We start from the raw sequence: 54,194 nt of genomic DNA on the forward strand, positions 1-54,194 counted from the left end.
TGCCCATTCCCACCCCATCCCCACATGCCCATTCCAACCCCATCCCCCACATCCCCATTCCCACCCCATCCCCTCACCCCCATTCCCACCCCACATCCCCCTCACCCTCATTCCCACCCCACATTCCCCACATCCCCATTCCCACCCCAGAACCCCACATGCCCATTCCCACCCCAGAACCCCACATGCCCATTCCCACCCCACATCCCCATTCCCACCCCTCACCCCCATTCCCACCCCACATCCCCCCCATGCCCATTCCCACCCCACATCCCCCTCAACCCCATTCCCACCCCACATCCCCCACATGCCCATTCCAACCCCATCCCCCTCACCCCCCCTCCCACCCCACATCGCCCTCACCCCCATTCCCACCCCACATTCCCCACATGCCCATTCCCACCTCTCACCCCCATTCCCACCCCACATCCCCCCCATGCCCATTCCCACCCCACATCCCCCTCTCCCCAATCCCCACATCCCCATTCCCACCCCTCACCCCCATTCCCACCCCACATCGCCCTCACCCCATTCCCACCCCACATCCCCCCCATGCCCATTCCCACCCCACATCGCCCTCACCCCCATTCCCACCCCCCATCCCCCACATCCCTATTCCAACCCCTCACCCCCATTCCCACCCCTTACCCCCATTCCCACCCCACATCCCCCCCATGCCCATTCCCACCCCACATTCCCATTCCCACCCCATCCCGTGCCCATCCACAGTGGGTCAGGACAGGCTTTGGGCCGCACCTGGAGGTGTCTCCTGGATCCCATGGGCTCCATGGGCCCTCCCTTGCCCCACAAGTCCCATGGGTGCCCCCTTTACTGGAACGGGCGTTGACAGCTCCGGTTCCACCCTTCCCTTTGGGATCAAAGGTCCTCCCGGTGCCGCTCCGTGCCCCATTCCCATCTCGCCACAGCCGGGGCCGGATCCCGGCGCCTTCCCAGCGCCCCACAGGGATGTGGAGTCGCCAGTTGGGTGCCATTGCCTTGCTCTGTGTCTCCCTCCTGCTCCTCCTCAGAGGTGGGTGCTGCACCCAAGGGTGCTGGAGGTCTGGGTTTGGGGTCCCCCCCCCAGTGTGAATTGGGTGCTATGGGGGTGCTTGGGGGGGTCACGGGCTTTTAAGACCCAACTGGGGGGGTCTTTGGGGGTCATCTTTGGGGGATGTTGGTCAATGCTGATATATTTGGGGGTCTAAGGGGTTTGGGGGGATCTTGGGGGGTCTTTGGGGGCATCTTTGGGGAACGTTGGTCAATGGTTGATGTCTTTGGGGGTCTGTGGGGTTTGGTCTTGGTGGGTCTTTGGGGTCATCTTTGGGGGATGTTGGTCAATGGTTGATGTCTTTGGGGTTCTATGGGGTTTAGTCTTGGTGGGTCTTTGGGGTCATCTTTGGGGGACGTTGGTCAATGATTAATGTCTTTGGGGGTCTATGGGGTTTTGGGGGGTCTTGGTGGGTCTTTGGGGTCACCTTTGGGGGATGTTGGTCAATGGTTGATGTCTTTGGGGGTCTTGGGGGTTTGGGGGGTCTTTGGGGGTTTTTGGAGACCCAATGCAAGTGTATGGGGACACTGGTCAATGGTTGATGTCTTTGGGGATCTTGGGGTCTTTGGGGACCCAAGGACAGGTCTATGGGGGACATTGGTCAATGGTTGATGTCTTTGGGGGTCTATGGGGTATTGGGGGTCTTAGTGGGCCTTTGGGGACATCTCTGGGGGATGTTGGTCAATGGTTGATATCTTTTAGGGGTCCATGATGTTTAGGGGGTCTTGGTGGCATCTTTGGAGACGCAAAGGCAGGTCTGTGGGGGATGTTGGTCAATGGTTGATGTCTTTGGGTATCTTGGGGGTCTTTGGAGACTCAAGGACAGGTCTATGGGGGATGCTGGTCAATGGTTGATGTTTTTGGGGGTCCATGAGGTTTTGGGATCCACCTGGGAGCCTTTGGATGTCTTTGAGAGTCTTTGGAGACCCAAGGGCACATCTATGGGGGACGTTGGTCAATGGTTGATGTCTTTGGGGGTCTATTGGGTCTTTGGAGACCCAAGGGCAGGTCTATGGGGGATGTTGGTCAATGGTTGGTCTTTGGGGGGTCTGTTGGGTCTTTGGAGACCCAAGGGCAGGTCCATGGGGGACGTTGGTCAATGGTCGATGTCTTTGGGGGTCTGTTGGGTCTTTGGAGACCCAAGGGCAGGTCTATGGGGGATGTTGGTCAATGGTTGGTCTTTGGGGGGTCTGTTGGGTCTTTGGAGACCCAAGGGCAGGTCCATGGGGGACGTTGGTCAATGGTCGATGTCTTTGGGGGTCTGTTGGGTCTTTGGAGACCCAAGGGCAGGTCCATGGGGGATGTTGTTCCATGGTCTATGGGCTGGATGAGGATCCCACCAATACTTCTGGTTGGGGTCACCAAGGAAGACCCAAGTGGATGAGGCCCTTGGGAGACGCCCAGGATGTTCCAGGAACGTCGAGAGCAGCTTCCTTGTGGCGGGAGGTGGGAGCATCAGGAGGGCAGAGCCAGAGCAACCTGCTTGGAGCATCCCTATGGGATAAAGCAGGGATGAGGAGACCGAGGAAGCTCAGTGGTCAAGGGCCACCTTCTTCAAGCTTATTCCACAGAGGAGCACCATGGGTGGACAAGAAACTTCTGGAAAAGCCTGGAGAAGAGAAGGCTCCTTAAGGGGAGCAGCTCCAGTGCCTAAAGGGGCTACAGGAAACCGGGAGAAGGGCTTTGAATAAGGGATGGGATAAGGAGGAAGGGCTCCAACTGGAAAAGGTAAGAGTTGACTCGGATCTAAGGGAGACGTTTTCCATTGGGATCGTGGGGCAGGGGTCCCAGATGTGGCTGCCCCATCCCTGGCAGTGTTCAAGGCCAGGTTGGACACAGGGCTTGGAGCATCCTGTTCCAGTGGAAGGTGTCTCTGCCCATCGAACTGGGTGAGATTTGAGGTCCCTTCCATCCCGACCCATTCCAGGATTACATGTTTCGGGATCCATGTGTCTTTGTGACATCTCATCTCCATCACAGGTGACTTCAACCAGTGTGGAGCATGGGACATGGGACAGGCACAAAGGCAGAGGTTGCCTGCAAATGGCGTGGGATGGACCTGGAATGCCAAGGACGTGAGGCTGAAGGACCGGGATGAAGAACCTGAAGTGGTGCCTGGCAGATGGAATGCAAAGGCCCAAGTGGAGGAGGTGGAGAAGAAAAGAATCAGGAGAGGAGCTGGGACAGGAACAAGCAGGGAGAGAGGAGCAAAGGAAACAACCGCTTTGGAAGCTGGAACCACTTTGGAAACTGGAACCACCTTGGAAACTGGAACCACTTTGGAGACTGCAGCCTCTTTCGAGACTGGAAACAGTTCTGAACCTGCAAGCAGTTTGGAAATTGGAGCCACTTTGGAAACTGGAACCACTTTGGACACTGGAACTACTTTGGAAACTGGAACAACTTTGAAATCTACAACAACTCTGGAGACTTTAGCCACTTTGGGGACTGGAACAACTTTGGAAACTTCAAGAACTTTGGAGTCTGCAACCAGTTGGGAAGCTGGAACCACGTTGGAGACTGGAACCACTTTGGAGACTGGAACCACTTTGGAACCTACAACCACTTTGGAAACTGGAACCACTTTGGAGACTGGACCCACTTTGAAGACTGCAGCCTCTTTCGAGACTGGAACCACTTTTGAACCTGCAACCACCTGGGAAACTGGAGCCAGCTTGGAAACTGGAACCACTTTGGAAACTGGAACCACTTTGGAAACTGGAGCCACTTTGGAGACTGGAACCACTTTTGAACCTGGAACCACATTGGAAACTGGAAGAACTTTGGAATCTGTGACCACTATGGAAACTGGAACTACTTTTGAAGCTGCAACCACTTTAGAAACTGGAACAAATTTGGAGACTGGAGCCACTTTGCAGACTGCAGCCTCTTTCGAGGCTGGAACCACTTTTGAACCTGGAACCACTTTGGAATCTGTGACCGCGATGGAAACTGGAACCGCTTTGGTGCCTGAAACCACTTTGGAAACTTCAACAACTTTGGAGTCTGCAATCACTTTGGAAACTGGAGCCACTTTGGAGACTGCAACCACTTTGCAGACTGGAAGAACTTTGGAACCTACAACCACTTTGGAAACTGGAACCACTTTGGAACCTACAACCACTTCGGAAAGTGGAACCACTTTGGAGACTGAACACACTTTTGAGACTGCAGCCTCTTTCGAGACTGGAACCACTTTTGAGCCTGGAACTACTTTTGAACCTGCAACCACTTTGGAATCTGGACCCACTTTTGAGACTGCAGCCTCTTTCGAGACTGGAACCACTTTTGAACCTGGAACTACTTTGGAAACTGGAACCACTTTGGAATCTGGACCCACTTTTGAGACTGCAGCCTCTTTCGAGACTGGAACCACTTCGAAATCTACAACCACTTTTGAACATGGAACCACAATAGAGACTGGAGCCACTTTGGAAACTTCAACAACTTTGGAGTCTACAACCACTTCGGAAACTGGAGCCACTTTAGAGACTGCAACCACTTTGGAGACTGGAACCACTTTTGAACATGGAACCACTTTAGAAACTGGAACCACTTTGGAAACTGGAGCCACTTTGGGGACTGGAGCCACTTTGGAGACTGGAACCACTTTTGAACCTGGAGCCACTTTGGAGACTGGAAGAACATTGGAATCTCCAACCACTTTGGAAACTGGAACCACTTTGGAATCTGTGACCACTATGGAAACTAGAACTACTTTTGAACCTGCAATCACTTTAGAAACTGGAACCAATTTGGAGACTGGAACCACTTTTGAAACTGCAACCACTTTGGAAACTGGAACCAATTTGGAATCTGTAACCACTAAGGAAACTGGAAGTACTTTTGAACCTGGAACCACTTTAGAAACTGGAACCAATTTGGAGACTGGAACCACTTTGGAAGCTTCAACAACTTTGGAATCTGCAACCACTTTGGAACCTGGAGCCACCTTGGAGACTGCAACCACTTTGGAGACTGCAGCCTCTTTTGAGACTGGAACGCCTTTAGAACCTGGAACCACTTTGGAATCTGTGACCACTATGGAAACTGGAAGTATTTTTGAACCTGCAACCACTTTAGAAATTGGAACCACTTTGGAGACTAGAACCACTATGGAAACTTCAACAACTTTGGAATCTGTAACCACTTTGGAAACTGGATCCACTTTGGAGACTGCAACCACTTTGGAGACTGGAACCACTTCTGAACCTGGAACCACTTTGGAAACTGGAAACACTTTGGAATCTACAACCACTTTGGAAAGTGGAACCACTTGGGAAACTGGAGCCACTTTGGAGACTGCAGCCTCTTTCGAGACTGGAACCACTTTTGAACCTGCAACCGCTTTGGAAACTAGAAGCACACTGGAAACTGGAACCACTTTGGAGACTGGAACGACTTTTAAACAGGCAACTATTATAGAGAATGAAACCACTTTGGAATCTGTGACGAGAAAGGAAACTGGAACTACTTTTGAACCTGCAACCACATTAGAAATTGGAACCGCTTTGGAGACCAGAGCCACTTTGGTATCTACAACCACTTTTGAACCTGGAACCACAATAGAGACTGGAGCCACTTTGGATACTGGAACCACTTCTGAACCTGCAACCACTTGGGAGACTGGAGCCACTTTGGAGACTGGAACCACTTTTAAACCTGGAGCCACTTTGGGGACTGGAAGAACTTTGGAATCTACATCCACTTTGGAAACTGGAACCACTTTGGAAACTGGAACTACTTTGGAGACTGCAACCACTTTTGAGACTGGAAGCACTTTTGAAACTGCAACCACTTTGGAAACTGGAACCACACTGGAAACTGGAACAGCTTTGGAGACTAGAAGAACTTTGGAATCTACAACCATTTTGGAGCCTGGAACTACTTTGGAACCTGTGACCTCTGTGGAAACTAGAACTAATTTTGAACCTACAACCACTTTAGAAACTGGAACCAATTTGGAGACTGGAACCACTTTGGAAACTTCAACAACTTTGGAATCTGCAACCACTTTGGAAACTGGAGCCACTTTAGAGACTGCAGCCTCCTTCGAGACTGGAACCACTTCTGAACCTGCATCCACTGTGGAGACTGGAACAGCTTTGGAGACTGGAACAACATTGAAATCTACAACCACTTGGGAGACTGGAACCACTTTGGAGACAGGAATGACTTTGGAAACTTCTACAACTTTGGAGTCTGCAATCACCTTGGAAGTTGGAACCACTTTGGAGACCGGAATCACTTTTGATATTTCAACGGCTTTGGAATCTGCAAACCCTTCAGAAACTGGAACTTCTTTTGAACCTAGAACCACTTTGGAAACTGGAACCACTTTGGAAACTGGAACCACTTTGGAAACTGCAACTACTTTGGAGAATGCAACCACTTTGGAAACTGCAGCCACTTTCGAGACTGGAACCACTTCTGAACCTGCAACGACTTTGGAAACTGGAAACACTTTGGAAACTGGAACCACTTTTGAGACTGGAGCCACTTTTGAACCTGGAACCACTTTGGAGCCTGGAACCACTTTGGAATCTGTGACGACTATGGAAACCAGAACTACTTTTGAACCTGCAACCACTTTAGAGATTGGAAACACTTTGGAGATCGGAACCACTTTGGAAACTTCAACAACTTTGGAATCTGCAACCCCTTTGGAACCTGGAGCCACCTTGGAGACTGCAGCCTCTTTCGAGACTGGAACCACTTTTGAACCCGGAACCACTTTGGAATCTGTGACCACAGTGGAAACTGGAAGTACTTTTGAAACTGCAACCACTTTAGAAATTGGAACCACTTTGGAGACTAGAACCACTTTGGAAACTTCAACAGCTTTGGAATCTGCAACCACTTTGGAAAATGGATCCACTTTGGAGATTGGATCCACTCGGGAGACTGCAACCACTTTTGAACCTGCGACCAATTTGGAAACCGGAACCACTTTGGAATCTACAACCACTTTGGAAAGTGGAACCACTTTGGAACCTGGAGCTACCTTGGAGACTGGAGCCTCTTTCGAGACTGGAACCACTTTTGAACCTGCAACCACTTTGGAAATTGCAGCCACTTCAGAAACTGGAAGCAATTTGGAGACTGGAACGACTTTTAAACAGGCAACTACTATGGAGAATGAAACCACTTTGGAATCTGTGACGACTATGAAAACTGAAACTACTTTTGAACCTGCAACCACTTTGGAAACGGGAACCACACTGGAAACTGGAACCACTTTGGAAACTTCAACAACTTTGGAATCTGCAATCACTTTGGAAACTGGAACCACTTTGGAGACTGCTGTCTCTTTCGAGACCGGATCTACTTTTGAATCTGTGACCCCTATCGAAACTGGAACTACTTTTGAACCTGCAACCACTTTAGAAATCGGAACCACTTTGGGGACTGGAACAACTTTGGAAACTTCAACAACTTTGGAATCTGCAATCACTTTGGAAACTGGAACCACTTTGGAGACTGGCACCACTTTGGAGACTGCAGCCTCTTTTGAGAGTGGAACCACTTTGGAAACTTCAACAAATTTTGAACCTGCAACCACTTTAGAAATTGGAACCTCTTTGGAGACTGGAACCACTTTGGAAATTTCAACAACTTTGGAACCTGCAACCACTTTTGAGACTGGAACCACTTTGGAATCTGTGACCACTATGGAAACTATCACTACTTTTGAACCTGCAACCACTTTAGAAATCGGAACCGCTTTGGAGACCGGAACCACTTTGGATACTACAACGGCTTTGGAATCTGCAACCACTTTTGAGACTGGAACTTCTTTTGAACCTGGAACCACTTTGGAAACTGGAACCGCTTTGGAAACTGGAACTATTTTGGAGACTGCAACCACTTTTGAGACTGGAAGCACTTTTGAACCTGGAACCACTTTGGAAACTGGAACCGCACTGGAAACTGAAACAGCTTTGGAAACTGGAACAACTTTGAAGTCTACAACCACTTTGGAGCCTGGAACCAATTTGGAATCTGTGACCACTATGGAAACTATCACTACTTTTGAACCTGCAACCACTTTAGAAATCGGAACCACTTTGGAGACCGGAACCACTTTGGATACTTCAACGGCTTTGGAATCTGCAACCACTTTGGAAACTGGAACTTCTTTTGAACCTGGAACCTCTTTGGAAACTGGAACCACTTTGGAAACTGGAACTACTTTGGAGACTGCAACCACTTTTGAGACTGGAAGCACTTTTGAACCTGCAACCACTTTGGAAACTGGAACCACACTGGAAACTGGAACAGCTTTGAAATCTACAACCACTTTGAAGACTGGAACCACTTTGGAAACTGGAACCGCTTTGGAGACTGGAGTCACTTTGGAAACTGGATCCACTTTGGAAACTTCAACAAATTTTGGACCTGCAACCACTTTTGAAATTGGAACCTCTTTGGAGACTGGAACCACTTTGGAAATTTCAACAACTCTGGAATTTACAACCACTTTGGAGACTGGAACCACTTTGGAATCTGTGACCACTATGGAAACTATCACTACTTTTGAACCTGCAACCACTTTAGAAATCGGAACCGCTTTGGAGACCAGAACCACTTTGGATATTTCAACGGCTTTTGAACCTGCAACCACATTGGAAAGTGGAACTTCTTTTGAACCTGGATCCACTTTGGAAACTGGAACCACTTTGGAAACTGGAACCACTTTGGAGACTGCAACCACTTTTGAGACTGGAAGCACTTTTGAACCTGCAACGGCTTTGGAAAGTGGAACCACACTGGAAACTGGAACAGCTTTGAAATCTACAAGCACTTTGGAGGCTGGAACCACTTTGGAAACTGGAACCGCTTTGGAGACTGGAGGCACTTTGGAGACTGCAGCCTCTTTTGAGAGTGACACCACTTTTGAACCTGCAACCACTTTGGAAACTGGAACTTCTTTTGAACCTGGATCCACTTTGGAAACTGGAACCACTTTTGAAACTGGAACCACGTTGGAGACTGGAAACACTTTGGAAACTGGAACCACACTGGAAACTGGTGCCACTTTGGAAACTGCAACCAGTTTTGAACCTGGAACCACTTTTGAGACTGGAACCACTTTTGAGACTGGAAGAACTTTGGAATCTACAACCAGTTTGGAATCTGTGACCACATATGAACTTGAAACTAATTTTGGACCTGCAACCACTTTAGAAATTGGAACCACTTTGGAGACTGGAACCACTTTGGAAATTTCAACAACTATGGAATCTACAACCACTTTTGAGACTGGAATCACTATTGAACCTGCAACCACTTTGGAAACTGGAACCACACTGGAAACTTCAACAGCTTTGGAAACTGGGGCAACTTTGAAGTCTACAACCACTTTTGAACCTGGAACCACTTTGGAGCCTGGAACCACTTTGGAATCTGTGACCACTGTGGAAACTGGAAGTACTTTTGAACCTGCAACCACTTTAGAAATTGATACCACTTTGGAAACTTCAACGGCTTTGGAATCTGCAACCACTTTGGAAACTGGAACTTCTTTTGAACCTGCAACCACATTGGAAACTGGAACTACTTTGGAAACTGGAACCAATTTGGAAACCGGAACAACTTTGGAATTTGGAACCACTTTGGAAACTGGAGCTACTTTGGAGTGCAACCACTTTTGAGACTGGAAGCACTTTTGAACCTGCAACCACTTTGGAAACGGGAACCACACTGGAAACTGGAACCACTTTGGAAACTTCAACAACTTTAGAGTCTGCAATCACTTTGGAAACTGGAACCACTTTGGAGACTGCAGTCTCTTTTGAGACCGGATCTACTTTTGAATCTGTGACCCCTATCGAAACTGGAACTGCTATTGAACCTGCAACCGCTTTAGAAATCGGTACCACTTTGAAATCTACAACCACTTTGGAGACTGGAACCACTTTGGAATCTGTGACCACTATGGAAACTGGAACTACTTTTGAACCTGCAACCACTTTAGAAATCGGAACCGCTTTGGAGACCGGAACCACTTTGGATACTACAACGGCTTTGGAATCTGCAACCGCTTTTGAGACTGGAACTTCTTTTGAACCTGGAACCACTTTGGAAACTGGAACCACTTTGGAAACTGGAACTATTTTGGAGACTGCAACCACTTTTGAGACTGGAACTTCTTTTGAACCTGGAACCTCTTTGGAAACTGGAACCGCTTTGGAAACTGGAACTATTTTGGAGACTGCAACCACTTTTGAGACTGGAAGCCCTTTTGAACCTGCAACCACTTTGGAAACTGGAACCACACTGGAAACTGAAACAGCTTTGGAAACTGGAACAACTTTGAAGTCTACAACCACTTTTGAACCTGGAACCACTTTGGAATCTGTGGCCACTGTGGAAACTGGAACTACTTTTGAACCTGCAACCACTTTAGAAACTGGAACCACTTTGGAGACTGGAACCACTTCGGAAACTTCAACAACTTTGGAATCTGCAACCACTTTGGAAACTGGAGCCACTTTAGAGACTGCAGCCTCTTTCCAGTCTGGAACCACTTCTGAACCTGCAACCACTGTGGAGACTGGAACAGCTTTGGAGACTGGAACAACTTTGAAATCTACAACCACTTGGGAGACTGGAACCACCTGGGAGACTGGAATGACTTTGCAAACTTCAACTAGTTTGGTGTCTGCAATCACCTTGGAAGCTGGAACCACTTTGGAAACTGGAACCACTTTGGAGACTGCAGCCTCTTTCGAGACTGGAACCACTTTTGAACCTGGAACCACTTTGGAAATTGGAGTCACTTTAGAATCTGGAACCACTTTGGAGACTGGATCCACTTTGGAAACTGGAACCACTTTGGAGACTGCAGCCTCTTTCGATACTGGAACCACTTCTGAACCTGGAACCACTTTGGAGAAACTTCAACAAATTTTGGGAACCACTTTAGAAACTTAGAAACTTCAACAAATTTTGGACCTGCAACCACTTTGGAGACTGGAAATTGAACCTGCAACCACTTTGGAAACTGGAACCACACTGGAAACTGGAACAGCTTTGGAAACTGGAAGAACTTTGAAGTCTACAACCACTTTTGAACCTGGAACCACTTTGGAATCTGTGGCCACTGTGGAAACTGGAACTACTTTTGAACCTGCAACCACTTTAGAAATTGGAACCACTTTGGAAACTTCAACAGCTTTGGAATCTGCAACCACTTTGGAAACTGGAACTTCTTTTGAACCTGCAACCACATTGGAAACTGGAACTACTTTGGAAACTGGAACCAATTTGGAAACCGGAACAACTTTGGAATTTGGAACCACTTTGGAAACTGGAGCTACTTTGGTTAGTGCAACCACTTTTGAGACTGGAACCACTTTTGAACCTGAAACCACTTTTGAAACTGGAACCACTTTGGAAACTGGAACCACTTTGGAAACTTCAACAATGGAGTCTGCAATCACTTTGGAAACTGGAACCACTTTGGAGAACCACCGGATCTTTGGAATCTGTGACCACTATGAAACTGGAACTACTTTTGAACCTACAACCACTTTAGAAACTGGAACCACTTTGGAGACTGGAACAACTTTGGAAACTTCAACAACTTTGGAATCTGCAATCACTTTGGAAACTGGAACTTTGAGAACCACTTTGGAGACTGGCACCACTTTGGCCTCTCTTTTGAGAGGTGGAACCACTTTGGAAACTTCAACAAATTTTGAACCTGCAACCACTTTAGAAATTGGAACATCTTTCGAGACTGGAACCACTTTGGAAATTTCAACAACTTTGGAACCTGCAACCACTTTTGAGACTGGAACCACTTTGGAATCTGTGACCACTTTGGAAACTATCACTACTTTTGAACCTGCAACCACTTTAGAAATTGGAACATCTTTCGAGACTGGAACCACTTTGGAAATTTCAACAACTTTGGAACCTGCAACCACTTTTGAGACTGGAACCACTTTGGAATCTGTGACCACTTTGGAAACTATCACTACTTTTGAACCTGCAACCACTTTAGAAATCGGAACCGCTTTGGAGACTGGAACCACTTTGGATACTACAACAACTTTGGAATCTGCAACCGCTTTTGAGACTGGAACTGGAACCTGGAACCACTTTGGAAACTGGAACCACTTTTGGAACTATTTTGGAGACTGCAACCACTTTTGGAAACTGGAACCACTTTGGAAACTGGAACCACTTTGGAAACTGGAACTATTTTGGAGACTGCAACCACTTTTGAGACTGGAAGCACTTTTGAACCTGGAACCACTTTGGAAACTGGAACCACACTGGAAACTTTGGAAACTGGAACAACTTTGAAGTCTACAACCACTTTGAAACTGGAACCACTTTGGAATCTACAACCACTTTGGAAACTGGACTTTTGAACCTGGAACCACTTTGAAATCTGGAACCTTTGGAAACTTCAACAGCTTTTGAACCTGCAACCACTTTAGAAACTGGAACCACTTTGGAGACTGGAACCACTTCGGAAACTTCAACAACTTTGGAATCTGCAACCACTTTGGAAACTGGAGCCACTTTAGAGACTGCAGTCTCTTTCGAGTCTGGAACCACTTCTGAACCTGCGACCACTGTGGAAATTGGAGTCACTTTAGAATCTGGAACCACTTTGGAGACTGGATCCACTTTGGAAACTGGAACCACTTTGGAGACTGCAGCCTCTTTCAATACTGGAACCACTTCTGAACCTGGAACCACTTTGGAAACTGGAACCACTTTAGAAACTTCAACAAATTTTCGACCTGCAACCACTTTTGAAATTGGAACCTCTTTGGAGACTGGAACCACTTTGGAAATTTCAACATCTTTGGAATCTACAACCCCTTTTGAGACTGGAATCACTATTGAACCTGCAACCACTTTGGAAACTGGAACCACACTGGAAACTGGAACAGCTTTGGAAACTGGAGCAACTTTGAAGTCTACAACCACTTTGGAGCCTGGAACCACTTTGGAATCTGTGACCACTGTGGAAACTGGAAGTACTTTTGAACCTGCAACCACTTTAGAAATTGGAACCACTTTGGAAACTTCAACAGCTTTGGAATCTGCAACCACTTTGGAAACTGGAACTTCTTTCGAGCCTGCAACCACATTGGAAACTGGAACTACTTTGGAAACCGGAACCAATTTGGAAACCGGAACAACTTTGGAATTTGGAACCACTTTGGAAACTGGAGCTACTTTGGTTAGTGCAACCACTTTTGAGACTGGAAGCACTTTTGAACCTGCAACCACTTTGGAAACTGGAACCACACTGGAAACTGGAACCACTTTGGAAACTTCAACAACTTTGGAGTCTGCAATCACTTTGGAAACTGGAACCACTTTGGAGACTGCAGTCTCTTTCGAGACCGGATCTACTTTTGAATCTGTGACCCCTATCGAAACTGGAACTACTTTTGAACCTGCAACCACTTTAGAAATCGGAACAACTTTGGAGACTGGAACAACTTTGGAAACTTCAACAACTTTGGAATCTGCAATCACTTTGGAAACTGGAACCACTTTGGAGACTGGCACCACTTTGGAGACTGGCACCACTTTGGAGACTGCAACCTCTTTGAGAGTGGAACCACTTTGGAAACTTCAACAAATTTTGAACCTGCAACCACTTTAGAAATTGGAACCTCTTTGGAGACTGGAACCACTTTGGAAATTTCAACAACTTTGGAATCTACAACCCCTTTTGAGACTGGAATCACTGTTGAACCTGCAACCACTTTGGAAACTGGAACCACACTGGAAACTGGAACAGCTTTGGAAACTGGAACAACTTTGAAGTCTACAACCACTTTGGAGCCTGGAACCACTTTGGAATCTGTGACCACTGTGGAAACTGGAAGTACTTTTGAACCTGCAACCACTTTAGAAATTGGAACCACTTTGGAAACTTCAACAGCTTTGGAATCTGCAACCACTTTGGAAACTGGAACTTCTTTTGAACCTGCAACCACATTGGAAACTGGAACTACTTTGGAAACTGGAACCAATTTGGAAACCGGAACCAATTTGGAAACCGGAACCAATTTGGAAACCGGAACAACTTTGGAATTTGGAACCACTTTGGAAACTGGAGCTACTTTGGTTAGTGCAACCACTTTTGAGACTGGAAGCACTTTTGAACCTGCAACCACTTTGGAAACTGGAACCACACTGGAAACTGGAACAGCTTTGAAATCTACAACCACTTTGGAGACTGGAACCACTTTGGAAACTGGAACCGCTTTGGAGACTGGAGGCACTTTGGAGACTGCAGCCTCTTTTGAGAGTGACACCACTTTTGAACCTGCAACCACTTTGGAAACTGGAGCCACTTTGGAAACTGGATCAACTTTGGAAACTGGAACCGCTTTTGAACCTGGAACCACGTTGGAGACTGGAAACACTTTGGAAACTGGAACCACACTGGAAACTGGTGCCACTTTGGAAACTGCAACCAGTTTTGAACCTGGAACCACTTTTGAGACTGGAACCACTTTTGAGACTGGAAGAACTTTGGAATCTACAACCAGTTTGGAAACTGTGACCACATATGAAACTGAAACTACTTTTGAACCTGCAACCACTTTAGAAATTGGAACAACTTTGAAGACCGGAACCACTTTGGATACTTCAACGGCTTTGGAATCTGCAACCACTTTTGAGACTGGAACTTCTTTTGAACCTGGAACCACACTGGAAACTGGAGCTACTTTGGTTAGTGCAACCACTTTTGAGACTGGAAGCACTTTTGAACCTGCAACCACTTTGGAAACTGGAATCACACTGGAAACTGAAACAGCTTTGGAAACTGGAACAACTTTGAAGTCTACAACCACTTTTGAACCTGGAACCACTTTGGAATCTGTGACCACTGTGGAAACTGGAACTACTTTTGAACCTGCAACCACTTTAGAAACTGGAACCAATTTGGAGACTGGAACCACTTCGGAAACTTCAACAACCTTGGAATCTGCAACCACTTTGGAAACTGGAGCCACTTTAGAGACTGCAGCCTCTTTCGAGTCTGGAACCACTTCTGAACCTGCAACCACTGTGGAGACTGGAACAGCTTTGGAGACTGGAACAACTTTGAAATCTACAACCACTTGGGAGACTGGAACCACTTTTGAATCTGTGACCACGATGGAAACTATCACCACTTTTGAACCTGCAACCACTTTAGAAATAGGAACCGCTTTGGAGACCGGAACCACTTTGGATACGTCAATGGCTTTGGAATCTGCAACCACTTTGGAAACTGGAACTTCTTTTGAACCTGGATCCACTTTGGAAACTGGAACCACTTTGGAAACTGGAACCACTTTGGAGACTGCAACCACTTTTGAGACTAGAAGCACTTTTGAACCTGCAACCACTTTGGAAACTGGAACCACACTGGAAACTGGAACAGCTTTGAAATCTACAACCACTTTGGAGACTGGAACCACTTTGGAAACTGGAACCGCTTTGGAGACTGGAGGCACTTTGGAGACTGCAGCCTCTTTTGAGAGTGACACCACTTTTGAACCTGCAACCACTTTGGAAACTGGATCCACTTTGGAAACTGGAACCGCTTTTGAACCTGGAACCACGTTGGAGACTGGAAACACTTTGGAAACTGGAACCACACTGGAAACTGGTGCCACTTTGGAAACTGCAACCAGTTTTGAACCTGGAACTACTTTTGAGACTGGAAGAACTTTGGAATCTACAACCAGTTTGGAATCTGTGACCACATATGAAACTGAAACTACTTTTGAACCTGCAACCACTTTAGAAATTGGAACAACTTTGGAGACTGGAACAAGATTGGAAACTTCAACAACTTTGGAGTCTGCAATCACTTTGGAAACTGGAACCACGTTGCAGACTGGAACCACTTTGGAGACTGCAGCCTCTTTTGAGAGTGGAACCACTTTGGAAACTTCTACAGATTTTGGACCTGCAACCACTTTAGAAATTGGAACCACTTTGGAGACTGGAACCACTTTGGAAATTTCAACAACTTTGGAATCTACAACCCCTTTTGAGACTGGAATCACTATTGAACCTGCAACCACTTTGGAAACTGGAACCACACTGGAAACTGGAACAGCTTTGGAAACTGGAACAACTTTGAAGTCTACAACCACTTTGGAGCCTGGAACCACTTTGGAATCTGTGACCACTGTGGAAACTGGAAGTAATTTTGAAGCTGCAACCACTTTAGAAATTGGAACCACTTTGGAAACTTCAGCAACTTTGGAATCTGCAACCACTTTGGAAACTGGAACTTCTTTTGAACCTGCATCCACATTGGAAACTGGAACTACTTTGAAAACTGGAACCAATTTGGAAACTGGAACAACTTTGGAATTTGGAACCACACTGGAAACTGGTGCCACTTTGGAAACTGCAACCAGTTTTGAACCTGGAACCACTTTTGAGACTGGAACCACTTTTGAGACTGGAAGAACTTTGGAATCTACAACCAGTTTGGAATCTGTGACCACATATGAAACTGAAACTACTTTTGAACCTGCAACCACTTTAGAAATTGGAACAACTTTGGAGACTGGAACAAGATTGGAAACTTCAACAACTTTGGAGTCTGCAATCACTTTGGAAACTGGAACCACGTTGCAGACTGGAACCACTTTGGAGACTGCAGCCTCTTTTGAGAGTGGAACCACTTTGGAAACTTCAACAAATTTTGGACCTGCAACCACTTTAGAAATTGGAACCACTTTGGAGACTGGAACCACTTTGGAAATTTCAACAACTTTGGAATCTACAACCCCTTTTGAGACTGGAATCACTATTGAACCTGCAACCACTTTGGAAACTGGAACCACACTGGAACCTGAAACAGCTTTGGAAACTGGAACAACTTTGAAGTCTACAACCACTTTGGAGCCTGGAACCACTTTGGAATCTGTGACCACTGTGGAAACTGGAAGTACTTTTGAAGCTGCAACCACTTTAGAAACTGGAACCAATTTGGAGACTGGAACCACTTCGGAAACTTCAACAACTTTGGAATCTGCAACCACTTTGGAAACTGGAGCCACTTTAGAGACTGCAGCCTCTTTCGAGTCTGGAACCACTTCTGAACCTGCAACCACTGTGGAGACTGGAGCAGCTTTGGAGACTGGAACAACATTGAAATCTACAACCACTTGGGAGACTGGAACCACCTGGGAGACTGGAATGACTTTGGAAACTTCAACTACTTTGGAGTCTGCAATCCCCTTGGAAGCTGGAACCACTTTGGAGACTGGAACCACTTTGGAATCTGTTACCACTATGGAAACTGGAACTACTTTTGAACCTGCAACCACTTTAGAAATCGGAACCACTTTGGAGACCGGAACCACTTTGGATACTTCAACGGCTTTGGAATCTGCAACCATTTTGGAAACTGGAACTTCTTTTGAACCTGGAACCACTTTGGAAACTGGAACCACTTTGGAAGCTGGAACCACTTTGGAGACTGCAACCTCTTTTGAGACTGGAAGCACTTTTGAACCTGGAACCACTTTGGAAACTGGAACCACTTTGGAAGCTGGAACCACTTTGGAGACTGCAACCTCTTTTGAGACTGGAAGCACCTTTGAACCTGCAACCACTTTGGAAACTGGAACCACTTTGGAATCTACAACCACTTTGGAGCCTGGAACCACTTTGGAAACTGGAACCACTTTGGAAACTGGAACCACTTTGGAAACTTCAGCAACTTTGGAGTCTGCAACCACTTGGGAAACTGGAACCAATTTGGAGTCTGCAACCGCCTTGGAACCTGTAACCACTTTGGAAACTGTAAGCACTTTTGAAGATGGAGCCACTTTGAGATCTGCAACCACTTTGGAAATTGGAACCACTTTGGAGACTCGAATAACCTTGGAATCTTTTACCACTGTGGAAGCTGGAGGCACTTTGGCAACTGGAACCTCTTTGGAAACTACAACTGTGCTTGAACCTGCAACCACTTTGGAAACTGCAATCACTTTGCAATCTGGAACCTCTTTGGAAACTTTAACCACCTTTGAACCAGGAAACCCTTTGGAACCTGCAACAACTTTGGAGACTGGAACCACTTTGGAGACTGGAGCAACCTTGGAATCTATAACCACTTTGGAAACTGGAACCACTTTGGAGACTGGCATGCCTTTGGAAACTGGAACTGCTTTGCAATCTGCAACCAGTTTGGAACCTGGAACTACTTTCGAACCTGGAACCACTTTGGATACTGAAACTACTTTGGATACTGGAACCGCTTTGGAACCTGGAACCTCTTTGGAGACTGGAACAACTTTGGAAACTGGAACCACTTTGGAATCTGGAAGCACTTTGGGAACTGGAATGACTTTGGAAGCTGAAACCCCTTTGGGATCTGCAACCAGTTTGGAACCTGGAACCAGTTTGAAACCTGGTACCACTTTGGAGACTGGAACGACTTTGCATACTAGAACTACTTTGGAATCTGCAACTGCTTTGGAGCCTTCAACAACTCTGGAATCTGCAACCACTTTGGAGACTGGAACAACTTTTGAACCTGCATCCACTTTGGAACCTGGAACCGCTTGGGAGACTGGAACAGCTTTGCAACCTGGAACAACTTTGGAACCTGCAACAGCTTTGCAGACTGGAACCACTTTGGAACCCTCTACCACTTTGGAAGCTGGAACAAGTTTGGAAACTGGATCAGGGTATCCAACCTCCACCCCTTCTACACTCTCCACCTCCATCTCCACCACCACCCCGGCTTCTGGTGTCTCTTCCACTGCTCCATCCAGCTCCACCATTCCCATTCCCAGCACTCCCAGGTCCACCCTCCATACAACCCCTCCCAGCAGCACAAATACAGGTGAGGCCTCCTCCTTCCCTCTGCCCTTCCCTATGGGCTCCGGGTGTCTCCAGCCATGTCCCACCCTCATATCCCTGCAGATCCATGCCTTAATGGTGGCTTTTGGAACGGGTCTGAGTGCGAATGTTCTGATGGATTCTATGGGGAATCCTGCCAATTCCCGATATGCCAGAATGGGGGCACCTGGAGCAATGGATTCTGCTTCTGCCCTGAGAACTTCCAGGGAAGCGAGTGCCAGGAGGCCAAGGACAGCATCGAGGTCAAGGATGGTAGGAACCCAATCCTGGGAGCTGAGCAGGAATGGGGTCACCTGGAGGTGGGATGGAGATGGCAATGGGGGCCCCATGGTGGGACTGAGCTGGGAATGGGAACAACATGGAGGGACTGAGCTGGGAATGGGGCCACCAAAGAGGGAGCACACTGGGAATGGGGCCATCACAGACAGACTGACCTGGAAATGGGCCACCATGTGGAGCTGAGCTGGGAATGGGAACACCATGCAGGGACTGAGCTGAGAATGGAGGCACCAAAGAGGGAGGGCTTGGGAATGGGAACACCATGGAGGGACTGAGCTGGGAATGGGGACACTGTGGAGGGACTGAGCTGAGAATGAGGCTACTAAAGAGTGACTGAGCTTGGAATGGGCATATCACAGAGAGAGAAACCTGGGAATGGGCCTCTAAAGGTGAGCTGAGCTGGGAATGGGAACACCATGGAGGGATCAAATTGGGAATGGGGCCAACATGAGTAACTGAGCTGGGAATGGGCCACAATGGAGGGACTGAGCTAGGAATGAGCCATCATAGAGGGACCAACCTGGGAATAGGGCCACCATAGAGGGACCTGCTTGGGAGTGGGCCAAGAGTAACTGAGCTGGGAATGGGAACACCATGGAGCAACTGAGCTGGGAATGGGGCATCATAGAGGGACCAGCCTGGGAATGGAGCCACCAAATAGAGACCAGCTTGGGAACAGGGCCACCATGAGTAACTGAGCTGGGAGTGGGAACACCATGGAGGGACTAAATTGGGAATGGGGCCACCATGGAGGGACTGAGCTGGGAACTGGGCACCATGGAGGAACCAACATGGGAAGGGGGACACCGAAGAGGAAGCAGCTTGGGAATGGGCCACCATGAGTAACTGCCCTGGGAATGGGAACACCATGGAGGGACTGAGCTGGGAATGGGAACACCATGTAGAGACTGAATTGGGAATGGGGCCACTAAAGAGGGATTGAGCTGGGAATGGGAACACCATGGAGGGACCAGCCTGGGAATAGGGCCTCTAAAGGTGGACTGAGCTGGGAATGAGGTCACCAAAGAAGGACCAGCTTTAGGAGGGGCTACCATGAGTAACTGAGCTGGGAAAGGGGTCACTATGGAGGGACTGAGCTGGGAATAGGGGCACCAAAGAGGGAGCGGCTTGGGAAAGGGGCACCATAAGTAAGTGAGCTGGGAATGGGCCATCAAAGAGGGACAAACCTAGGAATGGGGCCACCATAGGGGGACCAAACTGGGAATGGGCCAGCATGGAGTGACTGAGCTGGGAATGGGGACACCATGGAGGGACTGAGCTGGGAACTGGGCATCATGGAGGGACCAATGCAAGAATGGGGACACCGAAGAGGGACCAGCTTGGGAAAGGGCCACCATGTGTAACTGAGCTGGGAATGGGGCCACCAAAGAGGGACCAACCTGGTAATGGAGCCACCACAGACAGACAGACCTGGGAATGGGCCATCATGAGTAACTGAGATGGGAATGGGACACCACAGAGGGACTGAGCTGGGAATGGGAACGCCAAAGAGGGACCAAATTGGGAACAGGGCCACCACAGAGGGACCAGCTTGGGAATGGGGGCACCAAAGAAGGACTGGCTTGGGAATGGGGGTACCATGAGTAACTGAGCTGGGAATGGGAACGCCATGGAGGGACCAACATGGGAATAGGGGCACCAAAGATGGACCAAACTGAGAATGGGGCCACCATAGAGTGACCAGCCTGGGAATGGGATGTCATACTTAACTGAGCTGGGAATGGGGCCACCAAAGGGGGACCGAACTGGGAATGGGGCACCATGGAGGGACCAACATGGGAATGGGGACACCAAAGAGGGAGTGGCTTGGGAATGGGGCATCATGAGTAACTGAGCTGGGAATGGGAACACCATGTAGGAACCAACCTGGGAATAGGGCCTCTAAAGGTGGACTGAGCTGGGAATGGGGCACCATGGAGGGACTGAGCTGGGAATGGGGACACCAAAGAGGGACCAGCTTGAGAAGGGGCCAGCATGAGTTACTGAGCAGGGAATGGGCCACCATGGAGGGACTGAGCTGGGAATGGGGACACCAAAGAGGGACCAGCTTGAGAAGGGGCCAGCATGAGTTACTGAGCAGGGAATGGGCCACCATGGAGGGACTGAGCTGGGAATGGGGACACCAATGAGGGACCAGCTTGAGAAGGGGCCAGCATGAGTTACTGAGCAGGGAATGGGGCACCATGGAGGGACTGAGCTGGGAACTGGGCACCATGGAGGGACCAACATGGGAAGGGGGACACCAAAGAGGAAGCAGCTTGGGAACGGGACACCATGAATAACTGCCCTGGGAATGGGAACACCATGGAGGGACCAAATTGAGAATGGGGCCACCATAAGGCCCCAAACAGGTCCCCTGCTGAAGGGCACCCTGGAGGGGCAGGGGCACCTGGCTCGGTTGCCCATGGCTCTCCCCCTGCTTGGGAAGTGCTGCTGGATGCCGCGGTGGGGATGAAGACCAAGATTGATAACCGGGAATTCACGACTGAGCTCCAGGACAAATCCTCGCCAGCTTTCCAGGATTTTGAGAAGGAGTTCAAGGAGCAGGTCAGGACCTGGCAGGACCAGGGACACCCCTTTGAGGTGCATGGGGTCAGATGTCCCCATGGGTTCTCTTTGTCTTCCAGATGAGAGACCTCTACAAGAATATCGAGGGCTATCAAGATGTGGTGATCCTTGAACTGACGTGAGTGCTCCTGACCCGCTTGGCCTGCTTCAGCAGTGGGATTTGGAATGAGACGACCCACAGGGGTCAATTAGAAGTGATGCTCCCCAAGGATGGGGCATCTGCATCCCTCCAAGCCATGTTCTATTCAGGATGGTCCACAATGTTCCCCAAAGATGGGGCATCCACATCCCTCCAAGCCATGTTCTAGCCAGGATGCTCATGATGCTCTCCAGGGATGGGGCATCTGCATCCCTCCAACCCACATTGGTCCCAGTTGGGTCTCCCTGCCATAGCCACCACGTTGGTCCCAGGTGGGTCTCCCTGCCATAGCCACCCGTGTCCCTTCTCTTTGCAGCCAGGGCAGCATCGTGGTGAACTACACAGTGCTCCTGAAGGTCCCTGCAAGCACCAAGGCCAATGAAACACTGAAGACCATCTCCAATGACCTCATCATCGCCATCACCAACTCCACCACCTGCAATGAGAACTGTGAACGACCCAACTGTGAGTGGTGGCCATGGATGGATGATGGATGGATGGCTGATGGCTGGTAATGGCTGGCTGGCTGGCTGGCTGATGGCTGGCTGATGGATGATGGATGGATGGATGGATGGATGGATGGATGGATGGATGGATGGATGGATGATGGCTGGCTGGTTGGCTGGCTGGCTGATGGATGGAGGATGGATGGATGGATGGATGGATGGATGGATGGATGGATGGATGGATGATGGCTGGCTGGTTGGCTGGCTGGCTGATGGATGGAGGATGGATGGATGGATGGATGGATGGATGGATGGATGGATAAAGGATGGATGCATGCATGATGGCTGGCTGGCTGGTTGGCTGGCTGGCTGATGGATGGCTGATGGATGGATGGATGGATGGATGGATGGATAAAGGATGGATGCATGCATGATGGCTGGCTGGCTGGTTGGCTGGCTGGCTGATGGATGGCTGATGGATGGATGATGGATGGATGTCTGATGGCTGGTAATGGCTGGCTGGCTGGCTGGCTGATGGCTGGCTGATGGATGATGGATGGATGGATGGATGGATGGATGGATGGATGGATGGATGGATGATGGCTGGCTGGTTGGCTGGCTGGCTGATGGATGGAGGATGGATGGATGGATGGATGGATGGATGGATGGATGGATGGATAAAGGATGGATGCATGCATGATGGCTGGCTGGCTGGTTGGCTGGCTGGCTGATGGATGGCTGATGGATGGATGGATGGATGGATGGATGGATGGATGGATGGATGGATAAAGGATGGATGGATGGATGCATGCATGATGGCTGGCTGGTTGGCTGGCTGGCTGATGGATGGCTGATGGATGGATGGATGGATGGATGAATGGATGGGTGGATGGATGGATGGATGGATGGATGATGGCTGGATGATGGCTGGCTGGCTGGTTGGCTGGATGATGGCTGGCTGGCTGGTTGGCTGGCTGATGGATGGATGATGGGTGGATGGATGAATGATGGATGGATGGGTGGATGGATGGATGATGGATGGATGAATGAATGATGGATGGATGGATGGATGGATGGATGGATGGATGGATGGATGGATGGATGGATGGATGATGGTCCCATGCATTGCTTGGCGCCAGGACAAGGTCCTTGTTTAGGGGGAGGATGGAGCTTGAGCCCAAGGGTGCCCATCAGCAGCTTCTCTCTCCACACCAGGCTCTTTCTGCTTCAATGCTGTGTTCACCAACATCACCAGCTACAAGGTGGAAGAGGTTGAGAAGAGTAAGTGAACCCATGGAGATGTTCCTATCAACCCTGGGACCCCCCTAAGCCACATCCTTGACCTGTGACCTCCCACCCTTAGGTGTCTGTGAAAGCCTCAATCTGAACAACTTCAGTTCCTTTTATTCCCCACTCCTCACGGCCACCGGCGTCATCTGCATCACCAGATGTGACCAGCGAACAACCGACCCCCTCCCCTGCATCTTTGGCACTTGCAAGGTGCTCAAAGAAGGACCAGAGTGCATGTAAGGACCCCACTGGGTGTCCTTCACGCAGTGGGTGCCCCCTCCTTGGCTTGGTGCTGGTGTCACCACTTGGATGTGGATGTGGACGTGGATGTGGATGTGTCCTCATCAGGTGCTCGGACAAGGCAGCGTTTTGGTACCAGGACAAGGCCTGCAGCTCACGGATCAGCAAGGTTGGGGTGGCCATAGGGGTCCCAGTGACTGGGCTGGTGTTGGCCATCGGCATCTTCACCATCTTCCTGGTGCGGGCGAGGAGGCAGAAGGAGATGTACAGGCAAGTGGGGTGGGGATAAGGGGTTGTCCCATAGGAGTGGATCTGGTTCTCATCCACCTCCATGGCACCATGCAGGGATAAGTTGACGTCCATCTCGGAGCTCTACTGCAGCATCGAAGAGAGCTGGAGCAGCCCCCAGGGCTTTGCCACCAACAATCAAGGATACATGCTGGAAGGTAATGGAGCTAGTGGGATGGATGATGGGTGATGGATGAATGATGGATAGATGATGAATGGATGATGGATGGATGGATGGATGGATGGATGGATGGATGGATGGATGGATGGATGGATGATGGATGATGGATGGATGAGGGATGATGAATGGATGGAGGGATGATGGATGGATGGATGGATGGATGGATGGATGGATGGATGGATGGATGGATGATGGATGGATGGATGGATGGATGGATGGATGGATGGATGGATGATGAATGATGGTGGATGATGGATGGATGGATGGATAGATGGATGATGAATGGATGGATGGATGGATGGATGGAGGATGGATGGATGGATGGATGGATGATGATGGTGGATGATGGATGGATGGATGGATGGATGGTGAATGGATGATGATGGTGGATGATGGATGGGTGATGAATGGAGGAATGATGGATGGATGGATGATGGATGATGGATGATGGATGGATGAGGGATGATGGATGGATGATGGATGAATGGTTGGATGAGGGATGGATAATGGATGATGGATGGATGGATGATGGATGATAAATGGGTGGTGGTGGCCAGGTGGAGCTGCAGCCCCCCAGTTTGCTGCTCTGGTCTATGCTCTCTTTCCTTCCCCAACAGACCTGGAGACCCCCAGCACCACCCAGATTTACCTGGAGAAGGTAGATACCTCTCAGAAGGTGGGTGTCATGTCCCTAGGACCCCCCCACCATAGTGGGGACAACCCCCCCAGCTCCACCGCCATCTCTCCTTCCTTCCTCCCCAGATCCACATACAGAAGCCATCCCAGATCATCATCCCTTGAGCAGAAGAAGCCAAGAGCCACGGGTGAGGAAGCACCAGGGCATCTCCCACCTTCCTCCCTGCATGGTTCTATCAACTCCATGTTTGTAGTTGAATAAAGCACTTACTTTATTGTCCCCTCTTTGGGTGACACATGTGGGGCCACTGGGGAGGGTGGTTGACATGGAGGGGTCCCAAGGTGGCCACCACCACATGGTCACCCCATGGATGGTGGGGACACCACTGCATGAGCACCATGGGCCTGTTGAGCTCTATGGGCAGTGGTGGCAGCACCAGCCCCGCCAACCGATCCAGCCCTCCTGGCCCCGTAAGTCCTAATGGTCCTCTGAGCCCCTCCACTGGCAAGAGTAGATCTAGAACTGCTGCATCAGGAACCACTTCAGTGACCACCACCTCCTTCTGCACCACTGCCATCTCCACCACCACCTTCCCCACACCACTCCAACTATCCCCACCACTCCAACCATCCCCACCACTCCAACCATCCCCATCCCCTCCACTACAACCATCCCCATCCCCACCACCATCCCCACCACTCCAACCATCCCCATCCCCACCATCCCGTCCACTACAACCATCCCCACCACCATCCCCACCACTTTAACCATCCCCAGCGCTCCAACTATCCCCACCACTCCAATCATCCCCACTACCACCACCATCCCCACCACCACCACCATCGACACCACCACAACCATCCCCACCACTGCCATCCCCCCACCACCATTCCTACCACCATCCCCCCCCAATCATCCCCACCACTCCAACCATCCTCACCATCACAACCATCCCCACCATCACAACCATCCCCACCACCCCCATGCCCCCCATCCCCTCCACTCCAACCATCCCCCCCACCATCCCCTCCACTCCAACCATCCCCACCACCACCATCCCCACCACCATCACCATCCCCCCATCGCCCCCCACCATCCCCACCACAACCACCATTGCCATCCCAACCCCCAACCCCCTCACTACAATCATCCCCTCCACTCCAACCATCCCCACCACCACCATCCCCACCACTACAACCATCCCCACCACCCCCATCCCCCCCACCATCCCCCCCACTACAATCATCCCCTCCACTTCAACCATCCCCACCACCACCATCCCCACCACCACCATCCCCACCACTACAACCATCTGCACCACTACAACCATCCCCACCACTACTCTCAGCACTGCAACCATCCCCACCACTACAACCATCCCCACCACCACAACCATCCCCACCACCACCACCATCTCCTCACCACCATCCCCTCCACTCCAACCACCACCACCACCACCACCATTCCCACCACCACAACCATCCCCACCACCACCATCCCCTCCGCCACAACCATTCCCACCACCACCATTCCCACCACTACAACCATCCCTACCACCACCATCTCCTCCACTACAACCATCCCCTCCACCACCACGATCCCCACCACTACAACCATCCCTACCACCACCATCTCCTCCACTACAACCATCCCCTCCACCACCACGATCCCCACCACTACAACCATCCCCACCACCCCCATCCCCACCACCCCCATCCCCCCCCCATCCCCTCCACTACAACCATCCTCACCACCACCATCCCCACTACTACAACCATCGGCATCACCACAACCATCCCCACCATCCCCACCACCACCATCCCCACCACACCCATGCCCTTCCCTGTCACCAGTACTCTATTTAACTGGTTTATGGTGTTCTTCTCACCTCTCCTGGCACTTGGGAGGTGTCTGAGGAGGGACAAAGTCCATGCCTTGCCCATAATATCCCATTGGGGAGGTGGGGGTCAGAGTCCATCAGGAAGCAAGTGGTGATGGAAGGGGGGTGATGGGGAAGGTGTCACCCCAAAACAGGGCTCTCAAAGGAGTGATGCTGGTGGCTTCTTGCCCTCTACCCAGCTCTACAGCTCTGTATAAACCAGTATCCCAAGAGTGATCCCAGTGAAGAAAGAGGGGTTCCAGCCCCAGCTGGACCTCCCCAAGAGGAAGCCAAGGATATGCTCATGGATTGGCCATAATTTCCTTAGTTCCAACTGGCTCCTTGTCTGGACTCTTCATACATTGACTTATAATCGACCTTAATAATTGAACTGAGTAATTCCATCATTCCCAATAATTCAGGCCATGTTTAGCTCTTGATTCCTGCCAACCCAATTGGGAGCCAAGGAGATGCCCTGGATTTTGCAGGGACTTTCCCACTTGTTGCAGGAGCTCTGGAATGGCCATTTGGGAATGAAACACCCTGATTTTGAACATCAAAATACTTGGGAATGAAAGGAGGGAAGAGGGAATGTTTTGGTTGGTTGAGATGGATATTGAGGGCAATAAAACGTGAATAATGCTAATAATAGTAATGTTACTACATTAGTAATAAAATATATTAATAATATAATAATATATTATTAATAATAATATATGCACAATATTACTAAGAATAATAGTAGTAGCAGCAGTAGCACCAAGGATAACACATCCTAAGTTTAAATATTTAGGCAGTATTATTCATATGAATAATTATCGTTATTAATTCTGATAACATTAGATAATTATCTAATAATACTAATTAAATAGTAATTACATTAGATAATTAATAAAACATATTATTGGTATTATTAGTTTTCATCCCAATGAATGCCAGTTCTTAAGGCTCTTGGCCAATGCTGGGGCAATGGGAAAGGCAGTTGCAGAGAGGCAGAGATATGGAATTATTTCATTCTTGTTATTATTATTAGTAGTAGTATTAGTATTATTAGTATTATAGTATTATTACTATCTTATTAATATTAGTCTTCTTATATTATTATTATTATCATTATTTGACAAGAAATTAATTTTCATGGATTTTGTGAAGGCTGCTCAGGCTGTTCCCTTCCAAATAATCATCGTCCCCTGTTCACATGTATATATGAATATATACATGAATATATGAATGTAATTAATATATATATTATATATGATATATATGATATAATAATATAATCTATCATAAAGTAGATATTATATTAAATAGTATATAATATGTTATATGTTAATATATATGATATAATATATAGAGAATATATAGTCTATAGACTATAAAAATGAATGCAATTCATATATATGAATTGATATGAATCCTATATTTAGGACAAATTAATCTCCTCCTTTACATAGAAAAAGCACAAATTTGGTGGCAAACAAACAAGCCCAAATGTGCACTTTTCCTTCTGGAGCATCAGGAAAATGAAAAGGAATAGGAAATGGAATCAAAACCGGATGCTTTGCATCACCCCAAGCATTCCATTGGGGTTTTTCTAGGGAGCAAAGCACTGAGAATCCCATTTCCTTCCCAATATGTTCTGGAAACTCCCACTGGTGAGAACCATCCAGAACGTGGGGGTTTGGTGCCAAGGAGAATTGGGCACACAAAAAGCTTTGCAATGTGATTTCTGATTGGCCTTGATAGTCTTGAAGGTCTTCTCCAACCCAATTGATTCTGGGACCCTAAGAACCATAGAACTGGATGATCTTTGACCATCTTTGAGCACAGAGTAGATTTTCTTTGGAACTAGATAATCTTTGGAACCAGATGGTCTTTGGAAGTAGGTGGTCTTTGGAGCCAGACGGTCTTCCATCTCAAACCAGCCATGATTCAATGAATCATGCATAGGGTGGAGGAGGTTTGGTGCCCATTAACCTTCTGCTGTCAACAAACACAAAGGTTACAGAGGCAAGAAGATGCCCCCATCGAGACTGGATGCTCCGGGGGTGTCCTCATGGCATTGATTGAGTTCTGTGGGTCTGTGTAATGCAGTGGGGGATGTTCCATTGTGGTCCTACTGCTGCCTTCAGACAGAGTTCAGGTTCCTATAGGGATATCGCCTTATCATCTGGAGATAAGGATCTGGGCTGGGTCTGTCTCTATTCCCTGTTTATGGCTCACACGGTGACAGGTTTATAGCAACACAATGATGTTTTGGGTGGACTCCGCTCCTGCCTCTCGGCTGGGTGTGAACAATAAAGGCTATAAACAGAGTATGGATAGGTCTCATATATAACATATACACTATATAAAATGGGCATAATATTAAATTCTTATACTATGTATGAATAAATCTGCAACATAGAAATAAGTGAATACAATTAATATAACATATGCACTATATAAAGTAGTCATAATATTACATTTTTATATATATGCTATATATGAATAAATCTGCAACATATAAATAAGTGAATACAATTAATATAACATATACACTATGTAAAGTAGGCATACTATAAAATTCTTATATATATACTATATATGAATATACTACATATAAATAACTCCATATAATTAATATGATATAGAATATCAATAACATAACACATCACGTTATAGTAACAACATAATAACATAACAACATAACATGACTGACATAATACAAGGTGATTTAATATCTCTGTCTATAAATATACTTAAATATATGCCTATATACACATATAAACAAGTAAACATTTATTTACATGTCAATAAATATTGCTTTACGTATAAATATGTGCATAAATACATTTTCAGGTGGACTCTGCTTCTTTCTGCTCTGAACAGATATACTATAAAAGGCTTTTTTAATGTATCTGTGTATAGAAGGTATTAATATATATACATGAGTATATAAAGCATATAAAATGAAAAATACTCTATTATAAGGCGGTGTTTAACATAAAAGAATATACCATTACAGTTTCTGTGCATAGTTTTTAATAGATTGATATAAAAGTATACAGAAAGAAGTACTTTTGGAGTGGACTCTGCTACTTTCCTATGATGGCCATGAAAGATGCAGACAAAGAAACAGATGCATATATACTATGAAAATACGTGTACTATAAATAAATATCTCTTATAAAAGGTTTGTATTTATAATATAAATGTATGTAAGAATATATATTATATATCTATATTATATTATATTTACATATCTATAGTATATATTTAATATATTTATATATTAATATATAATATGCATACAGTAAGATATATTTTTATATATATACATATGTATATTATATATACAATAGATACATATCTATATTATACAGATAAGTATTATAGATATATATAATATGCATATAATATACATACATATATTATATAGATATGTATTATATACATATAGTCGAATAGAATCAGAGAATCATAGAATGGTTTGGGTTGGAAAGGACCTTAAGATCATCCAGTTCCAATCCCCCTGCCATGGGCAGGGACACCTCACACTAAACTATGGCACCCAAGGCCTCCTCCAACCTGGCCTTGAACACTGCCAGGGATGGAGCATTCACAACTTCCCTGAACAACCCACCCCAGTGCCTTACCACCATTACAGTAAAGAACTTCTTCCCTATATCTAATCTAAACTTCCCCTGTTTAAGTTTTAACCCATTACCCCTTGTCCTGTCACTACAGTCCCTAATGAAGAGTCCCTCCCCAGCATCCCTATAGGCCCCCTTTAGATACTGGAAGCTGCTATGAGGTCTCCACGCAGCCTTCTCTTTTCCAGGCTGAACAGCCCCAACTTCCTCAGCCCGTCTTCATATGGGAGGTGTTCCAGCCCCTGAGCATCCTCGTGGCCTCCTCTGGACTTGTTCCACCAGTTTCATGTCCTTTTTATGTTGAGGACACCAGAACTGCACACAATGCTCCAAGTGAGGTCTCATGAGAGCAGAGTAGAGGGGCAGGTTCACCTACTTCGACCTGCTGGTCACGCTCCCTTGGATGCAGCCCAGGATACGGGGCTCATGATGCCTTCACTGCTGCCATTGTCAGGCTTTTCTGATGCCCTGAAAGTAAGCGCTGTGAAAGGCTAACCCAGGACTATGGTTTTCCTGAGCCTCTAAGGCCTTAGTCTGGGAAGTTTTCCTTGGAAAGTGATCTCAAGTCTTTGTGCTTTGAGTCCTGTGCTTGGAACAAGCATTCACAGCAATCTCACTGGGGAGCAGTCATGAGCACTGTCAAGAAGCTGTTGAAGAGTGATGCAAACTCCTCAGGCTGTCCCTTCTTTACATCACAGGAGGCTTGTCAGCGTTAGGAGCAGATGCTATTATTGTCATTCTGTTTCCTGGCCAGCTGCTTTAAGTTTTCAGCCGTCAAAGCTTTTGGTTGATTTTGGTGCCACCTTCTGACCAGCCAGAAACAGGCAGCTTTCACAGTGTAGTGTTTGCCGATAGCGATTTGGCACGCAGTCAGTGCACACAGAGTGTGTTCAGTGCAAGCAGAGGGGCCACAGAGGTTTTGCAGGGGTGTTTTACAGACCTCACTTCTCGGAAGCAGGACTACAGATGCCTGTAACAGTGCCTGGGCTGTTTCAGCTTAAAACCGTGCTGTGAAAACACCTTCTCAAAAGTTAGCGTTCTTTAGCTATCATAGTTCTTTAGAGCAAATGCTTCTAGTTTTGGAGATGTCTTGGCATGAAACATACAGGGTCTGATAGGGATTTACTAAGCCCAATTTAATTGATATTTAATTATTATTGATACTTATATTATTATTATTATTTAATAAAATTTAAGTATCAATATATGCTGTCAGGATGTACAAGCAGCCATAATCATAATACTACCTTATGTCCACTTCCATAGGCACAAGATCATTCTGTTTCACTTCAACGTTCTGGAATGTGCCAGCCCTGTAGTGTTAATAAAGCTGCAGTGCCCTACAACACAGGTGAGTGGAATACCGAGAGAATGTATTCTCCCTGCCTCTTAGTCATGATGCTTAAGAACTAGACATACATTTGTTTGATTTCAAAATTCATATCCTTCCTGTCTGTATCAGGAGGTGATGGAATACTTTTTGTTTCTTCAAGCAATGTGTAATACGCATGATTTTACTGAGCTACAGAAAAGTTTGAATTATTCTGATTTCACCACGTAAGGAGTTGTCCTATACATATGCTTTGACAGTGATTTGGTCATGGATGAAGGTCGTGGATGTGACTACCAGAGCATCCTCAGGACCGCCAGAGCATCCCGGGGATACCCCTAGAGAATCCCAGAGAATGCCTGCAGCACCTCCAGAGCACCTCACGGACCCAGTCAGAGCTCATGCATCACAATGACCTTCCCTTGCCTTGCATTGCACTGACTGGCCTTGCCTGTCCTGGCCTGGCATGGCCTTGAATTACCTGGACTTGCCTGCTCTTGCATTGCCTGTCCTGGACTTGCCTTGCCTTGCTTTGCCTTGCCTTGCCTGGCCTGGCCTTGCCTGGCCTGGCCTTGCCTTGCCTGGCCTTGCGTGGCCTGGCCTGGCCTTGCCCGGCCTTGCATGTCCTTGCCTTGCCTAGCCTAGCCTGGCCTGGCCTGGCCTGGCCTGGCCTGGCCTTGACTTACCTCACCTTGCATTGCCAGTCTTGGCTTGGCCTGGCTTGGCTTGGCCTGGCCTTGCTTGGAAAGGAAAGCCAAGGCCAAGCAAGGCCAGGCCAGGCCAGTCCAGGCCCGCCTAGGCCAGAGAAGGCAAGGCCAGGCAGGGAAAATCAGTGCAAGGCAAGGCAAGGCAAGGGACGGCCAGGCCAGGCACAGCAAGCCAAGGCCAGGCGAGGCAAGGCAAGGCAAGGCAAAGCAAGTCAAGGCAAGACAAGGCAAGGCAAGGCAAGGAAAGGTACGACACGGCCAGAACGGATTAGACAGGTTATGTGAGGTCAGGTCAAGTAAAGGGAAGGCCAGGCCAGGCCAGGCAAGGCAAATTAATTTAGGGCCAGGCCAGGCCAGGCCATACCCATAAAGGAAAGTCAAGGGCAGGCAAGTGCAGGCAAGGGCAGGACAGGCCATGACAGGAAATGCAAGGCCAGGCCAGGCCAGGCAAAGGCAGGCAAGGCCAGGCCAGGCAATGTTAGGCAAGGCAAGGCAAGGCAGCCTAGTCCAGACAAGGCAAGGCAAGGGAAGGCAAGACCAAGCATGGGCAGGCAAGGCCATGCAAGACCAGGACGGCCAATGCAAGGCCAGAGAAGGCAAGGCCAGGCCAGCACAGGCCAGGCAAGGAAAGGCCAGGTAGGCCAGGCAAGGCAAGGCCAGGCCAAGCCAGTCGAGGCCAGGCCAGGCCAGACCATGTCAGGTAATGCAAGGCCAGGTAAGGCCAGGTTGGGCAAGGCCAATCAAGGCCAGGACAGCCCATGAAATGCCAGGCCAGGCCATGCCCGGAAATGCAAGGCCAGGCCAGGCCAGGCAAAGCCAGGGAAGGCCAGGCAAGGCAAGGCAAGAAAAGGCAAGGCAAAGGAAGGCAAGGCTAGGCCCAGCCAGGCCGGGCCAGGCCATGAAGACAAGGCCTGGCCAGTCCAGGAAAGGCACGGCAAGGCCAGGAAAGGCAAGGTAAGTCTAGAAAAGGCAAGGCCAGTCCAGGACTTGACAGTCCAAGCAGGGCCAGGTAAGGACAGGCAAGGCCAGGCAAGGCCAAGCAGGTCAAGGCCAGGCCAGGAGAGGCCAGGCCAGGCCAATCAAGGCAATGCAAGGCCAGGAAAGGACAAGGAAGGCAAGGCAAGGCCAGGCCAGGCCAGGAAAAGCCAGGCCAGGCAAGGGTGGGAAAGGCAAGGCCAGGGAATCCAAGGCCAGGCCAGGACATGACAGGCCAGGCCAGGCAAGGCAATTCAAAGCAAGGCAAGTCTAGGCAAGGCAAGGCAATGTAAGACATAGCAAGTCCAGGACAGGCAATGGAAGGCCAGCTAAGGCCAGGCAAGGCCAGGCAAGGCAAGGCAATACAAGGCAAGGCAAGTTAAAGCAAGGCAAGGCAAGGCCAGGCCAGGCCAGGCAATGCCAGGCCAGGCAAGACAAGGCAAGGCAAGGCAAAGAAAGGCAGGGCAAGGCCAGGCAAGGCAATGCAAGGCCAGGTATGGCCTGGTAAGGGAAAGCAAGTCAAGGCAAGTCAAGGCAAGGCAAGTCCAGGACAGGGAATGCAAGGCCAGGTAATGCAATGCCAGGCAAGGCCAGGCTAGGCAAGGCAATAGAGGGCAAGGCAAGGCAAGGTAAGGCCAGGCCATTCAAGGTCAGGCAAGGCAAGGCCAGGCAATACAAGACAAGGTAAGTCCAGGCCAGGTCAAGCCATGAAAGGCAATTCAAGACCAGACCAGGAAAGGCAAGGCAATGAAGGCAAGGCAAGGCAAGGCCACGCAAGGCCAGGCCAGGCCAGGCCAGGCCATGCAAGTCAAGTGCAGACCAGGCCAGGCAAGGCAAGGCAAGGCAAGGCAAGGCAAGGCCACTCCAGGACAGGCAATGCTATGCTTAGGTAAGGCCAGGTAAGCCTATGTAAGGCAATGTCAGGCAAGGCAAGGAAAGACAAGGCAAGGCAAGGCTAGGCAAGGCAAGGCAAGGCCAGGCAATACAAGGCAATTTAAAACAAGGCAAGGGAAGGCCAACAGAGGCAATGCCAGGTCAGGCAAGGCAAGGGCAGACCAGGCCAGGCCTGACAAGGCAAGCAAGACAAGTCAAGGCAAGGCAAGGCCAGGCAAAGGAAGGCAAGGGCAGTCCAGGACAGGCAATGCAAGGCCAGGTAAGGCCTGGTACGGCAAAGCAAGGACAGGCAAGGCAAGGCAAGGCAAGGCAAGGCAAGGAGACCACAGGACAGGCAATGCTAGGCCAGGTAAGGCCAGGTAAGGGAATGCAAGGCACAGCCAGGCCAGGCCAGGCAAGGCAAGACCAGGTTAGGCCAGGTAAGTCAAGGCAAGGAAAGGCCAGGCAACAAGGCAAGGCAACACAAGGCAAGGCAAGGGAAGGACAGGCAAGGTCAGGCCAGGCCAGGCAAGGCAAGGGCAGGGCAAGGCAAGTCAGTGCAAGGCAAAGCAAGGGAAGGCAAGGTCAGGTGACATTATGCAAGGGAAGTCCAGACAAGGCCAGGCAAGGCAAGGCAAGTCCAGGCAAGGCAAGGTTTTGCCTGTCTTGGACTTGCCTTCCCTTGCCTTGCTTTGCCATGCCTTGCCTGCCCTGCTCTGGCCTGGTCTGGACTGGCTTGGCCTGGCCTGGCCTTGCCTTGCCTGGCCTACTTGGCCTTTTTTGTCTGGCCTGGCCTGGCCTTCCCTGGGCTTGCCTTACCTGGCCTGGCCTGGCCTTGCCTGAGCTTGCCTTGCCTGGCCTACCTGGCCTTTCCTTGCCTGGCCTGTACTGGCCTGGCCTTGCCTTCTCTGGCCTTGCATTGGCAGTCCTGGTCTTCTCTGGCCTTGCCTGGCCTGGCCTTGCCTGGCCATGCCTGGCCTTGCCTTCCCTTGCCTTGCCTTGCCTGGACTAGGCTGTCTTTCCTTGCCTTGCCTAACATTGCCTGGCTTGGCCTTGCCTTTCTTTGCCTGGCCTTGCCTGTCTTTGCCTGGCCTGGCCTGTCCTTGCATTTCCTGGCATGGCCTGTCCTGACCTTGCCTGCACTTGCCTGCCCTTGACTTTCCTTTATGGGTATGGCCTGGCCTGGCCTGGCCCTAGATTAACTTGCCTTGCCTGGCCTTGTCTGGCCTGGCCTGCCCTGGCATTGTGTGGCCTCGCCTTCCCATTACCTGACCTGACCTCACCTAACCTGTCTTATCCATTCTGGCCGTGTCGTGCCTTGCCTTACCTCGTCTTGCCGTACCTCTCCTTCCCTTGCCTTGCCTTGCCTTGCCTTTCACTGACTTGTCTTGCCTGGCCTTGCCTTGACTTGACTTGCCTTGACTTGTCTTGCTTTGCCTTGATCTGCCCTACCCTGCCCTGCACTGCCCTGCCCTGCTCTGCCTTTCTATGCTTTGCATTGCTTTGCCTTGCATTGACTTGACTTGCTTTGACTTGACTTGCCTTGACTTGTCTTGCTTTGCCTTGATCTGCCCTGCCCTGCCTTTCTATGCTTTGCGTTGCTTTGCCTTGCATTGACTTGACTTGCTTTGCCTTGCCTTCATTTTCCTTCCTTGCCTGGCCTGGCCTTGCTTGGCCTTGCCTGGCCTGGCCTTGCCTTGTCTTGCCATGCCTCGCCTCGCCTTGTCTTACCTCACCAGGCTTGTCTTGACTTGCCTTGCCTTGTATTACCTTGACTTGCCTGGACTTGCCTGGCCTGTCCTGGTTTTGTATGACCTGGACTTGCCTGGCCTGGACTTGCCTGGCCTGGACATTCCCGGCCTGGCCTTGCCTGGCCTTACCAAGCCTTCCATTGCCTGTCCTGGACTTGCCTTACCTTGCCTTGCCTGTTGTAGCCTTGCCTTGGCTAGCCTTGCCTTGCCTTGCCTTGATTGTCTGGCTTGTCCTTCCCTTGCCTTGCCTGGCCTTGTCTTACCTTGCCTTGTCTTAGCTTGCCTTGACTTGACTGGCCTTGCCTGGCCTAGCCTGGCCTGGTCTGGACTGGCCTGGCCTGGCCTGGCCTTGCCTTGCCGTGCATTGCATTGCCTTGCCTTGCCTGGCCTTGCATTCATAGCCTGGCCTGGCCTGGCCTGGCCTTGTCTTGCCTTGCCATGCATTTCATTGCCTTGCCTTGCCTTGCCTTGCCTGGCCTGGCCTGGGCTGGCCTGGCCTGGCCTGGCCTTGCCTTGCCTGGCCATGCCTGCCCTGGCTTAGTCTTGCCTTGCCTGGCCATGCCTGTTCTGGCCTTTTCTTGCCTTGCATTGCCTTGCCTTGCCTGGCCTTGCCTGGCCTGGCCTGGTTTTGTATGACATGGGCTTGCCTGGCCTCGGCTGGCCTTGCCTTGCCTGGACTTGCCTTGCCTGGCCTTACCAGGCCTTACATTGCCTGTCCTGGACCTGCCTTGCCTTGCCTTGCCTTGCCTTACCTGGCCTTGCCTTGACTTGCCTTGACTTGCCTTGCCTGGCCTGGCCTTTCCTGACCTGTCCTGACCTGGCCTTGCCTTACCTGGACTTGCATTGCCTGGCCTTACCTGGACTTGCATTGTCTGGCCTTACCTGGCCTGGCCTGTCTTGCCTGTCTTTGCCTTGCCTTGCCTTGCCTTGCCTTGCCTTGCCTTGCCTTGCCTTGCCTTGCCTTGCCTTCCCTTGCCTTGCCTTAACTTGCTTTGCCTTAACTTGCTTTGCCTTCCATTGCCTGTCATGGCCGTGCCTTGCCTTGCCTTGCCTGGCCTTAACTTGCTTTGCCTTGCCTGGCCTGGCCTTGCCTTGCTTTGCCTTGCCTTGCCAAGCCTTGCCTGGCCTGGCCTGGCCTTCCCTGCTCTGGCCTTGTCTTGCCTTGCCTTGTCTTGCCTTGCCTTGCCTTGTCTTGCCTTGCACTGAGTTTCCCTGCCTGGCCTTGCCTTCTCTGGCCTAGGTGGGCCTGGCCTGGCCTGGCCTTGCTTGGCCTTGGCTTTCCTTTCCAAGGAAGGCAAGGCCAAGCCAAGCCAGGCCAAGCCAAGACTGGCAATGCAAGGTGAGGTAAGTCAAGGCCAGGCCAGACAAGGCAAGACAAGACAAGGCCAGACCAAGCCAGGCCAGGCCACACCAGGCCACACCAGTAAAGGAAAGTCAGGGCCAGGCAAGTGCAGGCAAGGCCAGGCCAGGCCATGCCAGGAAATGCAAGGCCAGGCCAGGCCAGGCAAAGGCAGGCAAGGCCAGGCCAGGCAATGTTAGGCAAGGCAAGGCAACGCAGCCTAGTCCAGACAAGGCAAGGCAAGGGAAGGCAAGGCCAAGCATGGGCAGGCAAGGCCACACAAGACCAGGACTGCCAATGCAAAGCCAGAGAAGGCAAGGCCAGGCCAGCACATGCCAGGCAAGGAAAGGCCAGGTAGGCCAGGCAAGGCAAGGCCAGGCCAGGCTAAGCCAGTTCAGACCAGGCCAGAGCAGGGCAGGCAAAGCATGGCAAAGCAAGGCAAGGTAAGGCAAGTCCAAGACAGGCAAAATCAGGCCAGTCCTGGCCAGGTCAGGCCGGGAGAGGCAATGCAAGGCCAGGCAAGGCCAGGGAATTCAAGGCCAGTCCAGGACATGGCAGGCCAGGCAAGGCAAGGCAATTCAAAGCAAGGCAAGTCTAGGCAAGGCAAGGCAATGCAAGACATAGCAAGTCCAGGACAGGCAATGGGAGGCCAGCTAAGGCCAGGCAAACAAGGCAATGCAACGCAAGGCAAGTTAAAGCAAGGCAAGGCCAGGCCAGGCCAGGCCAGGCAAGGCAAGGCAAGGCAAAGAAAGGCAAGGCAAGGCCAGGCAAGGCAAGGCAAGGCAAGGCCAGGCAAAGGAAGGCAAGGCAAGGCAAGGGCAGTCCAGGACAGGCAATGCAAGGCCAGGTAAGGCCTGGTAAGACAAAGCAAGTCAAGGCAAGTCAAGGAAATGCAAGGCAAGGCAAGTCCAGGACAGGAAATGCAAGGCCAGGTAATGCAATGCCAGGCAAGGCCAGGCTAGGCAAGGCAATAGAGGGCAGGGAAATGCAAGGTAAGGCCAGGCCAGGCAAGGCAAGGCAACACAATACAAGGCAAGACAAGGTAAGTCCAGGCCAGGTCAAGCCATGAAGGGCAATTCAAGACCAGACCAGGAAAGGCAAGGCAATGAAAGGCAAGGCAAGGCAAGACCACGCAAGGCAATGCAAGCCAATGCCAGGCAAAGGAAGGCAAGTGCAGACCAGACCTGGCAAAGCAAGGCAATGCAAGGCAAGGCAAGGCCAGGCCACTCCAGGACAGGCAATGCTATGGTAGGTATGGCTAGGTAAGGCTATGTAAGGAAATGCCAGGCAAGGCAAGGCAATGCCAGGGAAGGCCAGGCAAGGCCAGGCAATACAAGGCAAGTTAAAACAAGGCAAGGGAAGGCCAGGAGAGGGAATGCCAGGTCAGGCAAGGCAATCAAGACAAGACAAGACAAGGCAAACCAAGGAAAGGCAAGGCCAGGCAAAGGAAGGCAAAGGAAGGCAAGGGCAGTCCAGGACAGGCAACGGTAAGGCCAGGTAAGGCCTGGGAAAGCAAGGCAAGGCAAGGCCAGCCATGGCAAGGCAAGGCAATGTAAGGCAAGGCATGGCTGGCAAGGCAAGGCAAGGCAATGCAAGGCAAGGCAATGCAAAGAGACCACAAGACAGGCAATGCTAGGCCAGGTAAGGCATGGGAAGGCAAAGCAAGGCAAGGCAAGGCAAAGCAAGGCAAGGCAAGGCAAGGCAAGGCACAGCTGGCAACGCAAGGCAAGGCAAGGCAATGCAAGGAGACCACAGGGCAGGCAATGCTAGGCCAGGTAAGGCCAGGTAAGGCAATGCAAGGCACGGCCAGTCCAGGCCAGGCAAGGGAAGGGAAGGGCAGGTTAGGCCAGGTAAGTCAAGGCAAGGCAAGGCAAGGCAAGGGAAGGCAAGGCCAGGCCAGGCCAGAAAAGGCAAGGGCAGGCTAGGCAAGTCAGTGCAAGGCAAGGTGTCGTGGTTTAAACCCAGTCAGGTAACTTGTTCACTCACTCCCAGTGAGTGGTGCCGAACTGAAAACAATCGAGGTCCGTGTCCCACCCCCCGCACCGGGGCTCTCCCCTTCCCCGCTCCCAGAGGAACGGGGAGGAGGATCAAGAGGGTTGAGACAAGAACAGTCCAGCAACAAATCACCACCGCTACTATCAACTACAACAATGATAAGGGAAAATAACAAGGGAAGAGAATACGATACCACTGGCCAAGAAAACGAGTTCCACCCGGAAGCCCGTGTCCTTCCGGGTGACTCCCAGTTACCCCTCACCCCGGGCATGACGTGCTGTGGTATGGAATACCTCCCTGGCTAGCCCGGGTCAGGCGCCCCGTCTCTGCTTCCTCACAGCTTCCCCTCCTCCCTGGCAGAGCATGAGCCTCACAAAGTCCTTGATCAGGGTAAACATCACTTAGCAACAACTGAAAACATCAGCTTCACCAACACTGTTCTCAAGCTAGAAGTCAAAACACAGCACTGCACCAGCTACCACAAAGGAGAAACATGACTGCTACTGCTGAACCCAGGACACAAGGCAAGGAAAGGAAATGAGAGGTACGGCAAGGTGAGGCAAGGCAAGGCACGACACGTCCAGGACAGGCAATGCAGTCCAGAAAAGACCAGGTAAGGCAAGGCCAGGCCAGGAAAGGGCAAGCAAGGCCAGGTCAACCAAGGCCAGCCAGGGCAAGGCCAGGGAAGGCCAGGCAAGGCAAAGCAAGGCAAGGCAAGGCAAGGCAAGGCAAGGACAAGGCAAGGACAAGGCAGGCAATGCAAGGCCAGGTAAGGCCAGGGAAGGCCATGCCAGGCAAGGCCAGGCCAGGCAAGGCCAAGCCACTCAAGGCCAGGGAAGGCAAGGCCAGGACAGACTAGGCCAGGCAAGGGCAGGCAAGGGCAGGCCAATCAAGTCCAGCCAGAGCAATGCCAGGCCAGGCCAAGCCAGGCAAGGTCAGGCAAGGCAAAGCATTCCAAGGCAAGTCAAGTCAAGGAAAGGAAAGGTAAGGCTAGGCAAGGCAAGGCGAGGCAATGCAAGGCAAGACCAGGACAGGCTATGCAAGGCAAGGCAAGGCCAGGCCACGCAAGGCCACGCCAGGCAAGGCCAGTCCAACCAGGCCACAACAGTTCATAGAAAACCAGGCCAGTCCAGGCAGGGACAGGGAAGGCAAGGGCAGGTAAGGCCCGGCCAGGCCATGAAGGCAAGGCCAGGCCAGGCAATGCAAGGACATGCAAGGCAGGGCAAGGCAAGGCAAAACAAGTCAAGGCAATAGAGGGGAAGGCAAGGCCAGGCAAGTCCAGATAAGGCAAGGGAAGTCCAGGCAAGGCCAGGCAAGGGAAGGCAAGTGAAAGCAAAGGAAGGCAAGTGAAAGCAAAGCAAGGCAAGTCAAGGCAATGCAAGGCCAGTCCAGGACAGGCAATGAAAGGCCAGGTAAGGCCAGGTAAGGCAATGAAAAAACAGGTCAGGCAATGCAAGGCAAGTCAAGGGAAACCCAGGCAAGCCAGTCAACACAAGCCCAGACCAGGCAAGGCAAGGCAAGGCAAGGCAAGGACAAGCAAGCAAGGTAAGTCTAGGCTAGCAAGGCCAGTCCAGGACTGGACAATCCATGCAAGGCCAGGTAAGGCAAGGCCAGAGAAGGAGAGCAAGGCAAGGCAAGGCAAGGCAAGAAAATGCAAAACCAGACAAGGCAAGGTAAGGTTAGGCAAGGCAAGGCCAGTCCAGGAGTGGGCAATCCATGCAAGGCCAGGTAAGGCCAGGTAAGGCCATGTAAGACTAGGTCAGGCAAGGCCATGAAAGGCCAGGAAGGCAAGGCAAGGCAAGACAAGGCAATGCAAGGCTAGTCAGGGACAGGCCAGGACAGGCAATGCAAGGCCAGGTAAGGCCAGGGAAGGCAAGGCCAGGCCAGGCCAGTCAAGGGCAGGCAAGGCCAGGCTGCGCAAGGCCAGGCTGCACAAGGCCAGGCCAGGCAAGCCCAGTTGCGGCAAGGCCAGGAAAGGCAAGGCCAGGCAAGGCCAGCCCAATCCACACCAGGCCAGGCCAGGCCAGGCGAGGCCAGGCAAGGCCAGGCGAGTCCAAGGAAGGGAAAGCAAGGCCAGGCAATGCTTAGTAAGGCCAGACAAGGCCAGTCAAGGACAGGCCAGGACAGGCAAGGCAATGCCTGGTAAGGCCAGACAAGGCCAGTCAAGGACAGGCCAGGACAGGCAAGGCAATGCCTGGTAAGGTCAGACAAGGCCAGGCCAGGCCAGGCCAGCACAGGCAATGCAATGCCTGGTAAGGCCAGGTAAGGCCAGTTAAGGCCAGGACAGGCAAGGCCAGGCCATTCCAATAATGGAAAGCCAAAGCAAGGCAAGGCAATGCTAGGCAAGGCAAGGCAAGGCAAGGCAAGGCTAGGCAAGGTAGGGCAAGGCAAGTCCAGGACAGGCAATGCAAGGCCAGGTAAGTCACGGCAAAAACAGGCCAGGCAAGGCAAGGCCAGGCAAGGCCAGTCCAGGTCAGGTCAGGCAAGGCCAGTCCAGGTCAGGTCAGGCAAGGAGAGGCCAGGCAAGGCAAGACAAGACAAGGCCAGGCAAGGCAAGGCAAGGCCAGGTAAGACCAGGTAAGGCAAGGCAAGGCCAGGTAAGACCAGGTAAGGCCAGGTAAGGCAGGGCAAGGAAAGGCCAGGAAAGGCAAGGCAAGGCAACGCCAGGCAAGCCTGGTGAGGCCAGGCCAGGCCACGCAAGGCAAGGCAAGGCAAGACTAGGCAAGGCAAGGCCAGTCCAGGACTGGCCAGTCCATGCAAGGCCAGGTAAGGCCCGGAAAAGCCAGGTTTGGACAGGTCAGGCAAGATCAGGGAAGGCCAGCAGGGCAAGGCAAGGCAAGGAAAGGCAAGGCAGGGCCAGGCAAGGCAAGGTAAGGTTAGGAAAGGCAAGCCCAGTCCAGGACTGGCCAGTCCATACAAGGCCAGGTAAGGCCAGGTAAGGCCAGAAACGGCCAGGTCAGGCATGGCCAGAAAAGGCCAGCAAGGAAAAGCAAGGCAAGGCAAGGCAAGGCAAGGCAAGGAAATGCAAGGCCACTCCAGGACAGGCAATGCTAGGCCAGGTATGGCCAGGTAAGGCAAGGCCAATTCAGGACAGGCAATGCAAGGCCAGGTAAGGCCGGGTAAGGCAAGGAAAGGAAAGGCCAGGCAAGGCAAGGCAAGCAATGCAAGGCAAGGTAAGGCCAGGCAAGGCCAGGACAGACCAGGCCAGGCAAGGCCAGGCAGGGCCAGGCCAGGTAAGTCAAGGCAAGGGAAGGCATGTCCAGTCCCAGACTGGCAAAGTGAGGCAATGCAAGGCAGGTAAGTCCAGGTAAGACCAAGTAAGGCCAGGTCAGGCAAGACCAAGGAAGGCCAGGCAAGGTAGGGCAGAGCAAGGCCAGCCAAGGCAAGGTAAAGTTAGGCAAGGCAAGCCCAGTCCAGGACTGGTCAGTCCATGCAAGGCCAGGTAAGGCCAGGTACGGCCAGGTGAAGCAAGGCCAGGAAAGGCCAGGCAAGGCAGGGAAAGGCAAGGCAAAGCAAGTCCCGTCACAAACTGGCCAGGAAAGGCAATGCAAGGCAGGTAAGTCCAGGTAAGACCAGGTAACGCCAGGTCAGGGAAGACTAAGGAAGGCCAGGGAAGGAAAGGCAAGGCAGGGCAAGGCAACGCCAGGCCAGGCAAGGCATGGCAAGGCAAAGCAAGGCAACGCCAGGGCAGGCAATACAAGGCCAGGTAAGGCCAGGTAAGGCAAGGCAAGGAAAGGCCAGGCAAGGCAAGGCAAGGCAAGGCAATGCCAGGTAAGGCAAGGCAAGGCCAGGTAAGGCCAATTCAGGCAAGGCCAGGGAAGGCCAGCAATTCAAGGCAAGGCAAGGGAACGCAAGGCAAGGCAAGAGAAGTCAAGGCAAGGCAAGGCCTGTCCAGGAGAGGCAATGCAGACCAGGTAAGGCCAGGTAAGGAAAGGACAGGCCAGTCCAGGCCAGGCAAGGCCAGGCCAATCAAGGCCAGCAAGGGCAAGGCCAGGCCAGGGTAGGCAAGGCAAGGCCAGGGTAGGCAAGGCCAGGCCATGCAAGGCCAGTCCAGGCAAGGGCAAGCAGATCAAGGCCAGGCCAGGCCAGGCCTATCAGGGCAATGCAAGGCCAGGAAAGGCCAGGGAAGGCAAGGCCAGGCCAGGCCAGGCCAGGCCAGGTCAGGCAAGACCAAGGAAGGCCAGGGAAGGCAAGGCAAGGCAGGGCAAAGCAACACCAGGCCAGGCCAGGCAAGGCAAGGCAAGGCAACACCAGGACAGGCAATGCAAGGCCAGGTAAGGCAAGGCAAGGAAAGGCCAGGCAAGGCAAGGCAAGGTAAGGCAAGGCATGGCAAGGCCAGACTAGGCCAGGCAATGCAAGGCCAGGTAAGTAAAGGTAATTCAAGGCCAAGCCAGGCCAGGCCAGGCCAGGAAAGTCAGTGCAATGCAAGGCAAGGGAAGGGAATGCAATGCCAGGCCAGGCCAGGCAATGCAAGGCCAGGTAAGGCAAGACCAGGCCAGGCAAGGGCAGGCAAGGCAAGGCAAGGAAAGAAAGCAAAGGCAAGGCCAGTAAAGGCAAGGCAATGAAAGGCAAGGCCAGGAAAGACAAGGCCAGGCAAGGCCAAGCCAGCCAAGGCCAGGCCAGCCAAGGCCAGGCAAGCCCATGTCATACAAAACCAGGCCAGGCCAGGCAAGGCCAGGCAAGGCAAGGCAAGGCAAGGCAAAGCAAGGCAAGGCAATACAAGGCAAGACAAGGCCAGGCCAGGCATGTCCAGGCAAGGGAAGGCCAGGCCAGGCAAGGCCAGGCCAGCCAATGTCATACAAAACCAGGCCAGGCCAGGCAAGGCCAGGCCAGGCCAGGCAAGGCCAGGCCAGCCAATGTCATACAAAACCAGGCCAGGCTAGGCAAGGCCAGGAGAGGCAAGGTAATACAAGGCAAGGCAAGGCAAGGCGAGGCAAGGCCAGGCCAGGCACGGCCAGGCAAGGCAAGGCCAGACAAGGCAAGACAAGGCAAGACAAGGCCAGTCCAAGACAAGCAATGCAAGGCCAGGTAAGGCCAGGTAAGCCAAGGGCAGGCCAGGCCATGAAGGCAAGGCAAGGCAAGGCAAGGCGGGGCAAGGCAAGGTAAGGAAAAGCAAGGCAAGGCAAGGTGAGGCAAGGCAAGCAATGCAAGGCCAGGTAAAGCCAGGTAAGCCAAGGGCAGGCCAGGCCATGAAGGCAAGGCCAGGCCTGGCCAGGCAAGGCAAGGCAAGGCCAGGCAAGGCAAGGCAAGGCGGGGCAAGGCAAGGTAAGGAAAAGCAAGGCAAGGCAAGGCAAGGTAAGGAAAAGCAAGGCAAGGCAAGGTGGGGCAAGGCAAGGCAAAGCAAAGCAAGGCAAATGCAGGACAGGAAATGCAAAACCAGGAAAGGCCAGACAAGACCAAATCAGGCAAGGCCAGGCAAGGCAAGGTAAGGCAAGGTAAGGCAAGGCAAGGCAAGGCAAGGCAGGGGAAGGACAGGCCAGGCAATCAAGGCAAGGCAAGGCAAAGCAAGGCTGTGCCAGGCCAGTCAAGGCAAGGCAAGGCAAGGCTAGACAAGGCAAGGTTACACAAGGCAAGGCAAGGCAAGGTAAGGCAAGGCAAGGCAAGGTAAGGCAAGTCCAGGACAGGCAATGGAAGGCCTGGTAAGGCAAGGCAAGTCTAGGACAGGCAAGGGAAGGCCTGGTAATGCAAGGCAAGGACAGGCCAGGTCATAGAAAACCAGGGCAGGCCATGCAAGGCCAGCTAAGGCAAGGCAAGGCAAAGAAAGGCAAGGCAAGGTAATGCAAGGCAATGCAAGGCAAGGCAAGGCCAGGCAAGGCCAGGCCAGGAAAGGCATGGAAAGGCAAGGCGATTCAAGGCTAGGCAAGGCGAGGCAAGACAAGGCAAGGCGAGGCAAGACAAGGCAAGTCAAGGCAAGGCAAGGCAATGCAAGGCCAATCTGGGACATGCCAGGACAGACATTTTAATGCCAGGTAAGACCAGGTAAGGCCAGGTAAGGCCAGGTAAGTCCAGGACAGGCAAGGCCAGCCAAGGCCAGGCCAGGCCAGTAAAGGAAAGGAAAGTCAAGGCAAGGCAAGGCCAGGCAAGGCAATCCCAGGCCAGGCCAGGCAATGACAGTCCACACCAGACCAGGCCAGGCAGGCAAGGCAAGGCAAGGCAAGGCAAGGCAATGCAAAACAAGGCAAGGCAAGGCAAGGCAAGGCAATGCAAAACCAGGTAAGGCCAGGCAAGACTAGGACAGGCAAGGACAGGCCAGACAAGGCCAGTTCAAGCCAGGCCAGGCGAGGTCAGGCAAGGCCAGGCCACGCCAGGCAATCAAGGCAAGGCAAGGCAACGCAAGGCAAGGCCAGGAAAGGAAAGGCAAGGCAAGGCAAGTTAAGGCCAGGCCAGGCCAGGCCAGGCAAGGAGAGGCAAGGCCAGGTATCAGGCCAGGCCAGGCTAGGCCAGGCCAGGCAAGGCAAGGCCAGGCAAGGCAAGTCAATGCAAGGGAAGACAAGGCAAGGCAAGGCGAGGCACAGCAAGGCCAGGACATGCCAGGCCAGGCCAAGGCATGCGAGGCAAGTCCTGACCAGGCCAGGCAAGGCAAGGCAAAGCAAGGCAAGGCAATGCAAGGCCAGGCCAAGCCAAGCCAGGAGAGGCAGGCCAGGCAAGGCCATTTAAGGCAAGGGACGGCCAGGCCAGGCCAGGCCAAGCCAGAGACAGCCTGAAAAGGCAAGGCCAGGCCAGGCAAGGCAAGGCAAGGAAAGGCAAGGCAAGGGAAGGCCAGGCCAGGCACGGCAAGGCAAGGGCGGGCCAGGCAAGGCAAGGCAATGCCAAGCAAGTCAAGGCAAGACAACCAAGGCAAGGCAAGGCAAGGCCAGGCAAGGCAAGGCAAGGCCAGGCAAGGCAAGGCCAGGCAAGGCAAGGCAAGGCAAGACAAGGCAAGGTAAGGCAAATCCAAGACAGGCAATGCAAGCTCAGGCAAGGCCAGGGAAGGCAATGCCAGGCCAGGTCAAGACAGGACAGGACAGGCAAAGCAAATCATGTCAAGGCAAGCCAACACAGTGCAAGGCAAGGCAAGGCAAAACCCGGACAGGCAATGCAAGGCCAGGTAAGGCCAGGCAAGGCAAGGCAAGGAAAGGCAAGGCAAGGCAAGGAAAGGCAAGGAAAGGCAAGGCAAAGCAGGGCAAGGCAAGGCAAAGCCAGGCCAGGCAATGGCAGACAAGGCAAGGCCAGGCCAGGCCAAGCAAGACCATTCAAGGCCAAGCAAGGTAAGGCAAGCCAAGGCAAGGCAAGACCAGGCAAGGAAAGGCAACTCAAGGCAAAGGAAGGCAAAGCTGGGCAAGACAAGGCCAGGCAGGGCCAGGCAAGTCAAGGCAAAGCAAGGCAATGCCAGGCAAGGCAAGACACGAGCTGGCCAGAACGGAAAAGGCTTGTTAGGTCAGGTGAGGCAATGGGAAGGCCAGGCCAGGCCAGGCCAGACAAGGCCAGGGCAGGCCCGGCCAGTCAAGGCCAAGCAAGGCAAGGCAAGACAAGGCAAAGCAAGGCAAGGCAGGGGAAGGCAAGGCTATTCAATGCCAGGCAAGGCTATTCAAGCCAGACAAAGCAAGGCAAGTCCAGGCAAGGCAAAAGAAGGCAAGGCAAGTCAAGGCAAGGCAAGTGAAGGCAAAGCAAAGGAAGGCAAGGCCAGGCAAGGCAAGGCCAGGCAAGGAAAGGCAAGGGAAAGGAGGGCAAGGCAAGGCAAGGCAAGGCAATGCAAGGGAAAGCCAGGCCAGTCCAGGCAAGCCAGGTGAGGTAAGGCCAAGTAATGCAAGGCCAGGCAAGCCCAGGCCAGGCAATGGCAGGCAAGGCCAGGCCAGGAAAAGCCAGGCGAGACCAAGACTGCCAATGCAAGTCCAGATAAGGCAAGTCCAGTCCAGGACAGGGCAGGCAAGGCAATGCAAGGCCAGGTAAGGCCAGGTCGGGCAAGGGCAGGCAAGGACAGGACAGCCCATGAAAGGCCAGGCCAGGCCATGCCAGGAAATGTAAGTCCAGGCCAGGATAGGCAAAGCCAGAGAAGGCCAGGCAAGGCAAGGCAGAGAAGGTAAGGCAAGGCAAGGCAGGGCAGGGCAGGGCAAGGCAAGGCCCATCCAAGACAGGCAATGCAGGCGAGGTAAGGCCGGGCAAGGCAAGGCAAGGCAAGGCACGGGTAGGTAAGTCCAGGCAAGACCAGGACTGCCAATGCAAGGACAGATAAGAAGAAACTTCTTCTCAGTGAGGGTGACGGAACACTGGAACAGGCTGCCCAGGGAGGTTGTGGAGTCTCCTTCCCTGGAGACATTCAAAACCCGCCTGGACACATTCCTGTGTAACATTATCTAGGTGTTCCTGCTCCGGCAGGGGGATTGGACTAGATGATCTTTCGAGGTCTCTTCCAATCTCTAGCATACTGTGATACTGTGATGTCCAGTGCAAGGGCAGGTAAGTCCAGGTAACGCCAGGAAAGGCCAGGTCAGGCAAGGGAAGGCAAGGCCAGGATAGCCCATGAAATACCACGCCAGGCCATGACAGGAAATGCAAGGCCATGCCTGGATAGGCAAAGCCAAGGAAGGCCAGGCAAGGGAGGCAAGGCAAGGCAAGGCAAGGCAAGGCAAGGCAGGGCAGGGCAAGGCCCGTCCAGGACAGGCAATGCAGGCCAGGTAAGTCCAGGCAAGGAAAGGCCAGGCCAGCCCAGGCCAGGCAAGGGCAGGTAAGGCCAGGTAAGACCAGGTGAGGCCATGCAGGTCCAGGCAAAGCCAGGCCAGGAAAGACCAGGCAGGGAAAAGCCAGGCCAGGCCAGGCCAGGCCAGGATAGGCCAGGCCAGGCAAGGCAACACAAGGTAAAGCAAGGCAAGACAAAGCAAAGCCGGGCAAGCAAGGCCAGGCCAGGCAAGGCAAGGCAAGGCAAGGCAAGGCAAGGCAAGGCAAGGCAAGGCAAGGCAAGGCAAGGCAAGTCCAGGACAAGCAATGCAAGGCCAGGAAAGGCCAGGCCAGGCAAGGCCAGGGAAGGCAAGGCCAGGCCAGGCCATGCCCTGCCAGGCCAGTCGAGGCCAGGCAAGGCAAGCCAAGTCAATGCAAGGCAAGGCAAGGCTAGTCAAGGCAAGGCAAGGCAAGGCAATGCAAGGCAATGCAAGGCTAGTCAAGGCTAGTCAAGGCAAGGCAAGGCAATGCAAGGCAAGTCCAGGACAAGCAATGCAAGGCCAGGAAAGGCCAGGCAAGGCCAGGGAAGGAGAGGCCAGGCCAGGCCATGCCCTGCCAGGCCAGGAAAGGCCAGGCAAGGCAAGCCAAGTCAATGCAAGGCAAGGCAAGGCTAGTCAAGGCAAGGCAAGGCAAGGCAATGCAAGGCAATGCAAGGCTAGTCAAGGCTAGTCAAGGCAAGGCAAGGTAAGGCAATGCAAGGCAAGTCCAGGACAGTCAATGCAAGACCAGGCAAGGTCAGACAAGGCCAGGCCAACCAGGCCTGCCCAGTTCATACAAAACAAGGCCAGGCCAGGCAAGGCCAGGCAAGGTAAGACAATACAAGGCAATGCATGACCAGGCCAGGCCTGGCCCAGCCAGGCAAGGCCAGGCAAGGTAGGGAAGGCATGGCAAAACAAGGCAAGGCAATACAGGGGAAGGCAAGGCCAGGGAAGGCAAGGCAAGCCCAGGCTAGGCGAGGCCATGAAGGGAAGGCCAGGCCAGGCCAGGCAAGGCCATGAAAGGCAAGGTAAGGCTAGGCAAGGCAAGGCCAGTCCAGGTCAGGCCAGTGCATGCAAGGCCAGCTAAGGCCAGGCAAGGCCAGGTTGGGCAAGGCCAGAGAAGGCCAGCAAAGCAAGGCCGTGCAAGGCAAGGCCATGCAAGTCAAGGTAAGGCTAGGCAAGGCAAGGCCATTCCAGGACTTGCCAGTCCATGCAAGGCCAAGTAAGGCCAGGTAAGGCTATGTAATGCCAGGTCAGGCAAGGATAGGAAAGGCTAGCAAGGCAAGGCAAGGCAAGGCCAATCCAGGCCTGCCCAGTGCATGCAAGGCCAGGTAAGGCCAGGTTGGGCAAGGCCAGAGAAGGCCAGCAAAGCAAGGCCATGCAAGGCAAGGCCATGCAAGTCAAGGTAAGGCTAGGCAAGTCAAGGCCATTCCAGGACTGGCCAGTCCATGCAAGGCCAGGTAAGGCCAGGTAAGGCCATGTAAGGCCAGGTCAGGAAAGGCCAGGAAAGGCCAGCAAGGCAAGGCAAGGCAATGCAAGGCTAGGCAAGGCTTGGCAAATCTAGAAAAGGCAAGGCTAGGCAAGGCAAGGGAAGACCAGGCAAGGAAAGGCATGGTAACACAAGGCAAGGCAAGTACAGTTCATTACAGGACACGCAGGCTAGGTAAGGGCAGATAAGGAAAGGCAAGGCAATACAAGGCAAGGGAAGTCAAGGAATCGCAAGGCAAGACAAGACAACCCAAGGCAAGTCAAGGCAGGGCAAGGCAAGGCTATTCATGGCCAGGGAAGGCTATTCAAGGTAAGGCAAGACAAGGCAATGCCAGGCAAGGCAAATGAAGGCAAGGCAATTCAAGGCAAGGTAAGGCAAGGCAAGGCAAGGCCAGTCCAGGAGAGGCAATGCAGGCCAGGTAAGGCAAGGCCAGGCCTGGCCATGCCAGGCAAGGTCAGGCCAATCAAGGCCAGACAGGGAAAGGCCAGGCTAGGCCAGGCAAGGTAAGGGCATGCTAGGCAAGGCCAGGCCATGCAAGGACAGGCAAGGAAAGGCAACTGCAGGCCAGGCCAGGCAAGGCCAAGCAGGTCCGGGCCAGGCAAGGCCAGGCCACGCAAGACCAATCCAGGCCAGACCAGGCCAGGGCAATCAAGGCAATGCAAGGCCAGGAAAGGGCAGGGAAGGCAAGGCCAGGCCAGGCCAGGCCAGGCCAGACAAGGCCAGACCAGTAAAGGAAAGCCAAGGCCAGGCCAGGCCAGGCAAGGCAAGGACAGGGCTGGCCAGGCTGTCCTGAGTTTGGCAGTAGCAGTCAGTTTTTCTCCTTCCTGGTAGCTGGTGCAGCGCTGTGTTTTGACTTCCAACCTGGGAACAGTGCTGGTGATACTGATGTTTTTGGTTGTTGCTAAGTGATGAAGTGATGTTTACCCTGACCAAGGACTTTGTGAGGCTCATGCTCTGCCAGGGGGGAGGGGAAGCCGGGAGGAAGCAGAGACGGGGCGCCTGACCAAGACTAGCCAAAGAGGTATTCCATACCACAGCATGACATGTCTGGGGTAGGCAGGGGTAACTGGGAGTTATCCGGAAGGACACGGGCTTCTGTGTCGGACTAGTTTCTCGGCGGGTGGTATTGTATTCTCTATTCTCTTCCCTTGTTATTTTCTCTTATCATTGTTGTTGTTGGTGGTAACGGTGGTCATTTGTATTGTACATTGGTTGCTGGACTGTTCTTGTCTCAACCCGTGAGAGCTGCACTCTTGATCCTCCTCCCCTCTCCTCTGGGAGCAGGGAAGGGGAGAGCCCCGTGGGGGGGGCCTCGATTGCTTTCAGCCCAACACCACTCAGTGGGATTGAGTGAACAAGCTGTCTGGGTAGGGTTTAAACCACAACAGTTCTTTTTGGTGCCCAACGTGGGGCACGAGGGGTTGAGATAACGACAGATCTGACCAGTGGAAAGATATTGCTGCCTGGGTGCAGAACCTGATGGTGAAGGCACATCATGTAGATGCCCACACACCCAAGAGTCGGGCCACTGAGGAACACCAGAACAACCAACAAGTCGATAAAGTGGCTAAGATTGAAGTCACTCAGATGGACTTAGATTGGCAACATAAAGGTGAATTATTTTTGGCCCGTTGGCAGCACAGCACTTCAGGCCATCAGGGCAGAGATGCAACATACAGATGGACTCGTAATCGAAGGGAGTACTTAACAATGGACACTATTGCCCAGGTTATTCATGAGTGTGAAACATGTGCTGCAATTAAACAAGCCAAGCGGTTAAAGCCTCTTTGGTATGGAGGACAATGGCTGAAGTATAAATATGGGTAGGCCTGGCAGATTGACTATATCACACTGCTGACAACCGGCCAATGCAAGTGCCATGTGCTTACCACGGTGGAAGCAACCACCGGGTGGCTGGAAACATACGCTGTGCCCCATGCCACTGCCCAGAACACTATCCTGGGCCTTGAGAAAGAGATTTTGTGGCGACATGGCACCCCAGAGAGAACTGAGTCAGACAACGGGACTCATTTCTGGAATAACCTAAGGCATTTGGGCCAAAGAGCATGGCATTGAGTGGGTATATCAGATCCCCTACCATGCACCAGCCTCTGGGAAAATCGAACGGTACAATGGGCTGTTAAAAACTGCACTGAGAACAATGGGTGGGGGAACTTTCAAGCATTGGGATACACACTTACCAAAGGCCACCTGGTTGGTCAACACCAGAGGATCTGTCAACAGGTCTGGCCCAGCCAAGTCAGAACTTTTAGATATTGTAGAGGGGGACAAAGTTCCCCTGGTGCATATGAAGAATTTGCTGGGGAAGACAGTCTGGGTTATTCCTGCTTCAGGTAAAGGCAAACCCACTCGTGGGATTGCTTTTGCTCAGGGACCTGGATATACTTGGTGGGTAATGCGGGAAGATGGGGAAGTCCGATGTATACCTCAAGGGGATTTGATTTTAGGGGAAAACAGCCAGTGAACTTAACTGTATGCTGTTGCCTGCTGTGTAATACTTTTAAAGCTTGTCAACTAGATGTCTTCAGGTCACCAGCGACTAGCCCTGACTTCCCTCCAACCATCATCCCAACAGAGAATGAGCTTGGATAGAACAAGATGAGTTCTTCAGTAAAGGAACGATCAGCATCAGCAGGCAACTATCCAATACTGCACACAGCCTTTCCTGCCCTGAAAGATTGTTACAAGAGATGGAACCTGACATCATGGACCAAATGAACTTGGCAGCATTATAGGGATTGGTCCATGCACTAAGAAAATGATCTTTTTCTCGGTCTGTGTGTGTATGTGGATGTATGTATGTGGGAGAGCAATGGTATATTGAAAACGTGGGATCTGAGTATGACGTGAATGGTATGGAATAAGGGGTGGATACTGTCCTGGGTTTAGCAGTAGCAGTCAGTTTTTCTCCTTCTTGGTAGCTGGTGCAGTGCTGTGTTTTGCCTTTCAGCCTGGGAACAGTGCTGATAATACCGATGTTTTCAGTTGTTGCTAAGTAATGTTTACCCTGACCAAGGACTTTGTGAGGCTCATGCTGTGCCAGGGAGGAGGGGAAGCCGGGAGGAAGCAGAAACAGGACACCTGACGCAAGCTAGCCAGGGAGGTATTCCATACCACAGCACGTCATGCCTGGGGGGGTAACTGGGAGTTACCCGGAAGGATACGGGGTCTTATGGGTCAGACTTGTTTCTCGGCGGGTGGTATTACATACTCTTCTCTTGTTATTTTCTCTTATTGTTGTCGGTGGTGGTAGCAGTGGTGATTTGTGTTGTACATTGTTCGCTGGACTGTTCTTGTCTCAACCCATGGGATTTGCATTCTTTCAATTCTCCCACCCATCTCTCCGGGAGAGGGGAAGGGGAGAACCCCCGGGGGGGAGGGGGGGGGCCCTATTGCTTCCAGCCTGGCACCACTCACTGGGGGTGAGTGAACGAGCTGTCTGGCTAGGTTCAAACCATGACAATCTGCCTTGAACTCCCTTGCCCTGGCTTGCCCTGCTTTGCCTTGCCTTGTCTTGCCTTACCCTGCCCTGTCCTGCCATGCCCATCCTGGCATTGCCATACCTTGCCTTACCTTGCCCTAACTTGTCTTGCCCTGCCTTGCCTTGCCTTGCCTTCCTTGCTGTGCCTTGCCTTGCTCTGCCTTACATTGTGTTGCCTTGCCTTGCCTTGGCCTTCCTTGCCTTGCCTTGACTTGCCTTACCCTGCCCTGCCTTGCTGTGCCCATCCTGGCATTGACTTAGCTTGCCCTAACTTGTCTTGCCCTGCCCTGCCTTGCCTTGCCTTGCCTTCCTTGCTGTGCCTTGCCTTCCTTGCTGTGCCTCGCCTTGCTCTGCCTTACATTGCGTTGCATTGCCTTGCCTTGCCTTGCCCTGCCTTGCCCTGCATTGCCCTGAACTGCCCTGCCTTGCCCTGAACTGCCCTGCCTTGCCCTGAACTGCCCTGCCTTGCCTTGCCTTGCCTTGCGTTGTCCTGCTCTGCCCTGCCCTGCCATGCCCGTTCTGGCCTTTGCCTTGCTTTGCCTTGCCTTGCCTTGCCTTGCCTTGCCCTACCCTGCTCTTCCTGGCCTTGCCTTGCCTTGCCTTGCTGTGCATTGCCTTGGTCTGCCTTGCCATGCCTTTGCCTGCCTTGCCTTGACCTGCCTTGCCTTGCCCTGCCCTGCCCCTTCTGGCTTTTGCCTTTCCTTGCCTTGACTGGCCGTGCCTTGTCTTGCCCGTCCTGATCTTGCCTTGCCTTGCCTTGCCTGGCCCTGCTATGCCCTGCCCTGCCCTGCCCTGCCCGTCCTGGTCTTGCCTTGCCTTGCCTTGCCCACTACTCCCTTGCTCCTACACCTGGGATGGCACCAGCACATCTCCTGACAGCTTCTCCTCCCTTCACAGCACGCACCCACAATGTGTTTGAGGCCAACACTAAAACAGGATTGCAAAGTCAAAGAACACGCACCTGGATGCGCAGGACAGCCCCAGGAGATGCAGCCTCCCGAGGGAGGGGGTCTCTTCTGCACCGGTTACTGCAGGGCTCTGG

General features: G+C 51.7%; 2 protein-coding genes and 1 long non-coding RNA gene across 3 annotated transcripts; 2 read left to right on the forward strand and 1 right to left on the reverse strand.

The window, feature by feature from the left end:
- Window positions 1-3,802: 3,802 nt before the first annotated feature.
- On the reverse strand, window positions 3,803-18,837 carry LOC130603465 (streptococcal hemagglutinin-like; the record flags this gene model as incomplete). Its single annotated transcript, XM_057417237.1, has 8 exons — window positions 18,264-18,837; window positions 16,860-17,435; window positions 14,898-15,347; window positions 9,329-9,616; window positions 8,087-8,662; window positions 6,485-7,132; window positions 5,531-6,358; window positions 3,803-4,792 (listed from the first exon to the last, which is right to left on the reverse strand). Coding segments are annotated over exons 1-8 (4,930 nt in total), but the record flags the coding sequence as incomplete, so codon positions are not given.
- A 201-nt stretch (window positions 18,838-19,038) lies between these two features.
- Window positions 19,039-24,188, forward strand: LOC130603466 (mucin-3B-like). Its single transcript, XM_057417238.1, has 7 exons — window positions 19,039-19,168; window positions 21,645-21,763; window positions 21,844-21,902; window positions 22,240-22,388; window positions 23,585-23,650; window positions 23,733-23,895; window positions 24,008-24,188. The coding sequence occupies exons 2-7, from the start codon at window positions 21,668-21,670 to the stop codon at window positions 24,186-24,188; spliced, it is 714 nt and encodes a 237-aa protein (XP_057273221.1). The 5' UTR covers window positions 19,039-19,168; window positions 21,645-21,667.
- Window positions 24,189-24,241: 53 nt separating this feature from the next.
- On the forward strand, window positions 24,242-25,178 carry LOC130603467 (uncharacterized). Its single transcript, XR_008973188.1, has 3 exons — window positions 24,242-24,345; window positions 24,986-25,044; window positions 25,131-25,178. It is a non-coding gene; the product is annotated as an uncharacterized LOC130603467 (long non-coding RNA).
- Window positions 25,179-54,194: the final 29,016 nt, after the last annotated feature.

Source organism: Pezoporus wallicus, unplaced genomic scaffold, assembly GCF_028554395.1.
Source record: "Pezoporus wallicus isolate ANWC-B61680 ecotype Strahan unplaced genomic scaffold, APGP_CSIRO_Pwel_v1 contig_11264, whole genome shotgun sequence".
Lineage (NCBI taxonomy): Eukaryota > Metazoa > Chordata > Aves > Psittaciformes > Psittacidae > Pezoporus > Pezoporus wallicus.

Coding starts and splice junctions, on each gene's coding strand:
- LOC130603466 (XM_057417238.1), top strand. CDS start 21,668: ATGAAGACCAAGATTGATAACCGGGAATTCACGACTGAGCTCCAGGAC. Junction 21,764..21,843: donor AGAAGGAGTTCAAGGAGCAG/GTCAGGACCTGG, acceptor TTTGTCTTCCAG/ATGAGAGACCTCTACAAGAA. Junction 21,903..22,239: donor GTGGTGATCCTTGAACTGAC/GTGAGTGCTCCT, acceptor TTCTCTTTGCAG/CCAGGGCAGCATCGTGGTGA.